Consider the following 60,948-nt stretch of genomic DNA (forward strand, 5'->3'; position numbering starts at 1 on the left):
TTTCCTGTCACCCCAATTCTACACACCCCCTCTCTTATCTCTTCCTCCTGGATGTGGGCCACTTGGCCCCCCTTCTCCCTCTACCAGGCCCCCTCATAAAACTCCACACAGAGCACAGCCCCCCCTTTGATCTTGTCCTGTCAGCAGAGTGAGATACAATCTGGCCAACTCCTATTGAGTTATTTCAGTCCTTACCAAATATTGAGGTAAACAATTGGCTTCCTAGATAAACTATTGACCTCGGGAGAGCTGGCTCCAGAGATTCCCGCATACCTGCTGTGTGGATTCCGACACCTCACTTCCTTAGGGGGAAAACAGACCACATTCTACCACAGTTGGATTTATCTAACTAAAATCAAAAACACTTTGAAGAATATATATGTAAAACAGAAAAACAATGTTAATAATTCTATCATTCCCTCATTTGAACTATTCTATAGTTCAACACATTAGATATTGTTTTTAAAGGAAAATGCCAGCGGCATCCTCATCCCCCTCATTCGAAGCAACAGGAGACATCCATTGATTAGCAACAGCTACCATCATATGAGACGACTTATTTTGTACATCCTGTTTCTCAATCGCAGTGGTAATAAGTCTTTGGCAAAGTGAACGAATACATGGAATAAAACAACATCCGCAAATCGTTAATAGTGCCGTGAAAACAGCCGCAGATATCAAAATTGAGGAAATCAAAGCTTTATAACGGCCAAACACATTCATCCACTTATCCCATACAGAAGTATCCACACCTGATTGCTCTTTCATTTTCTTATTGAGTGTTCGCAGCCCTTCAATTGCAATTGTCAGACTTCCATCTGGAGCAGTATTGTTAGGAATAAAAGTGCAACACTGATCTCCAAACATTGAGCAAACTCCGCCCTTTTCTGCCAGCAACATATCTAGTGCAATTCGATTTTGGAATGTCATCAAAGATGTGGCGGCTAACTGGCCGCGTACAGCCTCAAAGCCAGACTGAGTCCAATTTCCTAGCCTTTGTACATTATAATGTATATAATTAATTCTATCTACATTTTTGTTTATGGTGCACCACCAGCAAATTACAGATTCGAATCCTGAGAGTACTTGATCAGTTAATTTGTATTCATCTGGCACACCTCTTGGTACTCCAATTGCATCAATGTAGGTGGGAACATTCTGCTCTTGCCAAGAATGTCTTTTGGTCCTCTGGAAAGAAGGAGGTTTTGGTTCCCAATTATCAATCATTTGTAACAGGTTATCAATAGAGATGGGGTAGATTTGTACTGGCATGTGAAGGGTTATGAGGGCACAATATCCTTTTGTATTTAAAGGCAACTTATCAAATATTCTGTTGTCACCGCACCACCAGTATATGTCCGCTCTGGATTTCGGTTGGAACTTCTGTCCCACATCTACTATCGACACGCACTGAGTAATCTGATTTAATTTTCCCAATTGTTCTCCAGTGCCTGTCATTTTAATACATGTAAAATTACCATTTGCAACTGTGTTTGAAAATACTGGTTTAGTTTTCTGCCAATCGACGAGGGGATACACCTTATCCCATTTCGAGCATTTGACATTGGGGACAGCCTTATTCATTAGTTCCAATATACAGTGATCATCTATTTTAGCCGGAATGATTCTCAATAGAGGACGCGGACCTACACATACCACACAGTTGTCTTTATCAGAGGCTCGAGCCGCTTCATTCGCCAATAATAGCCAATTGTTACTGCCCCCGGAAAATCCTTTTGTAACCCGAAACCTCTCAACTATTCCCTCAGTTGGTACGCTGACCGCCTTTACTCCGCTCTCCATTGTGTATTTAGTCATTTTTGGCTGTTCTAAATTACTCATTGTTTTATTTACGCATACTAAAATGGGGAAATATGGGTCATGTCCGGAGAACCAGGCCCACAACAAAAATCCAAAACAGGAGGCGTTATCAATTGTTGTGTTAGGCGACCGTAATTCCCCTTCTGGAAAAATAAAGTTCATATAGAGTCGCCCCCCCATATTACGCAATGTTATTATTTTGCTAAAGAAGACTGCCTCCTCACTAGTTCCCGGACGCCAGTATCTTCCATCCTGTGTTGTTATCAGAGCATTTCAATCTCGTCGTACATGACCTGTCAAATACCACCAGTATCTTATCCAATCTTCCCCCTTAGTCTGTCTCCCCCTACCAAATCCCTTTAAGGATCTAATAGGAATTTTAACAGAAGTGTTTGTATTTGGAGCAACTGTCACAGCAATTGATTTCTCATAAGTCCAGAATGTGACCCAGGGATTATATGTAGACTTAATACTTCGCTTAATACGATACGTTGTAATTGCGTTCAAAGTTGTGTCAAAAGGCTGAAAAAAGTACCAAGTCATCATGAGAAGAAAGGTCGCAGTACAGCAGAAGGATATGTTTTTCAGCTTTGAAGCCATCTCGTAATGAAGTTCTTTGAAGGTCTTTTTGAATGAAAAGAGTGTCGCAATAGTTCGTCTCTTCTTCAAGAATTTGGGGTAGACTACCCAAATTCTTCGATTTGTCACCTGGGATTATTCTGCCCAAAATGTGACTTCTTCTTGAAATGATTGCCCAAGAAAAGGCACTTGATCTTGATCTTCGTTCAATAAGATTGAATGATGTCCTCAAACGACAGCTCCTGAGCCGGAAACTGGATCATCAGTTGACGTGGCTCCTAGATCGGGACATCCGATGATTGCAGGTTGGATTGTTGAGCCAGCTGGTTTCCCTGCCAGCCTGGTGGATGACAGGTGGTACCAGGTGTCCCCCTTCCTATGCAAGCGCACTGCACAGGACGTTCTCTCGGTTACACGATGTGGGCCTGTCCACCTGGGGAAAGACCATTTTCGCTTAGTTACCTTCAACCACACATATTCACAATCATTTATTTCTAAAGGAGCAACTGGCCACTTTTTTGTTAGCTTAGAGAACGTAGACACTAATTGTTTTAGTACTGGAGGTTCTTCAATGTGTGACTCTTCCAGCGGCACATTTGGAGCTGGAAATGGTCTGTTTTTGTGACCTTCAAATGGAGTCCAGCCTTTAGCTGAGTTTAATGACATTCGCACATTCATTAGTGCAATAGGAAGAGCTTGTAGCCAATTCAAATTTGATGAGGCCAGTGCTTTAGCTAATTTTTCTTTTATGTTTCTATTCATTCTCTCGACCTGTCCTTGAGATTGGGGATGATATACGGACCCAAATGTATGTCTTAGTCCCAATGCTTTTTCTACTTCCTGTAGATCTTTATTTTTGAAATGAGTCCCATTATCTGATCTAATTTTCCTGGGAAACCCATGTGATGGGATGTAATGATTTATCAAATGTTTTACCACAACCTCTGCGGTTTCAGATTTGCATTGATATGCCTCCGGCCATCCGGAAAAGGAGTCCACAATTACCAACAAATATCGGTACCCTTGTACGGGCCTGATCATGTCAGTAAAATCCATTGAGATTATTTGTCCCGGGGCAGTCACTTCTGGATCGTGAGTGCCCTGGGGAGGTTTAGATGTAGGCATACTGTTAAATTTATTGCAAACATTGCAGTCCTGCAGTTCACTTTTAACAATTTGTCTCATGTAAGGATGCCACCAATTCTGCAGCCGTCTCATCACTTCTTCTGTACCCACATGGCAAAGTCCATGTGCTTCAGAAATCAGGTTTTTTAATTGCTTCTGTGATGGGATATATTTACCTTGTTTCTGCCATACACCTGCTTCATCCTTTTGTCCTCCTTTTCCCAGCCACACACTCTGTTCTTCTGGACTGGCCTTTTCTTGCCACAGCTTAATTGTTTCCGTAGTTATTTTTTGTCCTAATTCACCTTCACTCACCATCAGTTGTAAGGTTGGGCTGTACCCTGCTGCATTTTTTGCAGCCCTGTCTGCGGAATCATTTCCCACTGACACAAAATCATTAGTTTTTGAATGACCTTTACACTTAATTATAGCTACTGCGTTAGGCAGGAGCAAAGCTTTTTTTAATTCAAGTATGTCCTGATGGTGTTTGATAGGCGTCCCTGAAGCAGTCATAAAGTCATTTCTTTGCCATTCTTTCATGGCTGTGTGTATCACTACATGTGCATACGCCGAGTCAGTGTAAATGTTCACAGTCTTATCTTTGGCTAACTGAAGTGCAGCTATCAAAGCCACTATCTCCGCTCTTTGAGCTGACTGTGGTCCTGTGAGTCTGTCTGCCACTAACAGATCAAAGGATGCTCCAATCATCTGTGTTACCGCAAAACCTGACTGAAGTCCTTCATTGCCCTTAAAACAACAGCCATCAGTAAATAACGTCAAGTCTGGGTCATTTATTGCGGTATCGTAAAGATCTTTTCTCAGTGAGTTGTCTTCCAGAATTCGTTGAGTGCAGCAGTGGGATTGTCCCTCAATTATGCCATCTGCCATGTTAATCCCCTCATGTACAAACAAAATGTGAGGTTGTGTTAGAACTGATTCAATCTTTCTCTGTCGTCCCCCTGTCATAGTAAATGCTTGGCTGGTTATGTATTGTACTGTACTATGAGCTGTACGTACTGTCAGCGGATGATGTAGCACAATATGAGATGTTTTCTGAATCAAGCGAGCTAATGCTGAAGCAAAAGCTGCGCACAGCGGGTGACGTTGTTCATATTTTTCCAGAGGTGTTGATGCATAAAGACAAACATGTCTATTACCATCTTCCCCCTTCTGAAAAAGAACAGCCGACACACTGCTGGATTTTTCAGAAACATCAAGGAAGAACATTTTAGTGTAGTCAGGGACTACAAGAGCTGCAGCCGAAGACAAAAATTGTTTCAGCAGAACAAAAGAGTTCTCAGCAGCTTGTGTCCAATTTAGAACAAGCGACAGGTTTCTCATTCCCTTTTCGTTCACCAATTCTCTCAATGCGTGAGTCAGTTCTGCAAAATCCGGAACATGATGTCTGGAAAAGTTACACAGACCCAGAAAAGCCAACATTTGTTTAACATTTGTCGGTTTAGGATGGTGCAAAATGTCATCTTTATGCGACGGAGAAATACCTGTTCCATGCCTCGATATAAGTCGACCCAAGAATGAAACCTGAGGCCGGGCAATCTGAAGTTTGCTTTTGGAGCACTTCAAGCCCACCGAAGCCAGGTGACTCAAAAGGAGCTGTGTAGCTTGAAGGCAGGACTCCTCGGAAGGCGCAGCAAGGAGCAGATCATCTACATACTGCACTAAAAGAACATCAGTAGGAAGTTGGAGAGGTGACAGCAATTGCCTAAGAGAAGCATTGAACGCACCAGGAGACAGCACAAAACCCTGAGGAAGCCGGGTGTAGGAATAACATTCATTATTCCACAAAAATGCAAAATACTTCCTCATAGACAAGTCAAGAGGAATGCAAAAAAAATGCATTTGCAAGGTCAATGCAGGTAAAATGCGTGTGCAACGGAGATATCTGTGACAGAGCTGAATGAGGATTTGGCACCGGCAGCGAGGGTGTCAGAACTTTAGCATTGATCGCCCTGAGATCATGCACCATTCGGAATTCGCCAGTATTTTTCTTTACTACTGGGAGAATGGGAGTATTGTAATCAGACCTATCCATCTTACAAAGAACTCCTGCTTTCAGCAACCCATCAATTGTTACTGAGATGCCAAGTCGCCCCTCCTCCTTCATCGGGTACTGTGGTACCCAAACGGAGCCAGGTTTCATTTCAAAAGTCACAGGTGCCACTTTACACAGTCCCACATCAGTCGGGTCAGTAGACCACAGTGCAGCAGGCATGGAGTGTAAGATGTCACCAGCAAGCTCACTGTCAGATGTCTCTCGGCCATGATGTCGGTCCAAAAGTTGATGTTCTAAGACAGACATGGAAATAAACAAATCAGATTTAATCCAATAGGCATCAAGAGATTTGGAATACAGTAAATCTGTATGAATTGAAGGCTGCCAATCCGTCGCTTTTGTGCAAGCCAGGACAAATGGACCTAAATCCTTCGCCATATGCTGGGATGACACCATCAAAGAAATGTGAGGATGACATGCCAGCACAGATACACCAGGTGGTACTGCCATCTCATACCATCGAGACTGTTCCTCCGTCAGAACAACCGAAAAAGCCACTCCGGCAGGTCCTGCAAACAGATCACCCACACGCAACTCCCAAACATTGTCAACAATTGCACTGAAAGCTTCACTGTATAACTCATCACCACATCTGTCGTAAAATAGTGTACAATGTATACAATCCGATATCACATCATATGGCCTGAGATGTCGCACCCAGGAGGACCAAGTCTTCCAAAACGTCTCCGCTTCCCTCCAGCCGGGGGAATCAGTGTCAATCTTTGCCCAGTACATGTCAGCAGAGGAACATGTCATGGCGTGTGAAGTCACCACATGGAACTGGGAGGAGACATTCGAGGAGGAATCACCCCCGCAGTGAAAAGTATGTCCATCTGGGAACTGAAGCGTCAGCCCCTCTGACCCGCATTGAATCAATGGAGCAGTCCTTATGAGAAGATCCCTTCCCAAAAGATTCACAGGACAACTTGGAGCATAAACAAACGAATGCATAAATGTTTGCGAGCAGCACTCCGTCTGCAACGGGTTCGTCATGTGCAGGATAGTGTTCTCTCCCTTGAATCCAACCAACGAGATGCCATCATTGGAGAGCGTACTTCCATTTGGTAAAGTCATAATGGTAGAGTGGCGTGCTCCAGTGTCTACCATAAATGATAAAGTAGTTCCGCTCACCTTTAATGCAATCATAGGCTCCTGCAGTGCACATAAGGTGGATTCTGGGCCCCGTCATTGTGGATACTGTCCGCTATGTGGCGGCAGAAATCGCTGATTCGGCACCGGCGGATACTGTTGCTGGGATGAAGTCTGGCGTGGAGGAACATTTCGTGACTCACGTCCTCTTGGCTGGTAATAGCCGCGTCCGCCCTGTAGACGCCTTCCACCTCTGCTTCTCCCACGTAGGTGATTTCGACAGGTGTCCGCTCAGTGGCCGAAACGTCCACAATTGAAACACTGGTCCTGGCTGATAGCTGATCTCGATTGATACATAGCACACTCAGAAACAAGAATAGGTGATGAGTCAACAGTAGAAGCCGGGAGAGCCAAAGTCTCCTCTGTACTTTTTTTCAAAGTCTGCAATTGTATAGCAGCCAATTGTAATTCAGTAGACCTATGTTTGTCAGTTTTAGATTCAAGATCTTTTGCATACCTTCTCAGATGATGTTTCAGATGAGATAACCACCGTACGTGTTCAGAGCCAGGCAAATCGGGATTCATTTCCATGGCCTGCCTCACAGACTTAGGGACACCTTTTAGCACTGCCGCACGAAAAACTTGAGAGTACAGTGTAGAATCAGTCGGTAAATGACCAGTCTTTAAGGAAAATTCCACAAGAGCACGGTCAATAAATGTCGCAGCCTCTTCATCAACTTTCGGAGCGTACAGTAAATCAGATATGACCACATCCGGAAGCGGAAACAATCCACCTAGCGCTCCAAACAGCGTCAAATAATCCTCACGGGACAATGCCTCACCGTCACTCAAAGATGACATTCCTGAATTAGCCATCAGCGCGTCCAGCTGAGACAAAGGACACGCCCCCGTTAAAAGAGCACGCATGTCTCCAGCTGTCAAAATCTGACCTGTCACACTTCTTTGTAGCGAGCGCAACCAATTTTCTCCACCTGCTTGCAACGGGGGAAGTTTTTGCACAAGCACACACAGATCAGTCGGCAAATAAGGTTTATACACAGTCGCCGAATGTCCGGAAGCCGGATCAACTTTTGTCAACATAGGTGCTTGCAAAACCCCCTTAGAACGAGTCACCATTCTCCTCGGAGTATCCTCCGGGAGTCTGTCAGGCGTGCTAAAGTCATATTGTTCCACAACATCTCCAACTCCACACGACAGATCATCCAACTGTTCATGAATGTCTACAGTAACATAGTTCTTCGCCAATGCATTAGAAGTGTCAGACCTCACGTCACAGTTACGTCGTCCAAAGTATTCGTCTTCTGTCAAGTCGTCATTTGCATCTTTCTCAAAGCGAGAAATAACCATAAGCCATTTGCGACGAACAACCTGGGGCACTTCAGCATGTCTAGCTAGTTCCAATTTAAAAGCACTTGCTTTGTCCAATTTCACTTTCGGACTCGCCCTCATTTCCAAAATTTCGTACAAGAGAGACTCCAAACGTGTCACAGAGGCGGTTACGCCAGCTGCCAAGCCGTCAGCCGCGGCCTGTAACGTAGACCGAAGCGGTCCAGAATTTTTATCATTACCACTATGCCATTCCACATCAAGATTACCGCTATTTACCGTCAACATCGGTGCCTGCAAATCCTGCAGCATCTGAGCCGTAGGCTTGTACGGTGAGCCTGTAAACGGGTTAACAACATCAGACAAAACAGCAACGAGCGGCCCGCTGCTCGCCAGAGGTGCAACAATGTTAGCATCACAATTAGCCACATCCTTAGCACCCGCTTTTACCAACGCTCCTCGAGCAATTTTAACCGAACTGCCCATCGCCAACATCCTAGCATTCCTCATCATTTGATCCACATGTCTACAATTTCGTCTCACTTTTCTACCTTTCAAAGAAAACACAAAAGTCTGTCGTACCATTTTTTCCAGCGAGAGCCGTTTGTTTACACATGCTAATTCCACAGCTTTCATCAGACCGATCAAACAAACCGTGGACATCAACGGTGGGAACCAACCCTTGTCGCAAGCAGCCGTAACCCAATCTATCAACAATGCTTGCATCTTTCGCCGACTCTTTTCACGCACAGTTCCAACCGCAACTCCGGAAGCATGCTTAACTTGCGCGTCCAAGTTCAAATTTCCACCATGTACCGGAAGTACATTAAGATCAAACCATTCAGTGTTACGATCAAAATCGCCCTCCATTATTCAGAGTTCCTACCACTCGTAGTTCCAACAAGTGTATATACTACCTAAGCAGTATCAATATTTATCAATGCAGTGACGTCTCACTTTACAATATGATAGTTCGAATAGGGTAAATTTATTCGACAACGTTTAAACAACCGTACAACAAGCAATCACAGAAGCCCACAAAACACACAGCACGCACAACACAACATAGAACGTACACACAACGAATACACAATGACTCACAGAACATACACAGACAACGAATCACGTGATCCAATTCCGCAGTGTCAAAACTGTCTCTCTTTTACTGCATATGTCATGCAAGACGCTCTTTCAGCGCAAAATCAAAACAAAATCACACGTAATCTAGCGATTGCAAATACAACGTTTAAAACCCAATGTCCGTTGCAATCGACCTGACTCCCCCAACTGTTCAATTTCAACAGCGCGCACACTTTTAAAATAACTTATTACGTGAAAAACGGACGTTCTTATACAGGCGACATGTACTACCTGAAAGAACAATCCTGAACCAACCAAACTGCCAAGGGCAGGCGCGTCTACTATGATCTTCAGATTTACCAATGGATCTTCAAATATCCACGAAACCCCGTAACCTCTTTATCCTTATATTCAAAAAATAAATATCATAGTCTCTCGAATCCTTCACAACGCAAAAACAGAATTTTACCAATTAATAAGACGTTGCTTCTTCCTGATAACATGGCTCTGTCCCCAGCAGCCGCGCGCATTAACCGGTCCGGGCCAGCACGTTCATCACCACATGCTCCACCCCACGTACGTGTTTATAGTTCAATGTCGCAGAAATTTTTAGAACGACATCAAACTACAACTTGTTCAAACAGATCTCATGTACAAATTTACACAATTTAGCAGACGAAAACAAGTTGCAATGATTTTAAACAGACAGAACTCCTCTACGTGGATTAACGTCTCCACTTACTGTAATTAATTATTTATTTAGGCGCCTAGAAGTTCCATTCGTTCATCAATCACTGCAGCTCGAAATCCTCTTACCTTCTCACTTTTAGCGTCGGGGTCACCAATTGTTGGAAATCATTTCCTTGATTTCTGCGTGTTCAAATAAATTCAAAGTTGAAATCTGTGAACAAGTTTGCCAGCTTTATTTCAGATTCTGAAAGTCACCTGTAGTTTACTGCTCAATCATCGCAGCTCACCCACAGATGTGTTCTTTTCAAAGTTCATGCGTGCATATATACAGTAATGGTTCCCTCCCCCTCATTGACCATTTGGCCCCTTCTCAGCATGTGATATTTCCTGTCACCCCAATTCTACACACCCCCTCTCTTATCTCTTCCTCCTGGATGTGGGCCACTTGGCCCCCCTTCTCCCTCTACCAGGCCCCCTCATAAAACTCCACACAGAGCACAGCCCCCCCTTTGATCTTGTCCTGTCAGCAGAGTGAGATACAATCTGGCCAACTCCTATTGAGTTCTTTCAGTCCTTACCAAATATTGAGGTAAACAATTGGCTTCCTAGATAAACTATTGACCTCGGGAGAGCTGGCTCCAGAGATTCCCGCATACCTGCTGTGTGGATTCCGACACCTCACTTCCTTAGGGGGAAAACAGACCACATTCTACCACAGTTGGATTTATCTAACTAAAATCAAAAACACTTTGAAGAATATATATGTAAAACAGAAAAACAATGTTAATAATTCTATCAACAGTTATAAATTAATGGCGTAAGAAGGATTTTTTTTTCGGGTTCTGACAATGTAAAGTCCAAAGTTTGCTGGGTTACAGTCAGAGGCGGAAGGCAGGAAATGATGGTGATGAATGTTGATTAAGTTGCTCTGGTTCCCGTGAGTTATGGCTGACTGATGAGAGGGTTTAAACCATCTGTGGGTGATGTGAAGTGGAATGAAATGTTCTGGACAATGTTTAGTGGGTATGAGAGTGGTAATGCCAGGAAGATGCAGTTGTACTATTAAGTATTGTGTACTGGAGGAGCTTGATTTGCCATGTGGAAGTAGCAGAAGTCTGCAATCAAAATCCAAACCTAATTTTTCAAAGGCAAGACAAGGCATCAAACACAAGGAACCCAATGTGTTTTACATGATTTAATGTACATTTACAAAAGTACAAAAGTAAAAACAGAGCTTACAAAATGTAGCTAAAGAAGATACAGTGCAATAAAAATATTTTGTCTAATGATTTTTTTTTTAAATGCTTTAATAGAGCACAATCATAAGCATGAGTAAAAAAAAAAAAAGAAAGAAAAAAAAGAAGTAGTTTTTAACCTGGACTTAAAGTAGCACTAAGGAACTTTTCAACCTAAATAAAATATTTGTATAACTCTTCTGCTGAAACATCAACTTAAAACTAGTTGAATGGTAGCTTTGCTATGGCCTAAGGGAGTCTGTATCATTTTTACTGGTACTAAGCAACTTTGAGGAAGATGGTAGTGTTGTAAAACAATCCTTAAGTTTTCCGCGTGTTTGTGAAATCAGACTGGAGATCGGTGAACAGTTCCTTCGAAGGATTTATTTTTCAGAAATTTCTGGACAAAGCACAAGATTCAGCCAATCGCCATGAATTCCCAGTGTCTCTGTGTCGTCCCTCCCACTTGTAGTCGTTCTTATAGTTTCCGCATAGCAGCCCCAAAAAAAACCTCCCCTTCCTCTTCCTCCTTTGCTGCCCTTAAGCCCCCTCCCCTTGCTCTGCCCTTAAACCCCCTCCCTCTCGCATTGGCGCCTCTGAGTCTCAAGACAATAACAGATGGCCGATTGATAAGAAAGACAGTACCCCCCCGATGGCCAACCAGGCCGAAACACAGTTTGCCAGACATCCTGGCACCTTTGCAGGCATAATAAAACTTTACAAAGGAATTAAATATAACACATTTTCTCCCCCAGAACAGATGGTTAATTACGTCATACTTACATATGCAAAGTGATGGCCACTTCAAATAAAGACCCACATGTATACAACATATTTACTTTATTTATGAAAAAGGTTGTTGTTGTTCTTTCTGGCAACTTTGCCCATCAAATTAACACAAAAAAATCCTATGTACATAATACAATGATTGGCATCATGTTTAGTCTTTTATTGCTCAAAGTGAGTGAGTTAATGTTTTGCTCTTTTGGTTTGGCTTCACTATTCCACTAGATGTCCGGAAATCCCCTGTGGTCACTTCACATGCTTTTTTGCCGTTGCATCTGGAAAACACAATAATAAAAGCAGGAATCAGCAGAAGAAACACAAAGGCAGTCACACGAAAGCTTGCCTTTAATAATCTATCCATCTACTTAACCACTTATTTCTCACAAGGTTCGCAAGGGTGCTGGAGCCTATCCAGTTGTCTTCGGGCAGTAGGCAGGGTACACCCTGAATTGGTTGCCAGTAAATTGCAGGGCCCACAGAGACAAAAAAACATCCACACGCACAACCACACCTATGAACAATTAGTTTTAATTAACCTGCCACACTCAATAATGTAATGTGGGAGGAGACCGGAGCAAATTTCACTTTTGCATTGTCAGGCAGACGTGTTAAACAGTCGGCCACCATGCCACCTGCTGCGAAAATTTACATTTGAAAAAGCTGATAAAACTTACAAAAATACATCCTATTATTATTAGCGACGATGCACCAGTCTCCCTTTCCCTACAAGTTGATTATACCTTTAAACCACCACCGACATGGCGTTTTAACATCTCACTGCTAAACGACGCAGAATTTGACAAAATTATAAGAAAAGAGTGGGCAGACTTTTTGGAAATAAATGACTCTCCAGACCTATCTCCATCTCTTCTCTGGGAAGCTGGGAAAGCAGTAATTAGAGGTAAAATTATATCATATTCATCTTATAAAAAGAAACAGGATCAAAAATTAGAAAAAGACTTGGAAGATAAAATTAAACAACTGACGGATGAGTACGCAATAAACCCAAATAACCAAATATGGACTGACTTACAAAATACAAAAATACAGTTAGACGATATGCTAACTAAAAAGACAGAGTTTATAATACAACAATTGAGATACAACAACTTTGAATATAATAACAAATCAGGTAAATTTCTTGCAAACCAACGTCAACGCAATCGGGAAAAATCGCTTATAACGGCTATTAAAGGGACAACCGGTGAATGTACACAATCACCAGAAGAAATTAATCAAATTTTTTATAACTATTATCACAACCTATACTCAGAAACTAATAAGCCTAACCCAGAGCATATTGAGGCATTCCTCAGTAGCTTAAATATACCTCAGTTAACCACTGAATATAAAGATATCTTAGATGCACCACTTACTATAAATGAGTTGTACAGTGCTCTAGATAGTATGCCAAATGGCAAAGCACCTGGCCCGGATGGTTATCCGGCTATATTTTTTAAGCACTTCTGGCTAATGCTTGCTCCACTATTCTTAAGAGTAGTAACAGAAATTAATCAACACTTCTACCTATTACAGAAAATTCATGGAACCCTGCAAGCCAGGACCCACACGACTCATTTCCTATAGGTAATTTAAAATACTTAGGCATAAAAATCTCTAACTGATTTAATTCATTTAAACTTTACTCCACTTCTGGATAGCATTTATAGTGACTTGGAGCGCTGGAATAATCTTCCTATTTCTGTAAGAGGACGAATAGCCACTATTAAAATGAAAATTTTACCCAAAATAAACTATTTTTTCTCAATGATTCCATTTAAACCTACGACTAACTGGTTCCAGTTGTTGGAGTGTCAGCCGTTACAAAATTTTACTGGAATAAAAAAAAAAGCAAAGATTAGTCTATCTACTCTTCAGAAAAATAAATCCAAAAAAGGTCTAGACGCACCAAATTTTATGCACTACTATATAGCTAACCAGTTACAAAATATTATTTTATGGGCACAAGCCAACAGAGATATTATCTAATTTTTGAAGCCCATGGAAAAATGCCATGTAAGGTGTGGATGAAACACTGAGACGACTACACACCTGATGGCATCCTTTCATGAGACAAATTGTTAAAAGTGAACTGCAGGACTGCAGTGTTTGCAGCAGGTATAACAGTATGCCTACATCTAAACCTCCCATTGGGCACTCACGATCCGGCCGGACGTGACTGATCCTGGTCAGGTGGTTTCGATGGATTTCACTGACATGATAAAAACAGTGTCAGGATACAGATATTTGCTGGTAATAGTGGATTCCTTTTCAGGATGGCCAAAAGCATATCCCTGCAAATCTGAAACAACACATACCGTGGTAAAACATCTGATTAATCATGGGTTTCCTAGAAAAATTTGATCAGACAATGGAACCCATTTCAAAAACAAACATCTACAAGTAGTAGAAAAAGAATTGGGGCTAAAACACACATTTGGTTCAGTGTATCATCCCCAATCCCAAGGACAGGTTGAGCGAAGGAATAGAAATATTAAAGAAAAATTGGCTAAAGCACTGACCTCATCACATTTGAATTGGCTACAAGCTCTTCCTGTTGCGTTAATGAATGTGCGAATGGAACTAAACTCAGCCAAAGGCTGGACTCCGTTTAAATGTCACACCAACAGACCTTTTCCGACTCCAACAGCTCCATTGGAAGAGACGCACGTTCCAGGACCTCCAGAACTCAAACAACTAACATTTACTAACAAAAAAACTACCAGATGCTCCTTCAGAAATAAATGATTGTGAATATGTATGGTTGAAAGTGATTAAACGAAAATGGTCTGAGCCCAGGTGGACTGGACCCCACAAGGTGACGGAGAGGACATCTTCTGCAGTTCACCTGCACGGAAAAGGTGATACGTGGTATCACATCTAATCCACCCGACCGGCAAGGACACCGGCTGGAGCCATTGTCCCTGCACCAGGCAAACACCCAACAACAACCGAGAAACAAGCCGGCTCCCACGGACATCATTCAACAAAGGTTGAGTTCACGGCATACGGGTAGAATAATCCCAGTGACTCATCCTGGGACCAGGCAGTCTAACCTAAGGTCCTGAAGAAGCTGACAGCGCCCTCCAGCAGCAACCCAAGAACATCATCTCATCCGACGAAGAGGACGAAGATCCCGCTGGGATTTTTCTCTGAAATGTTTATCTGCTTGTGTCGGACTCTTTTGATTCCGAAAGAGGGATTGAAGAGGGTCTTCTGCCCAGATTGAGTCATAACTGTTTTAATTTATTTATTTCCTCAGTAGAACTTTTATCTGTGGATGTGTCTTTGTGAGTGATGTCGCAATTTCTGCCAAGTGTCTGTAATCAATGATGTTTTTAAAGTCTTATCGTCATGACTGGGACCTCATCCATTTCCACAACAATGGGCCATTGTCTGTGGTTGAAGTGTCTGTAATCAATGATGTGTTTAAAGTCTTTTCTCATGTCCGGTGAACTCCAGGTGGGCTGTTTGGAGGGGGCGTTGTGGCGCCGCCCCTTCAAGATAGTACAAGAATGTTGTGAGTCCGCTGTAACTTCACAGTTGTGAGAAGCTGCACGCTGATGACTCCATGTTCTGTCACATGACAAGAGAGAAAGCAATCATCCTGGAAATGTACCGCACTCCAAATGACCAACAATTGAAAAATTTAAAAGTGAAGCAGCTTTATATGTCTATTAAGACTATTTAAGACGAAGGTTTTACCGCAGTTCAGGTGATGGATGTTCAAAGTGTCCGAATCGCAGGTGGTCGCTCGCTCTACAGAATCAACAACTGTAGAAACCAAAATGAAAGTACGAACAGGTTGTTGTTTTTTTGAAACTGTATTTAGGAAAAATACGGTATATGTTGGACATGAACTGTGATAGTCACCGGCTGTGAGGAGAAAACATGTTGTTGTCAGCACTGGAAAACAAACATCAGTTTAGATACAGTAGGTGGAAAGATTATTTCCATTTTAGTCCTATATTTCTGTTGGGCAAGAATACAGTAGGTTTATCATGAATAGCTAGCGAGACACATGCACATCGCGTCTGTGCCCGTGTACAACCGAGCATGAAATTGACTTCTTCTTTTTCACTTTCTGGATTACCTAATTCCGTTTGTTTCTTTTGTGCATACAATAACTGAGAAGACATATTTTTCTTCGAGTTTACAGTTTGTTTCTCTTATTGTTTTATTTAATTAAATATATGAGCACAACACTTTTGTTTTTGCTCACATTAATGAGCTGAACTCAAAGGCCTAAGGGTTAGGGTTAGACTTTTTCTATGTACACTAAGGACATTTTTTTTCTTTAATACTGTAAAAAAAAAAAGAAGAAGGTCTAAATCTGCATTAGTGAGCACTTCTTCTTTGCCGAGTTAATACATCCACTTCACTGGTGTGGCATATCAAGATGCTGATTATATAGTATTGATAATTGCACACAAAAAAGGGCCATTCTAAAATGTGCAGTTTTATTCAATGGGGCTGCCAGGAGGGTCAGAAAAGCACTTAGTATATGGTGGGACCACCATTTTCCATCCAACTATTATCCAAAGTGCTTATCCTCATACATTGCAACACATGTCCTTTGCATAGTTGATCAGGTTGTTGCACTGAATTTTTATGGAAAAGCTCTAATACCACTTTTTGCAACCCATTTTAAAGTTACAAAATGTGTTTTGGATCTAGACAGACAGTCAGACAGACATACGATTAACAGAGCAAGCAATCAACAATCTAACTTATCCACTCACTATTTTGACTTTTAAGACGATAGAATGTCACTTCATTTTGCTCAGATCTACAAACCACAAATTCCACAAATTCTTCACTTCTCTTAAAATGGAAGTTAGTGTGTGTCCAAGATTAAGGACTAATACCTGCATGGATTTCATGAACAGTGGTTTTGTCAATTGGTTCATGGATAGGACTTTCTTGCACTTAACAATAGTGATGGGAAAATGAAGCTTCATGAAGCTCCTCTAGATGGCACTCTTGGTTGAAAGATGCAGTGGAAATGTAATCAATTTCCTTTGCACTAGCCTTTATATTTAAACCAAGATCACCATCTAGGGGAGTCACAAAATATCACAAGTGCTTCATGGGAGCTTCATTTTCCCATCACTCCCTTTCACTGCATATGGATAGGACTATATTACAAAGTAGATTTATGCAAAATGGGCTTAAACAAATGCTGGGGTGAGTAACTCACCCTTCTCATTCCATTTCATGTCATTTTCAATAAACATTGTACGTTAGATGGAGAGCGTTTGAGAAACCGCAATCTTCATCTTTAGTCAGGACAAAAGAACATACCAGGCTGGTCAGGAAGTTGTGGACAGATTTAAAGCAAGAGAACATCTCACAGCGTACTCTTCAATCAAGCATTCATAAGTGTCTACAAGTTAAGGCCGTCCCTCCAAACTTTCTTATCGTAGAAGCAGGGCACTCATCAGAGAAGTACCCAAGAGGCTTTTGATCACTCTAAATGAACTACAAAGATCCTCAACAGAGGTAAGGGAATCTATCCAATGAAGAACCATCAGACGAGTACTGCACAAATCTGGCCTGTATGGAAGGGTGGCAAGAAGAAAGCGAGCCACAAGAAGTCACGTCTGCAGTTTGACAGGAGCCATGTAGGAGACACCGCTGACAAGTGGAAGAAGGTTCTCTGGTCAGATGAGACCAAAGTTGAACATTTTGGGCCTACATGAAAAACGCTATGTTTTGGCGTAAGAACAACACTGCTCATCAGTCTCACGCAACATCCCCATGGTGGTGGGAGCTTCATGCTCTGGGGGTGTTTCTCTTCTGCAGGGATAGGGAAGACTAGAAGGGATGATGGATGGTGCCAAATTTAGGGAAATCTTGGAAGAAAACCCGTTTTCACAAATGTTCTCCATCTAATCTAGCTGATCTGAAGCTGTTTTGCAAGGAAGAATGGGCAAAAATATCAGTCCCTAGAAGTGCAAAACTGATGGAGACATACCCCAAAAAGACTTGAAGCTGTAATTGCAGCAAAAGGGGGTTCTACAAAGTTTTAATTCAGGGGGACTGAATACTTTTGCACACCCTACTTTTCAGCACTTTAATAAGACTTGTGATTTGATGATACAGCATTATATATTTAGCACTTTGTATGTTGTTTGTATGTAATTTTAATTTGCACTATTATTTTATTTTATGGGGACTACAGGTGGAAATTGTGCCAAATCTGGTGCAGCCAACTTTTTAATGTTACTGCACACTGTCCTTTTAATAAACTAAACTCAAACTCATATTTTGACATGTGAGCCATTTTGTTTCACTTCCCGATTGTCTGCTACCGGTACTTTGAGTTTAACTTCCACATAAAATTGTAATGAAATATATATATTTATTTATTCAAGGGGCAAGGTGCTGTATGTGAGCTTCGTCTATCTAACATACCTACAATTTGATCAGCACTTTTTAAAAATGTTCTGTCACATGTTTTGTAAACTAGGCCTAGTTTGTTTCAGCTGTACCTGTTGTGAAAGTGATATACATCAATTTGAGATGGTGAATGTCGCAATGCCATAGTGACATCTAAAGGTCAACTTTGTGACCTACATGTAATCCCACAAAATGGCTCTTACATCGTCTTTATCTTTAAAATATACAGTCAATAATAATGTTAACATGCATCAACATGGAAATCAGTTGTCTTGAGGTCAGGCTTAGGGAGTAACGGAATACATGTACCGGCGTTATGTAATCAAATTACTTTTCTCTTTTTTTTTACTGTATTCCGTTAAAGTACAGAAAAAGACTACAGGTACATTTATTAAAAAAAGGGATTACTTCGAGGGATTACAATTTCTACAATGAGAGAGAGAGAGAGAGAGAGAGAGAGAGAGAGAGAGAGAGAAAGAGAGAGAGAGAGAGAGAGAGAGAGAGAGAGAGAGAGAGAGAGAGAGAGAGAGCGGGAGAGATGTTGATACAGTTTAGTACACGCGGGCAGTTTAAAAAAGCTTCACGGACGGGAAGAGGAAATGGCGACCGGTATTCACTGTTTGGAACTTACTCGACTTGCTGAAGGACCAAAAGTGTGAGCTCAGAGTCCAGCGGCATGCTACACGCTGCAGCGTCTTGCTAGCTAGCCAGCTAGCCAACAACCATAATGTGAGTTACACCTACCTTGGGAAATGTTGATTTCAAAAGAGGGAGAGAGGGAGAGGGAGAGAGGCTGTAATTTAGCCACGCTAACTGCTCATTTATTATGTGTGGCAATGACGTTACGTCATCGTTAAGGAGAAAAAAAGGAGAGATGAGGCGCTTGAACAGGCTCGCCTCATTTTCACAAAATATTATTTCTACCTCCTCCTGCATCACTCCTCTGTAGATATGAGATGGAAAAAATATGAGCCCCGACAACGGACTTATAAAAGTCCGTGGCCCTGACATGCTGGACCATACGTGTTTACTTCCGCAAACACAACGTTGTGAGTGACGTATCTTCTTCTGAGCATGCGGGTCACTTTGGGGACACATTACGTCCACACAGCAGACAGACTGAGGTTGCAATTAATAGGTAATGTGAACGCTTACTCAAAAAAATCGTAATTGAGCATTAAGACCTGCAGTGTGAACGTAACCTAAGTGTCTCTCTCCTCAAGTAGGCTTCCAGGGAGATCATTTTAGATTGAAGTTTTTCCTGAATTGTCAACATCTCGACCAGCATTTCGTTTTGTACTTCGCAACTTTTCTTCGAGCCTCGCATTTGTGTTTTTCCGAAAATCTTTCACTTCTCTCCTGACTCCTCTCAACTCCGTCAAGATTACCATCAGGTTCATCGGCCATTCCTCAGATTCATTTCCGACGCCGTCACGAGGCGGGCAAGACTCCTCCGCTTGCTCCGGGACAGCTATCATTAGCATTTTTGGTTAGCTGCACGTCGTCATTTCCAAAAACCTCAGAAGTCGTTTTTTTTGCCTTTCTTGTTCTTCTTGGGCGTCATTGGTGCCTCCTAAGACTTATCTTTGTTTACTTTGCTGGTAATTAACTTCACTCAGAGCAGTATTTACAACTTTTCGTCGAGAGCTCTGCTACTACGCAGCCATCTCCTACAAGCCGTAACCGGAAGTCTTCCACTTCAACTTTTCATGTTTCATGAAGCATTGATAACATGTGGTTTTTGCACTGAATTTATCTTGGCACTGTTGATTGGTAATGCTTGGAGAGATGGCACAAGGATAATGTAATAGAAAGCTGGCTCTATCTGCATGATGCTGAATGAGTGTAGTAACAGAGCCAGCACAATAGAATCGGCATCGGCACTGAAGTGTGCCGCCGCGTGGAGGAGGGACGAAACACTGGGGGCAGAAGGGGAGATGGGGGCACCGGAGGACGGCCGGCACCCCCGAACCCCAGGTACAGCGGAGAAAGGCCCTGGTCGTCACTCCAGTGTTCTTAGTGAAAGCTAACCCCTGTTACTGACCCCACCCAGTGTATATACAAGTGTGTGTGTGTGGTGCATTAAAATTGGGAGCAGCTGAACCGGAGCAGAGGGAAATGATATCCCCACGCTCCGATCCACCCGCCTCCCAGGCATGTCAGTGAGTGTATGTGGTGCATTAAAAAAATAAATAGGGTGGCGGCGGGGACACGGACAGGGGACCGCAGCACTGCTCTATACTGCGGTCTGCCCCAACCGATGGCACCCCCCACAGTTGTGTGGTGGATTAAAATTGGAGGGGAGTTGTAGGGAGAAGACGGTGTTTCCAAAAGTGTGTTATGTGCCCTATATGTCTATAAAAGTGTATTGTGCAAACCTAGTGCAGTGAGTTAAGAGGAGCGACCAGCGGGACCCCCCCCCCCCCCCCAACCGGGCGGGGGCAGGAGGGGCACCCGCCCACCAAACACCCACCCACCCCACCGGGACCCCGGCGGGCATATGGGACCAGCCCGGCGGGGCGATAGGGCTCGCCCCCCGGATACTGGGGCCCGCCCGAGGTGCCAGGAGGTCCACCGGAGCGGGGCGGGCACAACACCAAACCCGCCCACCCCCCTGGCCCCTGGAGCGCCGAGACCCGGGCCACGGATGGAGCCCCCGGCCCAGGGGAGGGGAAGGAAGGGGGGAAGGAGACGACATGAAGGGCAAGGGGCAGCGGCAGCGGCAGGGCCGCAGATAGAGGGGGAGAGGAGGAGGAAGGGTGACGAGGAAGAAGGGACAGGGAGGTGGAGGACGGGCGGGGAGAGGCAAGGAGGGAGAGGCAGCAAGGGGGAGGAAGGTGGAGGGGCCCACAGGCCCCGAACCGTGTCGCCGGGCCCAGAGCGACGGACCGGCGCCGCCCCGCACACCAGGGAGAGCCCCGCAACGCAGCACCCCCCCAAGAGACCCAGGGAACGGCCAAGACGCAGCCGCTACCCAGCAGCCAACAGAGGGGCAGACCCGCCCACGCCCAGCCAGGGGGGGACAGCACCTATAGAATTAACCCACTGGCATGCTGTGAATCCGAATATTAACCCTTAGTGCCCATTGGAGGTGAATCTGCTCGATCTTGTTGGCAGCAGCTGGTTTCCTGACTATAAAAACACAACCATTAGTTACAAATTGCCAAATACAGAAACATCAATGTAAGTTATCGCGATGCGGTGGCTCTCGCTAACAGGCAGAATTAAGTAACCAGGTTTACAATGACTCTCGATGACGTGTGTGAGTTGGGATGGCTAGTGGATGATAAGTGTAAAGGGATACGGATATGCTGCATAATCTTAGATTGCTAAAAAAAAAAAAATGATATCATTCTAGTGGCTTGACTTATACTTTTTAATTATGTTTTATTAAAATAAAGATGAGTGCATAGAATTATTATGGGAAGATTCTTGTGAGAGGATTAAAAAGGACAGGCAGGCAAGTATCAAGGGTAAGGTCAGGCTGTTGAGCTTCATGTGGAAAAGTTCAAAGCCTAATTGTTAAAAATTAAACATTTGTGCATAAGTGGCTGGCAAGCGAACAGAGGAAGCGTCTGACATCAACTGGAATTCACCCACCTTCTGTACCTCAACGGCAATGAGGAGGAGATCTGGACCAATCACACAAAGACAACGCCTCACTTCTGCTTTGAAAAAGTGTACAAGAGGGTACGACTCCAGGAATAAATAACCTTTGTCAATCTGCATCATCTTTGGTAGAGACTAGATAGATATTGACCCAGAGCTCTGAAATGTATAGACACCTCTTTCCGGAAATAAATTGACTTGCTTTTAATTTGTCGTTGTAATGGTGGTTCTTTCACAAAAACGAACACATGTGGAACCTAGAGAAAAAAACTGGTGATTTTAAAACACAGGTTCCTTCAAGTGCCATCGCCGATTCATCATGTTTAGCAAACTTAAGTGGCGCGCAAAAAGAGAAGTACAGACAGAAATACGATGAGCTTATGACAAAAATATTTTAAGACTTGTTCTTTAGTCAAAGCCTGCAGGCAAACGCTAGCATCCCGCCAGAGTTGAGTGGTAGCGTCCCTGAATGCTCTATCGCTGCAATAGCACATTGACCTGTCAACAGAAACCCATATAGCTTCTAATACTTGAGTACAGCTTCTTTTTGTTATGAAGTAGAATTGTTGAGATTTAAAACTATAGCTAAGTACTGTAGCAACTCTTGTATGAGGTTCAGGGGTTCTATGGTTTCTGATAGTCTGGAGGGGCCGTGAAGGCAACATGAAACTATGGTAGCGTGTTGCCTTGGCGTGGTTAGGTAAGGCCAACAGTAATTGTTACAAATTGTCATTAAGTTGTTGCTAGCTCACCTCTAGGCCTGATTATTTGTGCAAAGCTACAATACTTTTTTTTTTTTTGGGTGATGAACTTAGTGTGTTAGCTCCATTGCCGCAACTTGTGAGTAAACTTCACTATACTTCCCTTCACGAATCAACCACAGGTTTACTATTTAAATGTCATATTACCAGTATATTTTGCTGAATTTGTCACTGGGAAACAAAAAAAAAATATATATATATATATATATATATATATATATATATATATATATTTTGGGGTTGACGTCACGTATCTTTGTATCAAGAGAGTAGAAGCTCCTTTTTACTTTTTCACTGGTCGAGTTGAAAGGTTGATGAGGCTAGGAAAACAAATTTCTCTCTGCAGCCTGGTACACAAGTGGTGAGCATGTTTGCTTTTGGTTTTGCATTGCAAGTACTCAGGCTTCCTTTGGCATTCCAAAATAATGTATATTAAAAATTCATAAGACAGAAAAGACCAGACAAATATTAAAAAATATATATTGTATTGATTTTTTTTGCTTATTTGATTTTTTTGACATTTATTATAGGACAGGCATAAGTAACTATAAAAGTATTCAAGTTACATTACTTTAATATTAAAGGACTTGATTACGTACAAACTAAAAACAATTTAAACAGGTAACTAGCAACTGTATCGGAATACATTATAAAAAATAACCCTCCTAGCCCTGTGATTAAGTGAAAATATTAAACGAGGTTAAAATTGATTAAAAGAGGAGAGGAAAATATAATTTAAAGAGCAACAGTGTATTTTTTTAACAGTTGGAGTGCAGAAGAGAAAAGGGTTGTCCAAACTTGTCTGGGGTGCTTGGCTTGGTTGGGAAACACTGTTTTCAATCAATTTAATTGTGTCTTGTTTCCAAATATCTTTATTGAGTCATCATTTCAAGACACTCTGTGTGTGAGTGTGTGAGTGTGTGTGCGTGTTTAATACATGTATACAGTGATGTTTTTCAACTGGCACTGATTGAATCTGCACTTACAATTAAGAATGTATATCTTTTAAATGAGCAAAGTATTGCAAATACAGAAAGAAATGGACTCAATAACATAGTAATCCACTTTGTTTACTAAATCATACTACATGTGAGGGTTGGCTGAGCTCTCAGGATCTGCAAAAAGCAAAAAAATAGTTACCCAGTTATTAATGTAATTAAGCTATGTTCAAATAAAAAAATGTTTTTCTTTTTTGCTCTGTTTCTTTGTGGGATGACTTAATGCATAAACAAAATGTTAAAATTCCGTTTTAAGAAACATCACCTTTGAAAATGTGTATGTCAATTATGTACAATCACACTCACAATTCTTCAGTACATTTGCAAAATGTACAAATCTTCCATAAATGGCCACTTGTGTACAACATGATATTATAACTAGAAAAAGTCCCGCACAACACAATAAATATGATTTGCTATTATAGTCATGTCAATAAGAAAAAATTGAAATAAAGCATTTCTCCTAGAGTAAAAAGTAGTTGGAGGTAGTAGATATAGTGCTGATTACTTACATCGGCACACGTAAGCAACCTCCAAGTACTTGTAGGTGCCTCCACAGGGGTCTCCAAACACGCCATTGCTGGCTTTGATCGTACAGTAGTTTTTCCCATTGCACCTATGGATGTGGAAGAAATAGGCTTATTACTGTGCCAACTACTATTTTGATGACGTAATTGAATAATTTCAAAACTGTAATATTACGGAGTCTGGACCTTAATATCACCATTTAAAAATGTATAAGCTTGTAAAAGCAAACTGAGAGTGTCAGGCTGACATGTTTGATAGGGCAGTAAAGTTCAACTCCACTTCTGCAGGAGGCCCAAAAAAACCCAACACCAGTTATGCTAACCCAATGCTTCATTTTGCCATCCACGATCAAAACTTAACTGCTTAAATAATGTCTGTTTTCTACCCGTTATACAACCTCACAAAATTCTTCTTAGATCAGGCTGTGATTTCTTTCAAAGTGTGCCATCGTACCTGGTGGCAACAATTTCAGTTGGACGCAGGCATTCCACATTTTGTATCTGGCCCGGAGGCCTTTTAAATGTGCACGTGGTCTGGTCGCGGCGTCCATAGTCAGCACCCAAGATGAAAATTACTTGTCCTTCATCTGGCATCAATATGAGAGAAAGAAGGTTGGTTGATGATGGTAATGTGGGTAGTCAAAATCCAAATAAGTATTCAGGAGCATTAATAATAAACACACAATAAAATATCATCTATGCAATGATGCTTGTTATACAGGAATTCATCATGAAAAAACGATTAATCTCACCACAAAACAAATGTGCCAAAGATTCCTCACATGCCACCACGGTAACTGTTCAAAGTAAATTAAAAACATTAGCTATAAAATGGTACGCATTCTTTTTGTCACACATCATTTTAAACACGCGACATACTTGCAGGCATGCAGGTGAAATTGGTCTGCAAATACTTGAAGGTGCCAACACAGGGATCAGGATTGCGGAAAGCCGCCGTGTTTGTAACACATGTTTTTTTACCGTTGCATCTGCAGACATAATGATAAAAGCATGGGTCAGAAGAAACACAAAGGTAGTCACGATATAGTTTGCCTTTAATAAAAAGCAAGTAGCCGCACATACAGTATCTTCTGGGCAAGAGGAAAAAGATTATTGTTGTAAGAACACTTATAAACGGCACTTTATTTCTAGAACACTGTAAAATAAATAAGCATATTATTATAATTTTTTATTATTTTTTTAGATAGAGAGCTCAGTATTGTTCATTCGGTAATTTTACCGATTCGACATGTCATCATCATTGCTCTCTTTAAAAAAATATATATATTATTGTTATTTTTGAATTTTGTATGTGTGTGAGTATGGGCATATGCGGGTGTGTGTGTATGTGTGCTTGCGTGCGAGTGTGTACTCATTAATTCACCTAAAACCTATAAAAAAATCCCTTACCGTTTACCTAAACCGAATACTTCAGAATCCAGCTAGAGTCGTGAGGTTGTCAGGAGACCCGAGGAAGGATCAAAGAAAGGAAAGAAAAGTGAAATACAGCACCGACCAGATATCACCTAAAATATTGTACAATTATAAACTGAAGATATATCACCATACTCTCTTAATTGAAAGTGTACAAAAGTATGTTGAGTTGGAGAAGATGTTTTGAAATGCTCACGCCAATCGGAAAAAAAAGAGCAAACCTTTCACAGACCGTATGGATGTGGGAGTAAGTCAATTAACTTTACTATATGTTTCAGAATCAGTGTATTTAAAACAACATAACATGCTGCCATAGGTATAATGTTGTTACTTTATGTTTGGGGCCTTCAAAGAGAAAAAATAAATAAAAGGGAACATTTTCACTGGGGAAAAAACTATTTCACTGGGAAATTGTATTTGGCTTGTAACTTTAGAAAGTCACTAGCCATGTTGGCTGGTCATCAAAAAAGTTTGTTTAGAGCCCTGATAAGTGTAGCCTATTGATGGTAAGTTGATGTGATTCAATACAACAGTTGCGTGATCTCATTCTTTACTGTATCTATTCTCCTTTTTCAGGGTATTACCCAATGTTGCATTTATCCACTTTTAAACCCAAAACAAGCATTTTCCTGTCACTGATAACACTTTCTCAATGAGCATAATGCATACCTCGTCTTGAGGTCGTCCACGGTGCCTTGTCGAGCGCACTGCGTGTTAGCCAGCTGCTGTGGAGGTCTGCCCTCACTGCAAACCAGTGAGCTTGAACGACCATATAAAGCCTGCTGCACGCTGATGACTCCATGTTCTGTCACATGACAAGAGAGAAAGCAATCATCCTGGAAATGTACCGCACTCCAAATGACCAACCCTCATTGGAAATTGAAAAATTGAAAAGTGAAGCAGCTTTATATGTCTATTAAGATTATTTAAGACGAAGGTTTTACCGCAGTTCAGGTGATGGATGTTCAAAGTGTCCGAATCGCAGGTGGTCGCTCGCTCTACAGAACCAACAACTGTAGAAACCAAAATGAAAGTATGAACAGGTTGTTGTTTTTTTGGAACTGTATTTAGGAAAAATACGGTATATGTTGGACATGAACTGTGATAGTCACCTGCTGTGAGGAGAAAACATGTTGCTGTCAGCACTGGAAAACAAACATCAGTTTAGATACAGTAGGTGGAAAGATTATTTCCATTTTAGTCCTATATTTCTGTTGGGCAAGAATACAGTAGGTTTATCATGAATAGCTAGCGAGACACATGCACATCGCGTCTGTGCCCGTGTACAACCGAGCATGAAGTTGACTTATTTTTCACTTTCTGGGTTACCTAATTCCGTTTGTTTCTTTTGTGCATAAAATAACTGAGAAGACATATGTTTCTTCTAGTTTACAGTTTGTTTCTCTTATTGTTTTATTTACAATGAAATATATGAGCACAACACTTTTGTTTTTGCTCACATTTTTAATGAGCTGAACTCAAAGGCCTCAGACTTTTTCTATGTACACTAAGGACCATTGGTGAGCACTTCTTCTTTACCGAGTTAATACATTCACTTCACAGGTGTGGCATATCAAGATGCTGATTATATAGTATTGATAATTGCACACAAAAAAGGGCCATTCTAAAATGTGCAGTTTTATTCAATGGGGCTGGCAGGAGGGTCAGAAAAGTACTTAGTATATGGTGGGACCACCATTTTCCATCCAACTATTATCCAAAGCGCTTATCCTCATACATTGCAACACATGTCCTTTGCATAGTTGATCAGGTTGTTGCACTGAATTTTTATGGAAAAGCTCTAATACCACTTTTTGCAACCCATTTTAAAGTTACAAAATGTGTTTTGGATCTAGACAGACAGTCAGACAGACATACGATTAACAGAGCAAGCAATCAACAATCTAACTTATCCACTCACTATTTTGACTTTTACCAACAAATTTATTTCAAAAGTGAATACTTACACAGTGCTGAGCTGAGTCTGAAGAAGGAGGGCATGTTTCTGACGATCCGGTCTGTAGCACTAATGATGTTCAAAGGCAGATCACTTGTATTTATAATGACTGCAAGGCTATCACCCAAGTTGATTTGGCAAAAGCCACTCCCACTAACTTTCCGTCACTATTTTTTTTCCACATCAAACCCCCACCATAAATAACAGCAACGAAACTTAAATACACCGCATTCAGGAAAAGAAGGTTGAACAATAGGTTACATTGCGAGATTAGAAGAGATGAGCCTCTGATTACACATTGCATAACTCTAAAATGTACACTGTTGCGGAACGTCTTACTCAAGAAAACATTGCAGAAAGCTTTTGTTACATTTACTGGAACACCAGTTGTGCAGTGACCACCGAGCATTGGCCGCTTTGAAAAAGGCTGCTCAAATAGAAAGCAAATTTGAGCTCATCTGTTTACTAAATAAGCCATATACATACATCTTTCTATCAGAGCTACACCAAAAACAAAACAAAAACTTGGACAAAATGCCCCACAAGATGTTTCTTATGATGAAACTTTCAAAAGGTTTGTAGAATCTGTGGTCCAAGAAAGTATTGTTAAGTAGTGATGGGAAAATGAAGCTTCATGAAGCACTTGTGATATTTTGTGACTCCCCTAGATGGTGCTCTTGGTTTAAATATAAAGGCTAGTGCAAAGGAAATTGATTACATTTCCACTGCATCTTTCAACCAAGAGTGCCATCTAGAGGAGTCAAAAAATATCACAAGTGCTTCATGAAGCTTCATTTTCCCATCACTATTGTTAAGTGCAAGAAAGTCCTATCCATGAATCAATTGACAAAACCACTGTTCATGAAATCCATGCAGGTATTAGTCCTTAATCTTGGACACACACTAACTTCCATTTTAAGTGAAGTGAAGAATCTGGCATTTGTGTAATTTGTGGTTTGAAAATCTATGCAAAAGGAAGTGACGTTCTATCGTCTTGAGTAAAAAACTGCAGCTGAGATGAGTGATCAAGAAGTTACTCTAATTAAACATTCTCAAGAAGAGATCATCAGAAATGTGTTCACTACCAGCCAATTTCTGAACACAGAAGTTAAGGACGCACCAGCCATTTTGAATAAGTGCCCCACTTCTGCATCACTGTTGAATTTGGAAACTTCTTTAAAGATGATGCCACTTCCTCTCTTCAATTTCCTTGCCTGGTGCCCGGGGGGAAGTGTTGAACTACTTCTGGACACGTTAGTGACCACTATCGATGATGCCAAAAGGAAGATTGCCTCCATTGCTCAAGATATAATTTATCTTGCTTCCAGAGGATGAAAGGCTACCCCCAAACTAGTAAATCAAAACTTTGAAATGCACGGATACTTGAAATGGATTTTACAGTGACTTTGCTGTTAAACACATGATATTCTGGGGGCTACCTTTCACTAGTGATGGGAAAATGAAGCTTCATGAAGCACTTGTGATATTTTTGGACTCTTCTAGATGGCACTCTTGGTTGAAAGATGCAGTGGAAATGTAATCAATTTCCTTTGCACTAGCCTTTATATTTAAACCAAGAGCACCATCTAGGGGAGTCAAAAAATATCACAAGTGCTTCATGAAGCTTCATTTTCCCATCACTACCTTTCACTGCATATGGATAGGACTATATTACAAAGTAGATTTATGCAAAATGGGCTTAAACAAATGCTGGGGTGAGTAACTCACCCTTCTCATTCCATTTCATGTAATTTTCAATAAACATTGTACAAGGATGTTGATGGCAGGCATACAACATAAATAAACAGTTGATTTTGTGGTTTAATCCCAAAGTTTGTTGAACATTGATTTCCAACAGATTTAAAAACAAACTGGAAGTAAAGGGTTAATCTTTTTTTTTTTTTTGCATATTTATGTCCAAGAAAGGCCCAATTTTGGAAAGAGGGGGGTCCCAAAATAACCGATAGTTTTCAATTGGTTCTACTCATCAACATTGATGAGTTTCAGCAGGATTTTCAGAAATTCTGAAAATAAAGAGTTAATAACTCATTAATGAGCAAGTTAATATGCTAAAAAAAACAAATGGCAAGAGGGACCCCAAATTACCTTTTGCACCAGGTTTTTAATCAGTTGTAAAGTGTCTGCCGAAATCAATACTGAAAAATGTTTTTCAGAAATCTTGTAAATTAAGGGTTAATAACTCATCGACAAGCAAGTTTATGAGCTAGAAACCCCAAAGCTTGGAAAGAGGGAACCCAAATTACTCTCTATACTAATTTTCAACCGGTTACGAGGTGTGTTGAGCAAAATCAATTTTCTAGCGGAATTTTCAGAAATTACAGTGTTTGCATTACATGCCTCAGTTGCACATGTGCCTGTGCGTGTTTTTAATTGTAAGTTACTTCCTTTTCCAAAAAGTTTCTTGTCGTCTCTTCTCTTTGAAATATTGACTCTATTATATATATATATATCTATATATTCTGAAAGGAAAGCCAAACAAATACATTATGTACATATATGTTGTCCTTTATGTGGCATGTGATACATCTATATGTAAATATAAAGACATCACAACACGCTTATACACAGTAGAAAAAGAAAAAAAGACTTTATGTGTAAAAATTTGAGGGCCCAAGGTGAAAGGGTGTTGAAGTTACAGCGCCTTGTTTTCAAAATGTTGCCACGGTACGACCACAAACATAAATATAGTTAATTTACATTTTATGTGAACACAAAGTAGCACACAACATTAAAATGGAACAAAGTGTATATCTTATTTAAAAAAAAAATTTATAACAAAAAAAGACAACTGAAAAGTAGGGTCTGCAAAAGTATTCAACCCACCCTGGATTAACATTTTTCTCTTTTGCTGCAATTACAGCTCCACCTCAGCCACGTTAGATGGAGAGCGTTTGAGAAACCGCAATCTTCATCTTTAGTCAGGACTAAAGAACATACCAGGCTGGTCAGGAAGTTGTGGACAGATTTAAAGCAAGAGAACATCTCACAGAGTACTCTTCAATCAAGCATTCATAAGTGTCTACAAGTTAAGGCCGTCCCTCCAAACGTTCTTATCGTGAAGCAGGGCCCTCATCAGAGAAGTACCCAAGAGGCTTTTGATCACTCTAAATGAACTACAAAGATCCTCAACAGAGGTAAGGGAATCTATTCAATGAAGAACCATCAGACGAGTACTGCACAAATCTGGCCTGTATGGAAGGGTGGCAAGAAGAAAGCGAGCCACAAGAAGTCACGTCTGCAGTTTGACAGGAGCCATGTAGGAGACACCGCTGACAAGTGGAAGAAGGTTCTCTGGTCAGATGAGACCAAAGTTGAACATTTTGGGCCTACATGAAAAACGCTATGTTTTGGCGTAAGAACAACACTGTTCATCAGTCTCACGCAACATCCCCATGGTGGTGGGAGCTTCATGCTCTGGGGGTGTTTCTCTCAAACTCATATTTTGACATGTGAGCCATTTTGTTTCACTTCCCGATTGTGTGCTACCGGTACTTTGAGTTTAACTTCCACATAAAATTTTAATGAAATATATATATATATATATATATATATATATATTTATTTATTTATTCAAGGGGCAAGGTGCTGTATGTGAGCTTCGTCTATCTAACATACCTACAATTTGATCAGCACTTTTTAAAAAATTTCTGTCACATGTCCTGTAAACTAGGCCTAGTTTGTTTCAGCTGTACCTGTTGTGAAAGTGATATACATCAATTTGAGATGGTGAATGTCGCAATGCCATAGTGACATCTAAAGGTCAACTTTGTGACCTACATGTAATCCCACAAAATGGCTCTTACAACGTCTTTATCTTTAAAATATACAGTCAATAATAATGTTAACATGCATCAACATGGAAATCAGTTGTCTTGAGGTCAGGCTTAGGGAGTAACGGAATACATGTACCGTTATGTAATCAAATTACCTTTTTTTTTTTTTACTGTATTCCGTTAAAGTACAGAAAAAAGACTACAGGTACATTTATTAAAAAAAGGGATTACTTCGAGGATTACCATTTCTACAATGAGAGAGAGTGAGCGAGAGAGAGAGAGAGAGAGAGAGAGAGAGAGAAAGAGAGAGAGAGAGAGAGAGAGAGAGAGAGAGAGAGAGAGAGAGAGAGAGAGAGAGAGAGAGAGAGAGAGAGAGAGAGAGAGAGAGAGAGAGAGAGAGAGAGGAAAAAGAGCGGGAGAGATGTTGATACAGTTTAGTACACGCGGGCAGTTTAAAAAAGCTTCACGGACGGGAAGAGGAAATGGCGACCGGTATTCACTGTTTGGAACTTACTCGACTTGCTGAAGGACCAAAAGTGTGAGCTGAGAGTCCAGCGGCATGCTACACGCTGCAGCGTCTTGCTAGCTAGCCCGCTAGCCTACAACCATAATGTGAGTTACACTATTGGAAAACTGCCAAAAAGTTTTCTTGCGTGTTGAAATAAAACTCAAAGTTGAGATCTAGTGAAGAGGCTTACTTGCAAGTATTTTATTTAGAAATTTCTAAAGTCATTCTTGGACCCTTGCTGAATCAGAAGGAGTCCTCGAATGTGCCCTTCTCTCTCTGCTCTCCTCACTTATACAAAAGCAGTGTTTACAAAAAATACTCTCCCCCTCCTTCATCCTTGTCCTTGTGGGAAGAGTGAAATACAAAACAGATAATAAATCTTCAGCTCGTATCTTAGTCCACTACAGATGTGGGTAAATAATTGGTCCCGGCACCTCCTGGACCAGATAATTTATGGACAGAACTCTGCGTGACCTTCCAAACATTCCTGATACATAGATAACTCAGAAACAACTTAGACATCTCTTTCCCAGAGAAGAGAACAATGGACTATACATTGAATAACATATGAATTAACTGTTGTCTTATTATTACACAGCTCTAACTAAATCAAAACGGTTAAAATATAATTCGAAACAGTAAAACAATGTTAATAATGTTAACAACACCTACCATGGGAAATATTGATTTCAAAAGAGGGAGAGAGGGAGAGGGAGAAAGGCTTGGGCTTAATAGCGACGCAGAGTTGGCCTGCTTGCTGTTGGACTGTTAAGTGCCAAACCAGAATGTTAGCCTGCTAATTTAGCGACATGCTAGGAGTCAAACTTTATATCATTACATTTACACTGAGCATTTTTTTCCCCACCCTGTACATACCAGCAGGCACGTCGCGATTATAAATCGCGGAGGCAAGTGGCATTTGCAACCCGCCGCTCCTGATTGGTGGACTGGTTCCACAGATTTCTCTACTCCCCTTGTGTTTGATTCCTATGTCTTGTCTGCAAATGCAAATTCAGCTATGTGAACCCCCGCTCCTAATTGGTGAACTGGTTTTGCGCTCGTTCCTGGTTGGCTGCTGTCCATGGCTTCGTGGAACATCAGTTTTGAATATTGTGTTTACAAACTGCAACGGAAATCCTTCAAACCCTACCTTTGTATTTGTTTAAAAAAAAACACACACACTGTAGTACTCACTGTGAAGAAGACACCAGTTTTAATATTTTGTTTCAGTGATGGTACAAAAAGAAACAATTTTCTCATGTCAGAAAAAATTACACCTGTTGCCTAAACTAAAGTTTTAACAGTTGACCAGCTTGTAATTAAAGTAACAAGCATTATATTGCAAAATTGGGAACAGCATTATCATGACTAGTATTTAGAGTACTGGTATGTATTACTGAAAAACAAAGTTTATTTTTAACAAACAACTAGCTAATGATTCTTTAAAAAAAAAAAGTACAACACGTATAGTACTCTCTCCGCACTGATAAAAAAAAAAAGACATTGATAGTAGGCTATACATAAAATAATTTTGACTTATCATGTTGCTAGTATTGTGGAAAATTGACGGCTGTATGATGGATGGATGTTGACGAGTGCTCAACTGCTCACTTCTATGTGCTTGTTTGCTGGCTGTCAACAAGTGTAGTCAGAAGTGTGTGCCACTGTGCCTTTGTTTGATTTTGTTGTTGTTGACATATTTGTTATAGGATAGGCAACTAGGTAACAAATAGGTAACTATTAAAGTATTCAAGTTACATTACTTTAATATTACAGGACTTTGATTACGTACGAACTACATTTTTTAACAGGTAACTAGCAACTGTATCAGAATACATTTTAAAAGTAACCCTCTCAGCCCTGTGATTAAGTGAAAAGATTAAAAGAGGTTAAAATAGATTAAAAGTGGATAGGAAAAGTATAATTTGAAGAGCAACAGTGTTTTTTTGTTAGTTTGTTTTTTTAACAGTTGCAGTGCAGAAGAGAGAAGGGTTGTCCAAGCTCTTTCGGGGTGCTTGGCTTGGTTGGGAAGCACTGTTTTCAATCAATTTAATTGTGTGTTGCTTCCAAATATCTTTATTGAGTCATCATTTCAAGAGATTGTGTGTGTGTGAGTGTGCGTGTGTGTGTGTTTAATTAATACAAGTATACAGTGATGTTTTTCAACTGGCACTGACCGAATCTGCACTTACAATTAAGATTGTATATCATTTAAATGAGCAACGTATTGCAAATACAGGAAGAAATGGACTCAATAACATAGTAACCCACTTTGTTTACTAAGTCAAACTACTTTTGAGGGTTGGCTGAGCTCTCAGGATCTGCAAAAAGCAAAACAAAAAAAAGTTGCTAAGTTAATGTAAGCAAGCTATGTTCAAAGAAATATTATATTTGTTTTTTGTTCTTTTTCATTGTGGGATGACTTAATGCATAAACTAAATTTTAAAAATCTGTTTTAAGAAACATCTCCATTGAAAATTAGTATGTACAATCACACTCACAATTCTTTGGTACATTTGCAAAATGTACAAATCTTCATAAATGGCCACTTGTGTACAACATGATATTATAACTAGAAAAAATCCCGCACGACACAATGAATATGATTTGCTATTATAGTTGAATAATGTTGAATCAAATTGTCAATAAGAAAAAATAAAAATAAAGAAATTTCTCCTCGAGTAAAAAGTAGTTGGAGGTGGTAGATATAGTGCTGATTACTTACATTGGCACACGTAAGCAACCTCCAAGTACTTGTAGGTGCCTTGACAGGGGTCTCCAAACACGGCATTGCTGGCTTTGATCGTACAGTAGTTTTTCCCATTGCACCTATGGATGCGGAAGAAATAGGCTTAATACTGTACGTAATTACGACAGACCTAATTAAATAATTTCAAAACTGTAATATTAGGAAGTCTGGACCTTAATATTACCATTTAAAAATTAATAAGCTTGTAAAAGCAAACTGAGAGTGTCAGGCAGACATGTTTGACAGGGCAGTAAAGTTCAACTCCACTTCTGCAGGAGGCCCAAAGAAAACCCACACAATCACGGGAGAAAGTCACACAGGAAGGCCTCATCTGAAATTCGAACCCTCTTGGCTATGAGCCAGTTATCTTAACCCATGCCTCCTGCAATCAAAACATAACCGCTTGATAATGTCTGTTTTCTACCGATTATAAAACCTCAAAAAATTTAGATCAGGCTGTGATTTCTTTCGAAGTGTGCCAACGTACCTGGTGGCAACAATTTCAGTTGGATGCAGGCATTCCACATTTTGTACCTCGCCCGGAGGCCTTCCAAACGCGCACGTGGTCTGGTCGCGGCGTCCATAGTCAGCACCCAAGACGAAAATTACTTGTCCTTCATCTGGCATCAATATGAGAGAAAGAAGGTTGGTTGATGATGGTAATGTGGGTAGTCAAAATCCAAATAAGTATTCAGGAGCATTAATAATAAACACACAATAAAATATCATCTATGCAATGATGCTTGTTATACAGGAATTCATCATGAAATAATATTAATCTCACCACAAAACAAATGTGCCAAAGATTCCTGACATGCCACCACGGTAACTGTTCAAAGTAAATTAAAAACATTAGCTATAAAATGGTACGCATTCTTTTTGTCACACATCATTTTAAACACGCGACATACTTGCAGGCACGCAGGTGAAATTGGTCTGCAAATACTTGAAGGTGCCAGCACAGGGTTCAGGATCGCGGAAAGCCGCCGTGTTTGTAACACATGTTTTTTTACCGTCGCATCTGCAAACAATGATAAAACCATGGGTCAGAAGAAACACAAAGGTATTCACGATATCGTTTGCCTTTAATAAAAAGCAAGTAGCCGCACATACAGTATACCGGCGTATGTAAAGGATTATTGCAATAAGAACACATATAAACTCCACTTCATTTATAGAACACTTTAAAATAAATAACCATATATGTAAGTAAATTAAGTAAAGTACTGTATATGGTTATAAATGGTCGAGCATATAATAATAATAATAATAATAATAATAATAATAATAATAATAATAATAATAATAATAATAATAATAATAATAATAATAATAATAATAACGATTTATATTTGAGTGAAATGTATTTCATGTTCTATAAAAATTTGTATTTTGGACAATGTTTAATTGTGTGTATAAGAAGTATTCTATTCGAGTGACACGTGGGTTTTGTGTGTGTAAAAGTGCTTAACAACGTCACCCACCATGTCAGATGCAACATGTTATTCTAATCTAATGCGATCTTGTGACAGGCATAATCAGTCAATCTTGGATTGGGGAGAAATCAACTGGGTTAATTTAATTTAATATAGTGTTGGGATGTTTCAATGTACTATTGTTTTCAAAAGAATATTTCATGTTTGCCTTTATATTGATGTTGGGTGAAATCGAATGGCTACTAAGGGATGACACAGCTCTTTTTTGTGTGGAGATCGATTATTCTGCAATGTGCTGGTGATGTTTTGGGACAAAGTGGGGATCCGCTCACCTCACGCTTCATTCAATACATGAGTGAAGACAATAGCTGCATGCTCTCATTTTTTCCTGTTACTATTCGCCTTAAAACTATCAGTACAACTAGAATATGTCAAATGTTATCTCTCTGATTGTCTGGTAATGAAAATATAATGACTGTTTGAATTACATTTCACCAAAGTTGTTCCAGAATAAGTAACGGCAACTCGATTTAAGATAGTGGCATGTGACCTTGTGGTTTGGTCGCACTATGCAATTGGTGTCGTCTTTGCAACCCATGAGTTAGGTGTGTGACCTCCCCCCCCCCCCCAAATTTATATATATATATATATATATATATATATATATATATATATATATATATATATATATATATATATATATATACACAAAAAATTCTCACTCACACTCACCACCCCCCCTCTCTCTCGTGAATAAATCCATGGTTTTTTTTTTTAATCTAGTTCAGTCTCAATCGTGCTTCTGTCCGAGTGGATTAGTAATTCTTTTAGTAATACAAAGAACCACAAACTTTGAATGTGGCGACTTCAGATTATGAATAAATAAACGAGAATTTGGATTTTATTCGTTGTATTTCTCTAAACTGAAAGTAAACAGAACGTGGTGCCCCTATTGCGATTGAGGGAATTACGACTTCCTCAAGCGCTGATCAAATTACTAATTCGTCCAAAAGACAACATCAATTATCGCTACAATATATATATATATATATATATATATATATATATATATGTGTTTGTATGTATGCAATTATAAACTGAAGATATATCACGATAATCTCTTAATTGAAAGTGTACAAAAGTATGTTGAGTTGGAGAAGATGTTTTTAAATGCTCACGCCATCGGGAAAAAAAAAGAGCAAGCCTTTCACAGACCGTATAGATGTGGGAGTAAGTCAATTAACTTTACTATATGTTTCAGAATCAGTGTATTTAATACAACATAACATGCTGCCATAGTTATACTGTTTAAAAAGAAAGAACATCTGGAGAAATTTTCACTGGGGGAAAAAAAATTTCACTGGGAAATTGTGTTTGGGTTGTAACTTTAGAAAGTCACCAGCCATGTTGGCTGGTCATCAAAAAAGTTCATTTAGAGCCCTGACTGTCACTACAAGTGTAGCCTATTGATGTTAAGTTGATGTGATTCAATACAGGCGGGTGACGGTAACAGTTGCGTGCTCTCTATTCTCCTTTTTCAGGGTATTACCCAATGTTGTATTTATCCACTTTTAAACCCAAAACAAGCATTTTGGTTTTACTGTCAACACTTTCTCAATGAGCATAATGCATACCTCGTCTTGAGGTCGTCCACGGTGCCTTGTCGAGCGCACTGCGTGTTAGCCAGCTGCTGTGGAGGTCTGCCCTCACTGCAAACCAGTGAGCTTGAACGACCATATAAAGCCTGCTGCACGCTGATGACTCCATGTTCTGTCACATGACAAGAGAGAAAGCAATCATCCTGGAAATGTACCGCACTCCAAATGACCAACCCTCATTGGAAATTGAAAAATTGAAAAGTGAAGCAGCTTTATATGTCTATTAAGATTATTTAAGACGAAGGTTTTACCGCAGTTCAGGTGATGGATGTTCAAAGTGTCCGAATCGCAGGTGGTCGCTCGCTCTACAGAATCAACAACTATAGAAACCAAAATGAAAGTATGAACAGGTTGTTGTTTTTTTGAAACTGTATTTAGGAAAAATACGGTATATGTTGGACATGAACTGTGATAGTCACCTGCTGTGAGGAGAAAACATGTTGCTGTCAGCACTGGAAAACAAACATCAGTTTAGATACAGTAGGTGGAAAGATTATTTCCATTTTAGTCCTATATTTCTGTTGGGCAAGAATACAGTAGGTTTATCATGAATAGCTAGCGAGACACATGCACATCGCGTCTGTGCCCGTGTACAACCGAGCATGAAGTTGACTTCTTCTTTTTCACTTTCTGGATTACCTAATTCCGTTTGTTTCTTTTGTGCATAAAATAACTGAGAAGACATATTTTTCTTCTAGTTTACAGTTTGTTTCTCTTATTGTTTTATTTACAATGAAATATATGAGCACAACACTTTTGTTTTTGCTCACATTTTTAATGAGCTGAACTCAAAGGCCTCAGACTTTTTCTATGTACACTAAGGACCATTGGTGAGCACTTCTTCTTTACCGAGTTAATACATTTACTTCACAGGTGTGGCATATCAAGATGCTGATTATATAGTATTGATAATTGCACACAAAAAAGGGCCATTCTAAAATGTGCAGTTTTATTCAATGGGGCTGGCAGGAGGGTCAGAAAAGCACTTAGTATATGGTGGGACCACCATTTTCCATCCAACTATTATCCAAAGCGCTTATCCTCATACATTGCAACACATGTCCTTTGCATAGTTGATCAGGTTGTTGCTCTGAATTTTTATGGAAAAGCTCTAATACCACTTTTTGCAACCCATTTTAAAGTTACAAAATGTGTTTTGGATCTAGACAGACAGTAAGACAGACATACAATTAACAGAGCAAGCAATCAACAATCTAACTCATCCATTCACTATTTTGACTTTTACCAACAAATTTATTTCAAAAGTGAATACTTACACAGTGCTGAGCTGAGTCTGAAGAAGGAGGGCATGTTTCTGACGATCCGGTCTGTAGCACTAATGATGTTCAAAGGCAGATCACCTGTATTTATAATGATTTGGCAAAAGCCACACCCACTAACCTTTCGTCACTATTTTCCACAAAAACAAGAATCTGACATTCGTGGAAGTTGGGGTTTGTAGATCTAAGCAAATAGAACTCTCAAAATGAAGGCCATGAAAGTGACATTCTATCGTCTTGAGTCAAAACTGCAGCTGTAAGTAACTCACCTTTCTCATTCCATTTCATTTCATTTTCAATAAACATTGCACAAGGATGTTAATGACAGGCATACAACATAAATCAATTTTGTGTATTCCTTAGAACAGTTGATTTCATAGTTTAACTACAAAGTGTGTTGAACATTGATTTCCAACAGATTTAAAAACAAACTGGTAGTAAAAGGTTAATAACTGAATAATGTGCAATTTATGACCAAGAAAAGCCCAATTTCGGAAAGAGGGGCCCCAAAATACCCGATATACCAGTTTTTAATCGGTTGTACTCATCAAAATTGATGGGTTTCAGCATGATTTTCAGAAATTCTGAAAGTAAAGAGTTAATAACTCATTAATGAGCAAGTATATATGCTTTAAAAAATAAATACAAATTGGCAAGAGGGACCCCAAATTACCCTTTGTACCAGGTTTTCAATCAGTTCCAAGGTGTCTTTGCCACAATCAATATTCAAGCATGTTTTTCAGACATCTTGCAAGTTAAAGTTTAATAACTCATTAACAAACAAGTTTCTAAACTAGAAAACCCAAAACAGGTACAAGGTGTGTTGAGAAAATTCTTTCGAGTAGGATTTTCAGAATTGTCAGTGATCAGGTATCCAAGACCCAAAAGTTCTAATCCAAAAACTTTGCATGGTCATTGAACAAGACAGGCAGGAACTCACAAATCAGGCTCGGTAAGTGGCGGACCCAGAGCGGAGTCCGAGGTGGGACTGGCCCCCCCTCAAATGTGATTGGGTCCTGCAGGTCTTGGCACCAGCGCAGGGGCGCCGCACTTCTTGCAATGCAGCCTGCCAGCATTTTTTCCAATTAGTCGCCTACTAATTGGTATGCTTCTCCTTTAATAGCTTTTTGTGTGTGTGTTTTTTTTATTACAAAATGTAATCCACCTCACGAGGACTCGGACAGATTCCCCGTGAGACGTGAGTGACTGAATCTTTTATGTTCATATTGGATGGTGTGAGATTTTTTTTTTTAATTGCTTCAAATTGAAATCAAAAGCCAAACATAGCAAACATTAAGCAAACAATAATCATTAAAGTACACAACAATCTCACAATAACAGTAAAGGAAAAGGGGAAAAAATGAAAAAAAAATGGCAGGGGTTTAAAATAAGAAATATTAAAAACACCAAAATGAGAACACAAAATGAATGTCTTGATAGCCTTCTTATTTTTGGAAGTAGAGATGAACTGTAAATATACATCTATCTCTTTCAAAAACAGAAAAAAAATAGGTTTTGACTTTACAAATTTACGTTTATGAATATAAAACTTAGGAAGATAAGTTAAAAGATTAATCAAATAATATTATTTTTCAAATGAATTTTCATAGTTCAAAAATCCCTCAAAAACATTTGGTAAGGAAAGCTAAAAATTACAAAAGATATTGTCCAAAATAAATTTGCAAATGTCTTGCCATAGCTTGCGAGCATAAGTACATTTTCAAAACAGATGCAAAAGAGTCTCTGATTGGGAGCCACAGAAGGAGCAGTTCAGATCCATATCATAACCAAATTTAACAAAAAATGATTTCACAGGAAAACAACAATAAATAATTTTGAAAGACACTTCCTTTACCTTGTTCATTAAAAAGAATTTCTGAGGCAGGGTCCACATTTTTTTCCAACATAAATTCTTTACACGACAGTGTCAGGAGGGTGGGAAAAAAAAAAGGAATTTAATTATACAAAACAAAAGCAAACTCCAAATGGCAAGTGAAACAAAACGTGGGCAGGGGGGAATTTCTGAGTCTGTTACTGTAAGGTTCTATTAATATTTATTCCAAATGTATATTGTTGTTTCCAACCCACCTACTAAAGATCAAATGAAATCGATACCTTACATTGCTTGTTTCAGACTTTCTGAATCACACTGCCTTGAAATTGTGCTTCAGTGTGATTATCGTTCTGCAATAACACATGACCAATGATGTCATACTTACATATGCAAAGTGATGGCCACTTCAAATAAAGACCCACAACATATTTACTTTATTTATGAAAAAGGTTGTTGTTGTTTTTTCTGGCAACTTTGCCCACTAAATTAACACACAAAAATCCTATGTACATAATACAATGATTGGTATCATATTTATTCTTTTATTGCTCAAAGTGAGTGAGTTAATGTTTTACTCTTAAGTGACATTGGTTGGTTTGACTTCATTATTCCACTAGATGTCCCAAATGTTGCTTTCACGGAAGCACCAAAGCTCCAAATCTGTTCAGCACAATTTGAAGAAAAGACTCAAGGCTTCGTGAGGCTTCACCTACACATCTCTAAACCCACCCAAAACTGGATCTGCAAGCGCTTTCATGCTACCAACAATGTTCCAAATTTGTTTTTAGTACCACATGAAGTGAAGGAGCTGGTTAAACGCAGCAGGCAACAAAAATTCAACAACATTTTTTTTTGTATGTATACATAATCTGCACTTACAATTTACATTGTGTATCAATTATATTGTGTATCAATTAAATGAGCAACATACTGCAAATACAGAATACATGGACTCGAAAACACATTGATAATGTGGCAGTACTCATTTGTTTGCAAAGTCGAACTAATGTGAGGGTTGGTTCCAACGATCTGCAAAAAAGCACAAAATAGTTTTCAGATAATATAACCAAGCTGGGTTCAAATAATTTTTTTTGTTTGTTCTGTTTCTCTTTGGGATGACTTGATACATAAATAAATAAAGAAAATTAAATTAAAAAAAAAATCTCTTAGTTATGTAAATTCTTCATCACCCCCACCTCCCATTTCCAAAGTACATTATTAAAATATCCAAATTTTCCATAAATGTCTATTCTGATCTAGTGTACAAAATTACAGGACATGACAAGTACACAAATCCCACAAATACAATAAATATGATTTGCTATGATGGTTGAATAATGTTGAATGCAATTGTGAATTAAAAAAAACCCGAAATAAAGCATTGTTTTCTTCTCCGACAGCAAAAATTTGTCGTGGGTGGTAGATATAGTACTGATTACTCACATTGGCACGTGTAAGCAACCTCCAAGTACTTGTAGGTGCCGAAACATGGATCGCCAAACACACCGTTGATGGCTGGGATCGTACATTCGTTTTTCCCATTGCACCTATGGATGCAGAAGAAATAGGCTTATTACTGTGCTAAAAACGACTCCTATTTTGATGAGGTCATGCAATTTCCAGACTACACAGCGCACCTGATTTAAAGATGCAACAGCTAAATTGCTATAATAAATATTAGTATACACTATAAATTGGCTACTTCGTATTATTAGCCTACAAGCTAATCAAAGCAAAACGAAAGTGTCAGGTTTAGATGTTTGATCAGGGCAGTAAAGTTCTAATCCTCTCCTGCACCAGGTGGTAGACTGTGATTTCTTCCGAAGTGTGCCATCGTACCTGCTGGCGACAATGTCATTTGGACGCAGGCATTCCACATTTTGTATCTGGCCCGGAGGCCTTTTAAACGAGCATGTGGTCCGGTCTCGGCGTCCATAGTCAGCACCGAAGACGGAAATTACTTGCCCTTCATCTGGCATTGAGATGACAGAAAGAAAGTTGGTGTTGGAAATGTGGGTTGTCAAAATCAAGAGCATTAATAATAAACACACAGTAAAAGCTAATGCTTGTAATATACAGGAATTTATCGTGAAAAAAAGGTTAATCTCACCACAAAATAAATGTGCCAAAGATTGCTCACAAGCCACCACCGTAACTGTTTAAAGTAAATTAAAAACATTATATAGAAAATGCTGCACATTTTATATGTCACACGAGACATACTTGCAGGCAAGCAGGTGAAATTGGTCTGCAGATATTTAAAGGTGCCAACACAGGGATCAGGATTGCGGAAATCCCCTGTGGTCACTTCACATGCTTTTTTGCCGTTGCATCTGGAAAACACAATAATAAAAGCAGGAATCAGCAGAAGAAACACAAAGGCAGTCACACGAAAGCTTGCCTTTAATAATCCATCCATCTACTTAACCACTTATTTCTCACAAGGTTCGCAAGGGTGCTGGAGCCTATCCAGTTGTCTTTGGGCAGTAGGCAGGGTACACCCTGAATTGGTTGCCAGTAAATTGCCGGGCCCACAGAGACAAAAAAACATTCACACGCCCAACCACACCTTTGAACAATTCGTTTTAATTAACCTGCCACACTCAATAATGTAATGTGGGAGGAGACCGGAGCAAATTTCACTTTTGCATTGTCAGGCAGACGTGCTAAACAGTCGGCCACCATGCCACCTGCTGCGAAAATTTACATTTGAATCATTTAGAATATATATTTTTTTTTTAAAGCAAGCGCTATTGCAGCACATCTACTGTACCTACTTGGGCAAGTGGAAAAGGATTGTTCCATGATGTAAGAGCATAAATGAATACAACCACACCTATGAACAATTTGTTTTAATTAACCTGGCACACTCAATAATGTAATGTGGGAGGAGACCGGAGCAAATTTCACTTTTGCATTGTCAGGCAGACGTGCTAAACAGTCGGCCACCATGCCACCTGCTGCGAAAATTTACATTTTAATCATTTAGAATATATATATTTTTTTAAAGCAAGCGCTATTGCAGCACATCTACTGTGCCTACTTGGGCAAGTGGAAAAGGATTGTTCCATGTTGTAAGAGCATAAATGAATTTATAGAGAATTTTAAACAAATAAAGTACAAATATAGTACATTATAAATAATCAAACATAAAAAACACAACAATAATACTACTAATAATAGCATAATTTTTTTTTAGATCTGAGTGAAATCTATTATGTGTTCTATTTAAAATTATTTTGGACAACAGGGCCGGTTCTAAGCAGGCTTACCTGAGGGGGCAGCCAGAAATGTGAAGGGGGCATCATACATATGTACACAACATGCGGAACTTTTTTTCTTACAACAACAACAATAATAATAATAATAATAATAATAATAATAAGATAACTCTATGGAACATAAAACAATATATACTGTATGTTCCTGCAGTTAACTATTTAGAAACGTGGATTGTTCACCCAGTTTAGAACTGGCATTAACATTAAAAAGTGTGAAGTGCAATCTAAAACTTGACTTTTCTAAACTTCTTTGTCGCAAAATCCTCAATGACATCATCATACGAAATATGTTGTACAACTGTTTTGATTGATGACAAGCCTAGATCGATGCTCCTGTCACATAGTAGACCTCAACTACGTTTTATAATAAGATTAATAATAACACACTTGAAACGATTTAAACATCTATATCACATGCAGCTTACAAAATGTCACGTCAAAGTATGTTAGAAGTTATTTCATTTGGCAAGTAAATCCACATCAGGCAGATGTCTGTGTTGTGTTGCAAACACACTACACACTCAACTAGGTTTCCTATGGGTGAAAATTTGTACTATTACATGAGGCCTAGTTTTTAATAGTTGCTAGTTCAGCCAAACTAAATACCAAATGAAATACAGTCGAGTTTTGTGGCTGAGCAACATATTAGCAAGAGGCTAATAAATAGCTGATAGTCAACTGTCACTCTCATAATGCACTCATAGCAATCGGCCTACCTTTTCTGTTTCTCCTCTCCTTTCCTTTTTTAAACTGGGCACCTGATGGCTATTGGTAGTAGTTGTCATCAAGTACCCAAACGTAAGCATACATACAAGCACGGGGAGATTATGCGAACTTCACAGGGCTGAGGAGAAATTGGAACCCTCAATCTAACTGTGAGCCATATTTGATAACCAAATATCTTAACAAAGATGTTTCTGTCTCAATCACTCACCTTACCAGAGCCAACAGGGTACATTAAATTAATATGTTTTTACAAAAAAATAACCTAAAATGACAACTTTATGTCAGGTAAAGCATACCTTCTCCTGAGGTCATCGACGGTGTCTCGCCGAGCGCACTGCGTGTTAGCCAGCTGCTGGGGAGGTCTGCCCTCACTGCAAATCAGTGAGCTTAAACGACCGTATAAAGCCTGCTGCACGCTGATGACTCCATATTCTGTCATATGACAAGAGAGACAGCAATCATCCTGGAACTGTCCTGTCCTGTACTGGAAACTCAAAGTGATCAACCCCCTTTGGAAATGATGTCTATATCGTACAAATCTCTGAAAGTTGCCTTTGAGAAGTACAGCAGCTTTTTGCCATTTCAGTCAGTGTCGGTCATAGTGTTGAAAGTGTTAGAGTAGACAATATTAAGTATTGTACTCTTTGCGTGTTCAATTAACTGAATGGTGAGATTCTGGTGAAGAAGTCCCTTTGCAAAGGTATCATTAAAACAGAAGCTTCTGATGACAAAAACTGACGACACTCAAATCGTGTTCTGGTCAGATTGTGTGTCCTCTACTCCGGCACATCATTATTTATTGAAAAGTGGGTGAATACGTAAAGTCTCCTCCCTTAGCCCACAGTACATTTGTTTACAACTAAGTAAATACCAGAAAATCCCTCTCTCCTCCCTTCTGCAAGTTCCCATAGGTATAAATCAGATTAGAGAAAAACAATAATAAATCAGCCTGTCTCCGACCGAGACCAGGCTACATACACTCCCTTCTTTTCTCAGGAGAGTGAGACAGATAAGGATACAATAGACAATCCCATTCATTGAGCTACACAGCTATAACTAAATCCAAAACGGCTAAAATATAAATTGAAACTGAAAAACAATGTTAATAACTTAACAAAAGGCATTATTTAAGACAAAGGCTGACGTTTTACCGCAGTTAAGACGGTGGTCAAATGAAGCGTCCCATCACAGGTGGTTACTTGCTCTGCAGAATAAACAACTGCGGAAACAAAAACAGATATATAAAAAAGACGGAAATACTTATACTGTATATGTTGGGCATGAACTTTGAAAGTCACCTGCTGTGAGGAAAAAACCTGACGCGGTCAGCACTGGAAAACAAACATCAGTTTACATTCAGTACAGGGATACGCAGACAAATAGTACCAGTACATTTTTGACTGTGGTTAATTTATTTTATTGTTAAGTATTGTATTTATTTACATTAGATATATTTTTTTATGAGCTTAAACTCAAAGACCTAAAACTTCTACAACATACAGAACACTAAAGGCACGTTAAAATACTGTACTGTTCAAAAATCTGCCTGAATCTGTATTAGTGAGCACATCTTCTTTGTCGAGATAATACATAAAGCTCACAGGTGTGCCGTATGTTTCCACAATTACGAGCCTCTAAAATGGACAGTTTTGGATCTAGACAGATAGATATATTTTTAGGACTATTAAAAGAGCAAGCAATCAACAACCTAACTTATCCATCTCTACTTTGACTCACACAAACTTTAACGAGCAATTCCAACAAGTGACTTGAAACCACAGGTGCCAAATCCAGGTTCAGAAAGTAAAAGCCCTGCCATCGTTTAGCTTTAGCAAGGGGTGTTTCAAACTGCTGTGCTGGATTTGAGGTGCTGCTCAAGACAGATTTATTTCAAAGGTGAATACTCACACAGTGCTGAGCTGAGTCTGAAGCAGGACGGCATGTTTCACACTATTCGGTCTGTAGCACTAACGACGGACAGAAGTGGAACACTTGTATTTATAATAACTGATAGACTTCCACCGAAACTGATATGGCAAAAGGCATGCAACCTTGCATGCGGGAAAAGAAGGTTGAACAATAGGTTACATTGTCAGATGATGAGAGACGAGCGTCTGGACACACATTGCGTAACTCTGAAAGGGTACACTGTTGCGGAAGTCTAACTCAAGGAAATATTGTGGAAAACTTTAGTTTCAGGAAGCGACATGCGTATTTACTGGAACAATTGATGTTATCAGACCAAGTTAAAATGATGCCGTGCGGCTTTCTGGTATATCCGTTTATGTTTACTGTTACAGGTGGTAGTTGTCAGGAACAGTTGCGTTATGGTGTTTGCATTCAATGTCTCAAGTGCATGTGAATTGCTGTTTTAAGTTGCTATATGTTTATTTGAGGAGCATGGTGATATTTTTGTCTCCTTTTCTCTTTGAAATATTGATTCTGAAAGAAAACTCAAGCAAATACAGTAGGCATATGTGGCTATGTTTCTATATGTTGCAGTATGTAAAAAGGTTGCAATCTACTACAAACTCAAAACGGAAGGGACACCGACTCACAAAGACCATGTGTCACTGAATGCTTACGAACACAGCAAATTTTGGGTTTCGTCAGGGTTCGTAAAAAGTAACAAACATGTTTGGAAACAATTTTACTTTACTTTTTAATTTTATCAGTGACAAGTGACGGCACTATAATTGATGATAAACTAAAATTTGAAGTCAACTGTGAGAAACTCTGGCAAAAGAGGTCAGAAACGGCTCTTTTGTCTGAGCAAGCTCACCAAATTTTGGATGTCTGTGGAGGTGAAACAGTCTCTGTGGGGAGCCGCTGACACCCCGTAGTGGGGGCTTAGTCGTACTTCAGCCCCCTCTGGAGACTCACAGGACAAAAAGGAGGAGTTCTTTTTTTTGGCTTTGATGAGTTGCAAAAATGTGATATTGATCACAATTTATTATTTAAAGAAGACTGATTGTATTAATTGAAATAGACAAAGTTGTCAGTCATACTTTTATAGCATAATAAGGATGTATTTTTCTGGGATCTGGCAATCTAAAGTCCAAAGTTTGCTGGGTTACAATCAGGGACGGAAGGCAGGAAATAAAGGTGATGAATGTTGATTAAGTTGCTCTGGTTTCCATGAATTGTGGCTGACTGATGAGATCGTTTTTTTTGCTGTCTGAGGGTGATGTGTTCTGCGATGAAATGCAGGGTAATGTTTAGGGGGCATGTGAGTGGTAGTAAGAAGAGAACGTGTGACTTGGAAGAGACATTAGCGCCATACAGATAAGTTTTGTGTACTGTGTTGCTTCGTGAATGAACAGGTGAGAGTAGCAGTAATCCGCAATCATTATCAAAATCCAGTTTTCCAAGCCAAGCCCAAAAGCACTCTTACGAGCACAACATTGTCATCATAACCAACTAGCTATGATTGCAGACGTGAGAAATTTTTCACACGGCCGTAAATGCTCTTAGCAGTGTGTCAAGTCTGGGACTGCTGCTTCAATCAGTGACACATTATCACCAGTGGTATGCCAGTTCACAGGAATGATAATGAAATCAAGGTTATGGACAGTTATAAATGAATGGCGTAAGAAGGATTTTTTTTTCGGGTTCTGACAATGTAAAGTCCAAAGTTTGCTGGGTTACAGTCAGAGGCGGAAGGCAGGAAATGATGGTGATGAATGTTGATTAAGTTGCTCTGGTTCCCGTGAGTTATGGCTGACTGATGAGAGGGTTTAAACCGTCTGTGGGTGATGTGAAGTGGAATGAAATGTTCTGGACAATGTTTAGTGGGTATGAGAGTGGTAATGCCAGGAAGATGCAGATGTACTATTAAGTATTGTGTACTGTGGTGCTTGATTTGCCATGTGGAAGTAGCAGAAGTCTGCAATCAAAATCCAAACCTAATTTTTCAAAGGCAAGACAAGGCATCAAACACAAGGAACCCAATGTGTTTTACATGATTTAATGTACATTTACAAAAGTACAAAAGTAAAAACAGAGCTTACAAAATGTAGCTAAAGAAGATACAGTGCAAGAAAAATATTTTGTCTAATGATTTTTTTTAAATGCTTTAATAGAGCACAATAATAAACATGAGTAAAAAAAAAAAGAAAGAAAAAAAAGAAGTAGTTTTTAACCTGGACTTAAAGTAGCACTAAGGAACTTTTCAACCTAAATAAAATATTTGTATAACTCTTCTGCTGAAACATCAACTTAAAACTAGTTGAATGGTAGCTTTGCTATGGCCTAAGGGGGTCTGTATCATTTTTACTGGAACTAAGCAACTTTGAGGAAGATGGTAGTGTTGGAAAACAATCCTTAAGTTTTCCGCGTGTTTGTGAAATCAGACTGGAGATCGGTGAACAGTTCCTTCGAAGGATTTATTTTTCAGAAATTTCTGGACAAAGCACAAGATTCAGCCAATCGCCATGAATTCTCAGTGTCGTCCCTCCCACTTGTAGTCGTTCTTATAGTTTCCGCATACTAGCCCCAAAAAAACCTTCCTTCCTTCCTCTTCCTCCTTTGCTGCCCTTAAGCCCCCTCCCCTTGCTCTGCCCTTAAACCCCCTCCCTCTCGCAACGGCGCCTCTGAGTCTCAAGACAATAACATATGGCCGATTGATAAGAAAGACAGTACCCCCCCCCCCCCCCCCCGATGGCCAACCAGGCCGAAACACAGTTTGCCAGACATCCTGGCACCTTTGCAGGCATAATAAAACTTTACAAAGGAATTGATTATAACACATTTTCTCCCCCAGAACAGATGGTTAATTACGTCATACTTACATATGCAAAGTGGTGGCCACTTCAAATAAAGACCCACATGTATACAACATATTTACTTTATTTATGAAAAAGGTTGTTGTTCTTTCTGGCAACTTTGCCCATCAAATTAACAGAAAAAAATCCTATGTACATAATACAATGATTGGCATCATGTTTAGTCTTTTATTGCTCAAAGTGAGTGAGTTAATGTTTTACTCTTTTGGTTTGGCTTCACTATTCCACTAGATGTCCCAAATGTTGCTTTCACGGAAGCACCAAAGCTCCAAATCTGTTCAGCACAATTTGAAGGAAAGACTCAAGGCTTCGTGAGGCTTCACCTACCCATCTCTAAACCCACCCAAAACTGGATCTGCAAGCCCTTTCATGCTACCAACAATCTTCCAAATTTGTTTTTAGTACCATATGAAGTGAAGGAGCTGGTTAAACGCAGCAGGCAACAAAAATTCAACATTTTTTTTTGTATGTATACATAATCTGCACTTACAATTTACATTGTGTATCAATTATATTGTGTATCAATTAAATGAGCAACATACTGCAAATACAGAATACATGGACTCGAAAACACACTGATAATGTGGCAGTACTCATTTGTTTGCAAAGTCGAACTAATGTGAGGGTTGGTTCCCACGATCTGCAAAAAAGCACAAAATAGTTACTCAGATAATATAACCAAGCTGGGTTCAAAGAATTTTTTTTGTTTGTTCTGTTTCTCTTTGCGATGACTTGATACATAAATAAATAGAGAAAATGACATTTAAAAAAAAATCTCCTCTTAGTTATGTAAATTCTTCATCACCCCCACCTCCCATTTCCAAAGTACATTATAAAAATATCCAAATTTTCCATAAATGTCTATTCTGATCTCGTGCACAACATTACAGGACATGACAAGTACACAAATCCCACAAATACAATAAATATGATTTGCTATGATGGTTGAATAATGTTGAATGCAATTGTGAATTAAAAACCCCCCGAAATAAAGCATTGTTTTCTTCTCCGACAGCAAAAATTTGTCGTGGGTGGTAGATATAGTACTGATTACTCACATTGGCACGTGTAAGCAACCTCCAAGTACTTGTAGGTGCCGAAACATGGATCGCCAAACACACCGTTGATGGCTGGGATCGTACATTCGTTTTTCCCATTGCACCTATGGATGCAGAAGAAATAGGCTTATTACTGTGCTAAAAACGACTCCTATTTTGATGAGGTCATGCAATTTCCAGACTACACAGCGCACCTGATTTAAAGATGCAACAGCTAAATTGCTATAATAAATATTAGTATACACTATAAATTGGCTACTTCGTATTATTAGCCTACAAGCTAATCAAAGTAAAACAAAAGTGTCAGGTTTAGATGTTTGATCAGGACAGTAAAGTTCTAATCCTCTCCTGCACCAGGTGGTAGACTGTGATTTCTTCCGAAGTGTGCCATCGTACCTGCTGGCGACAATGTCATTTGGACGCAGGCATTCCACATTTTGTATCTGGCCCGGAGGCCTTTTGAACGAGCACGTGGTCCGGTCTCGGCGTCCATAGTCAGCACCGAAGACGGAAATTACTTGCCCATCATCTGGCATTGAGATGACAGAAAGAAAGTTGGTGTTGGAAATGTGGGTTGTCAAAATCAAGAGCATTAATAATAAACACACAGTAAAATCGAATGCTTGTAATATACAGGAATTTATCGTGAAAAAAAGGTTAATCTCACCACAAAATAAATGTGCCAAAGATTGCTCACAAGCCACCACGGTAACTGTTTAAAGTAAATTAAAAACATTATATAGAAAATGCTACACATTTTATATGTCACACGAGACATACTTGCAGGCAAGCAGGTGAAATTGGTCTGCAGATATTTAAAGGTGCCAACACAGGGATCAGGATTGCGGAAATCCCCTGTGGTCACTTCACATGCTTTTTTGCCGTTGCATCTGGAAAACACAATAATAAAAGCAGGAATCAGCAGAAGAAACACAAAGGCAGTCACACGAAAGCTTGCCTTTAATAATCCATCCATCTACTTAACCACTTATTTCTCACAAGGTTCGCAAGGGTGCTGGAGCCTATCCAGTTGTCTTTGGGCAGTAGGCAGGGTACACCCTGAATTGGTTGCCAGTAAATTGCCGGGCCCACAGAGACAAAAAAACATTCACACGCCCAACCACACCTTTGAACAATTCGTTTTAATTAACCTGCCACACTCAATAATGTAATGTGGGAGGAGACCGGAGCAAATTTCACTTTTGCATTGTCAGGCAGACGTGCTAAACAGTCGGCCACCATGCCACCTGCTGCGAAAATTTACATTTTAATCATTTAGAATATATATTTTTTTTTAAAGCAAGCGCTATTGCAGCACATCTACTGTACCTACTTGGGCAAGTGGAAAAGGATTGTTCCATGTTGTAAGAGCATAAATGAATTTATAGAGAATTTTAAACAAATAAAGTACAAATATAGTACATTATAAATAATCAAACATAAAAAAACACAACAATAATACTACTAATAATAGCATAATTTTTTTTTTAGATCTGAGTGAAATCTATTATGTGTTCTATTTAAAATTATTTTGGACAACAGGGCCGGTTCTAAGCAGGCTTACCTGAGGGGGCAGCCAGAAATGTGAAGGGGGCATCATACATATGTACACAACATGCGGAACTTTTTTTCTTACAACAACAACAATAATAATAATAATAATAATAATAATAATAATAATAAGATAACTCTATGGAACATAAAACAATATATACTGTATGTTCCTGCAGTTAACTATTTAGAAACGTGGATTGTTCACCCAGTTTAGAACTGGCATTAACATTAAAAAGTGTGAAGTGCAATCTAAAACTTGACTTTTCTAAACTTCTTTGTCGCAAAATCCTCAATGACATCATCATACGAAATATGTTGTACAACTGTTTTGATTGATGACAAGCCTAGATCGATGCTCCTGTCACATAGTAGACCTCAACTACGTTTTATAATAAGATTAATAATAACACACTTGAAACGATTTAAACATCTATATCACATGCAGCTTACAAAATGTCACGTCAAAGTATGTTAGAAGTTATTTCATTTGGCAAGTAAATCCACATCAGGCAGATGTCTGTGTTGTGTTGCAAACACACTACACACTCAACTAGGTTTCCTATGGGTGAAAATTTGTACTATTACATGAGGCCTAGTTTTTAATAGTTGCTAGTTCAGCCAAACTAAATACCAAATGAAATACAGTCGAGTTTTGTGGCTGAGCAACATATTAGCAAGAGGCTAATAAATAGCTGATAGTCAACTGTCACTCTCATAATGCACTCATAGCAATCGGCCTACCTTTTCTGTTTCTCCTCTCCTTTCCTTTTTTAAACTGGGCACCTGATGGCTATTGGTAGTAGTTGTCATCAAGTACCCAAACGTAAGCATACATACAAGCACGGGGAGATTATGCGAACTTCACAGGGCTGAGGAGAAATTGGAACCCTCAATCTAACTGTGAGCCATATTTGATAACCAAATATCTTAACAAAGATGTTTCTGTCTCAATCACTCACCTTACCAGAGCCAACAGGGTACATTAAATTAATATGTTTTTACAAAAAAATAACCTAAAATGACAACTTTATGTCAGGTAAAGCATACCTTCTCCTGAGGTCATCGACGGTGTCTCGCCGAGCGCACTGCGTGTTAGCCAGCTGCTGGGGAGGTCTGCCCTCACTGCAAATCAGTGAGCTTAAACGACCGTATAAAGCCTGCTGCACGCTGATGACTCCATATTCTGTCATATGACAAGAGAGACAGCAATCATCCTGGAACTGTCCTGTCCTGTACTGGAAACTCAAAGTGATCAACCCCCTTTGGAAATGATGTCTATATCGTACAAATCTCTGAAAGTTGCCTTTGAGAAGTACAGCAGCTTTTTGCCATTTCAGTCAGTGTCGGTCATAGTGTTGAAAGTGTTAGAGTAGACAATATTAAGTATTGTACTCTTTGCGTGTTCAATTAACTGAATGGTGAGATTCTGGTGAAGAAGTCCCTTTGCAAAGGTATCATTAAAACAGAAGCTTCTGATGACAAAAACTGACGACACTCAAATCGTGTTCTGGTCAGATTGTGTGTCCTCTACTCCGGCACATCATTATTTATTGAAAAGTGGGTGAATACGTAAAGTCTCCTCCCTTAGCCCACAGTACATTTGTTTACAACTAAGTAAATACCAGAAAATCCCTCTCTCCTCCCTTCTGCAAGTTCCCATAGGTATAAATCAGATTAGAGAAAAACAATAATAAATCAGCCTGTCTCCGACCGAGACCAGGCTACATACACTCCCTTCTTTTCTCAGGAGAGTGAGACAGATAAGGATACAATAGACAATCCCATTCATTGAGCTACACAGCTATAACTAAATCCAAAACGGCTAAAATATAAATTGAAACTGAAAAACAATGTTAATAACTTAACAAAAGGCATTATTTAAGACAAAGGCTGACGTTTTACCGCAGTTAAGACGGTGGTCAAATGAAGCGTCCCATCACAGGTGGTTACTTGCTCTGCAGAATAAACAACTGCGGAAACAAAAACAGATATATAAAAAAGACGGAAATACTTATACTGTATATGTTGGGCATGAACTTTGAAAGTCACCTGCTGTGAGGAAAAAACCTGACGCGGTCAGCACTGGAAAACAAACATCAGTTTACATTCAGTACAGGGATACGCAGACAAATAGTACCAGTACATTTTTGACTGTGGTTAATTTATTTTATTGTTAAGTATTGTATTTATTTACATTAGATATATTTTTTTATGAGCTTAAACTCAAAGACCTAAAACTTCTACAACATACAGAACACTAAAGGCACGTTAAAATACTGTACTGTTCAAAAATCTGCCTGAATCTGTATTAGTGAGCACATCTTCTTTGTCGAGATAATACATAAAGCTCACAGGTGTGCCGTATGTTTCCACAATTACGAGCCTCTAAAATGGACAGTTTTGGATCTAGACAGATAGATATATTTTTAGGACTATTAAAAGAGCAAGCAATCAACAACCTAACTTATCCATCTCTACTTTGACTCACACAAACTTTAACGAGCAATTCCAACAAGTGACTTGAAACCACAGGTGCCAAATCCAGGTTCAGAAAGTAAAAGCCCTGCCATCGTTTAGCTTTAGCAAGGGGTGTTTCAAACTGCTGTGCTGGATTTGAGGTGCTGCTCAAGACAGATTTATTTCAAAGGTGAATACTCACACAGTGCTGAGCTGAGTCTGAAGCAGGACGGCATGTTTCACACTATTCGGTCTGTAGCACTAACGACGGACAGAAGTGGAACACTTGTATTTATAATAACTGATAGACTTCCACCGAAACTGATATGGCAAAAGGCATGCAACCTTGCATGCGGGAAAAGAAGGTTGAACAATAGGTTACATTGTCAGATGATGAGAGACGAGCGTCTGGACACACATTGCGTAACTCTGAAAGGGTACACTGTTGCGGAAGTCTAACTCAAGGAAATATTGTGGAAAACTTTAGTTTCAGGAAGCGACATGCGTATTTACTGGAACAATTGATGTTATCAGACCAAGTTAAAATGATGCCGTGCGGCTTTCTGGTATATCCGTTTATGTTTACTGTTACAGGTGGTAGTTGTCAGGAACAGTTGCGTTATGGTGTTTGCATTCAATGTCTCAAGTGCATGTGAATTGCTGTTTTAAGTTGCTATATGTTTATTTGAGGAGCATGGTGATATTTTTGTCTCCTTTTCTCTTTGAAATATTGATTCTGAAAGAAAACTCAAGCAAATACAGTAGGCATATGTGGCTATGTTTCTATATGTTGCAGTATGTAAAAAGGTTGCAATCTACTACAAACTCAAAACGGAAGGGACACCGACTCACAAAGACCATGTGTCACTGAATGCTTACGAACACAGCAAATTTTGGGTTTCGTCAGGGTTCGTAAAAAGTAACAAACATGTTTGGAAACAATTTTACTTTACTTTTTAATTTTATCAGTGACAAGTGACGGCACTATAATTGATGATAAACTAAAATTTGAAGTCAACTGTGAGAAACTCTGGCAAAAGAGGTCAGAAACGGCTCTTTTGTCTGAGCAAGCTCACCAAATTTTGGATGTCTGTGGAGGTGAAACAGTCTCTGTGGGGAGCCGCTGACACCCCGTAGTGGGGGCTTAGTCGTACTTCAGCCCCCTCTGGAGACTCACAGGACAAAAAGGAGGAGTTCTTTTTTTTGGCTTTGATGAGTTGCAAAAATGTGATATTGATCACAATTTATTATTTAAAGAAGACTGATTGTATTAATTGAAATAGACAAAGTTGTCAGTCATACTTTTATAGCATAATAAGGATGTATTTTTCTGGGATCTGGCAATCTAAAGTCCAAAGTTTGCTGGGTTACAATCAGGGACGGAAGGCAGGAAATAAAGGTGATGAATGTTGATTAAGTTGCTCTGGTTTCCATGAATTGTGGCTGACTGATGAGATCGTTTTTTTTGCTGTCTGAGGGTGATGTGTTCTGCGATGAAATGCAGGGTAATGTTTAGGGGGCATGTGAGTGGTAGTAAGAAGAGAACGTGTGACTTGGAAGAGACATTAGCGCCATACAGATAAGTTTTGTGTACTGTGGTGCTTCGTGAATGAACAGGTGAGAGTAGCAGTAATCCGCAATCATTATCAAAATCCAGTTTTCCAAGCCAAGCCCAAAAGCACTCTTACGAGCACAACATTGTCATCATAACCAACTAGCTATGATTGCAGACGTGAGAAATTTTTCACACGGCCGTAAATGCTCTTAGCAGTGTGTCAAGTCTGGGACTGCTGCTTCAATCAGTGACACATTATCACCAGTGGTATGCCAGTTCACAGGAATGATAATGAAATCAAGGTTATGGACAGTTATAAATGAATGGCGTAAGAAGGATTTTTTTTTCGGGTTCTGACAATGTAAAGTCCAAAGTTTGCTGGGTTACAGTCAGAGGCGGAAGGCAGGAAATGATGGTGATGAATGTTGATTAAGTTGCTCTGGTTCCCGTGAGTTATGGCTGACTGATGAGAGGGTTTAAACCGTCTGTGGGTGATGTGAAGTGGAATGAAATGTTCTGGACAATGTTTAGTGGGTATGAGAGTGGTAATGACAGGAAGATGCAGATGTACTATTAAGTATTGTGTACTGTGGTGCTTGATTTGCCATGTGGAAGTAGCAGAAGTCTGCAATCAAAATCCAAACCTAATTTTTCAAAGGCAAGACAAGGCATCAAACACAAGGAACCCAATGTGTTTTACATGATTTAATGTACATTTACAAAAGTACAAAAGTAAAAACAGAGCTTACAAAATGTAGCTAAAGAAGATACAGTGCAAGAAAAATATTTTGTCTAATGATTTTTTTTAAATGCTTTAATAGAGCACAATCATAAGCATGAGTAAAAAAAAAAAAGAAAAAAAAAAGAAGTAGTTTTTAACCTGGACTTAAAGTAGCACTAAGGAACTTTTCAACCTAAATAAAATATTTGTATAACTCTTCTGCTGAAACATCAACTTAAAACTAGTTGAATGGTAGCTTTGCTATGGCCTAAGGGGGTCTGTATCATTTTTACTGGCACTAAGCAACTTTGAGGAAGATGGTAGTGTTGGAAAACAATCCTTAAGTTTTCCGCGTGTTTGTGAAATCAGACTGGAGATCGGTGAACAGTTCCTTCGAAGGATTTATTTTTCAGAAATTTCTGGACAAAGCACAAGATTCAGCCAATCGCCATGAATTCCCAGTGTCGTCCCTCCCACTTGTAGTCGTTCTTATAGTTTCCGCATTGCAGCCCCAAAAAAACCCTCCCCTTCCTCTTCCTCCTTTGCTGCCCTTAAGCCCCCTCCCCTTGCTCTGCCCTTAAACCCCCTCCCTCTCGCATTGGCGCCTCTGAGTCTCAAGACAATAACAGATGGATTGATAAGAAAGACAGAACCCCCCTCCCCCACACCCCCACACCCCCGATGGCCAACCAGGCGGAAACACAGTTTGCCAGACATCCTGGCACCTTTGCAGGCATAATAAAACTTTACAAAGGAATTGATTATAAAACATTTTCTCCCCCAGAACAGATGGTTAATTACGTGAGATAAGAGGAAGGAAGAATCTTCAAACGTTCCGTCTTTGCTGAGTAAGTTAAAACAGTTATGACTAAATCTAAACAGTTATAACTAAAATCAAAAGTTATTATTAAATTGAAACAGCAGAATATCCAACAGTAGGAACACTACCACAAAAAAAAGTGTACAAGTCTGCTGACTGCTTTATGGCATATGTCACTCCCCCTTTCCCCATTCGTTACAAAGACGGAAGTCAATTTGAATGTCGATGCACGATTACTGCTTTCCTGGTAGAAGCTGCTAAACAACAAAAAAGTTTTGAGAGACAAAAAAGAAAAAGGGGAAGCTACGCGGATAAAAGGACAGCAACATTGACGTTCACTTTCAGCAACAGCAACTTTCACTTGCTGGCGTGAGCTCAAAAGCGATGATTCTGTGTTGATTCTTTTGACATTTAATGTTATGAGGACGCCTTCAACATTTTTTAATCCACTGCACACGCTCATCCTCCTTTTTCTCATCAGTTAATTACTTGCCTAATTTAAAATGGAAAAAAAATGACCCCAATATTTTGACATGAACAAATACGCAAACATTTATTAAATGCTTTATTTTAATGCATGTAATTATGTTTATTGCTAAAACACAACCTGTGCTACCTTAAACGTAGCCATCCGCTGTCACGCTAAAGGATAATCTATGGTCAAAATTAACATAAATCTGCGTTAATTTATGATTAATGTGATAATTTTTTGGGATTAATTAATCAGTTAACGCTTTAACTTTGACAGCACAAAAAAACCACACCCAAACAGAGCATTTTCTATTCCTTGAGTTACGAGCATGGACTAGGAACAAACTATAGGCCTTTCGGTTTGTTAGCAATTATAAAACCTCGCTAAATTATCATGGGAACAGGCTGCAATTTATTTTCGCAAGTATGCCACCGTACCTTTTGCCGACGATGTGAGTCGGGTTCAGGCATTTGGTATTACTTGTCTCATACCAAGACTTTCCATATGTGCACGTGGTTCGGTCGCCGCGCCCATAATGGGCCCCAAAGACAAAAATAACTTGTCCCGGATCTGGCATCAAGACGAGAGAAAGAATGTTGGTGATGGAAATGAGGTGAGTCAACGCATCAAAATAAGTATTCAAGAGCATTGATAGTGTCAGACAAAGTTCGATGAGAGGAGACATCTCTGTAATGAGGCTTGTACACAGTCACTGGGCATTGTGGAAGTTGAACATCATGTTTTTTTAGGCACAGGACGAGAAGACTGTTGCTCTGGGCTTTTGACCTTTGATCTCTGCCACATCCATTCAGACGCTGTCTGCAATGTGGATCCGATGACACACAGTCTTTCTGAGAGCTCACCTGACCAAAAAATGCACACTCGTTGATACAATGCATTAAAAATGCCAGATTGAGGATATGGGACCATAGCAAGACAGTTCACTTCCTGCTTTCTCAAAAATGTTTCGTAAAAAAAACAGACAGCCTCTTTTTTTTTTTTCAATACCCCTTCCAAATAGCTACTAGCCATACTTGCAAATACAACGTATAAGCAGCTGGGGCGCATCCCGTTCGCAGTTTGTAATCAGTGAAGGCCATCAAACCCTCATCTGCCTTGGAACTCAAACATCAGTTTCTGAAATGACACACTCAGAGAAAAAACAAATATTAAAAATCATTATCATTATGTCAATTTCAAAAACATTTATAACTTCTTATTCAACTATCTTACTTCTAGCCACAGCTGTACAGATGTAGGCATAATCATATCAACTCAACACAACTCAAACAAAATGCCATTATTTTATCATTATTCTTTATACATTTGTCCCGAAAAGGGAAAGTTAACAAATTAACCATCTTCATCAATCATTAAAGTGTAAAGACTATTGGCTCAGTCACTAAAAAAAAAAAAAAAAAAAAAAAAAAAAAAAAACACTAATATAATATTCTTCTACAAAAACTCAACAATATCTTTCAAATACTATTACTTATTTTTATTGTTTATCATTCCTCTCTTACCATTTTGACAAAGAAAAAGTCCCATTACGAGGACACATTATGCTCTAACGCACAGCCCCCTCCTTTTTTTCTAACCTAGAAACGGGGGGGGGGGGGGGGGCGAATCTTAACATTATAAATCGCAAAACCTATTTTATCCCATTCCCATTAATAAAACAAACGCCACTATCACAACGGTCTCATCTCACACAAAACAACACCAAACGTAGTTAAAATATTGAAGAAAAACAAACAAAATCCCCATATGCACATTTCATCCTTAAGTTTTCCGCGTGTTTGTGAAATCAGACTGGAGATCGGTGAACAGTTCCTCCCCTTGCTCTGCCCTTAAACCCCCTCCCTCTCGCATTGGCGCCTCTGAGTCTCAAGACAATAACAGATGGCCGATTGATAAGAAAGACAGTACCCCCCCCCCCCCCCCCCGATGGCCAACCAGGCGGAAACACAGTTTGCCAGACATCCTGGCACCTTTGCAGGCATAATAAAACTTTACAAAGGAATTGATTATAACACATTTTCTCCCCCAGAACAGATGGTTAATTACGTGAGATAAGAGGAAGGAAGAATCTTCAAACGTTCCGTCTTTGCTGAATAAGTTAAAACAGTTATGACTAAATCTAAACAGTTATAACTAAAATCAAAAGTTATTATTAAATTGAAACAGCAGAATATCCAACAGTAGGAACACTACCACAAAAAAAAGTGTACAAGTCTGCTGACTTTTTTATGGCATATGTCACTCCCCCTTTCCCCATTCGTTACAAAGACGGAAGTCAATTTGAATGTCGATGCACGATTACTGCTTTCCTGGTAGAAGCTGCTAAACAACAAAAAAGTTTTGAGAGACAAAAAAGAAAAAGGGGAAGCTACGCGGATAAAAGGACAGCAACATTGACGTTCACTTTCTGCAACAGCAACTTTCACTTGCTGGCGTGAGCTCAAAAGCGATGATTCTGTGTTGATTCTTTTGACATTTAATGTTATGAGGACGCCTTCAACATTTTTTAATCCACTGCACACGCTCATCCTCCTTTTTCTCATCAGTTAATTACTTGCCTAATTTAAAATGGAAAAAAAATGACCCCAATATTTTGACATGAACAAATACGCAAACATTTATTAAATGCTTTATTTTAATGCATGCAATTATGTTTATTGCTAAAACACAACCTGTGCTACCTTAAACGTAGCCATCCGCTGTCACGCTAAAGGATAATCTATGGT

The 60,948-nt window shown here is 39.5% G+C and overlaps 2 protein-coding genes and 2 pseudogenes across 7 annotated transcripts; all 4 read right to left on the reverse strand.

Moving 5' to 3' along the window:
• Positions 1 to 23,268: 23,268 nt before the first annotated feature.
• Positions 23,269 to 27,801, reverse strand: LOC147178563 (L-rhamnose-binding lectin SML-like). 3 transcript variants are annotated; one of them, XM_086069947.1, is made up of 9 exons: positions 27,525 to 27,800; positions 26,670 to 26,702; positions 26,502 to 26,570; positions 26,227 to 26,362; positions 25,003 to 25,112; positions 24,876 to 24,920; positions 24,578 to 24,710; positions 24,109 to 24,212; positions 23,269 to 23,713 (listed from the first exon to the last, which is right to left on the reverse strand). In XM_086069947.1, the coding sequence occupies exons 1-9, from the start codon at positions 27,556 to 27,558 to the stop codon at positions 23,682 to 23,684; spliced, it is 696 nt and encodes a 231-aa protein (XP_085926073.1). In that variant the 5' UTR covers positions 27,559 to 27,800; the 3' UTR covers positions 23,269 to 23,681. The 3 variants fall into 3 exon arrangements, with proteins under 3 accessions (XP_085926073.1, XP_085926075.1, XP_085926074.1); XM_086069949.1 differs by lacking the exon at positions 26,670 to 26,702 and having other exon boundaries at positions 27,525 to 27,799; XM_086069948.1 differs by lacking the exon at positions 23,269 to 23,713 and having other exon boundaries at positions 24,101 to 24,212; positions 27,525 to 27,801.
• A 5,205-nt stretch (positions 27,802 to 33,006) lies between these two features.
• LOC147178564 (L-rhamnose-binding lectin SML-like) lies at positions 33,007 to 38,981 on the reverse strand. Of its 2 annotated transcripts, XM_086069945.1 has the most exons (9): positions 38,937 to 38,981; positions 38,079 to 38,111; positions 37,911 to 37,979; positions 37,636 to 37,771; positions 35,477 to 35,586; positions 35,350 to 35,394; positions 35,053 to 35,185; positions 34,542 to 34,645; positions 33,007 to 34,137 (listed from the first exon to the last, which is right to left on the reverse strand). In XM_086069945.1, the coding sequence occupies exons 1-9, from the start codon at positions 38,968 to 38,970 to the stop codon at positions 34,106 to 34,108; spliced, it is 696 nt and encodes a 231-aa protein (XP_085926071.1). In that variant the 5' UTR covers positions 38,971 to 38,981; the 3' UTR covers positions 33,007 to 34,105. The 2 variants fall into 2 exon arrangements, with proteins under 2 accessions (XP_085926071.1, XP_085926072.1); XM_086069946.1 differs by lacking the exon at positions 33,007 to 34,137 and having other exon boundaries at positions 34,534 to 34,645.
• Positions 38,982 to 42,208: 3,227 nt separating this feature from the next.
• Positions 42,209 to 46,835, reverse strand: LOC147178565 (L-rhamnose-binding lectin SML-like; annotated as a pseudogene). Its single transcript, XR_015094217.1, has 8 exons — positions 46,689 to 46,835; positions 46,079 to 46,111; positions 45,932 to 45,999; positions 45,077 to 45,212; positions 42,997 to 43,106; positions 42,884 to 42,928; positions 42,613 to 42,745; positions 42,209 to 42,320 (listed from the first exon to the last, which is right to left on the reverse strand). The product of XR_015094217.1 is annotated as an L-rhamnose-binding lectin SML-like (transcript).
• Positions 46,836 to 50,614: 3,779 nt separating this feature from the next.
• On the reverse strand, positions 50,615 to 54,982 carry LOC147178566 (L-rhamnose-binding lectin SML-like; annotated as a pseudogene). Its single transcript, XR_015094216.1, has 8 exons — positions 54,836 to 54,982; positions 54,226 to 54,258; positions 54,079 to 54,146; positions 53,224 to 53,359; positions 51,403 to 51,512; positions 51,290 to 51,334; positions 51,019 to 51,151; positions 50,615 to 50,726 (listed from the first exon to the last, which is right to left on the reverse strand). The product of XR_015094216.1 is annotated as an L-rhamnose-binding lectin SML-like (transcript).
• Between the last annotated feature and the right edge of the window lie 5,966 nt (positions 54,983 to 60,948).

The sequence above is a fragment of the Leptonotus elevatus genome, chromosome 2, assembly GCF_054856555.1.
Source record: "Leptonotus elevatus isolate MCC_2025b chromosome 2, RoL_Lele_1.0, whole genome shotgun sequence".
NCBI lineage: Eukaryota > Metazoa > Chordata > Actinopteri > Syngnathiformes > Syngnathidae > Leptonotus > Leptonotus elevatus.

What these genes read in the sequence shown, in the direction of transcription:
- LOC147178563 (XM_086069947.1), bottom strand. Translation starts at nt 27,558, where the DNA reads ATGCCCTCCTTCTTCAGACTCAGCTCAGCACTGT. An exon ending in CATCCATCACCTGAACTGCG is followed by an intron (nt 26,363 to 26,501) that starts GTAAAACCTTCG and finishes GTCATGTGACAG; the next exon opens with AACATGGAGTCATCAGCGTG. An exon ending in ACTGAAATTGTTGCCACCAG is followed by an intron (nt 24,213 to 24,577) that starts GTACGATGGCAC and finishes CCACATCCATAG; the next exon opens with GTGCAATGGGAAAAACTACT.
- LOC147178564 (XM_086069945.1), bottom strand. Translation starts at nt 38,970, where the DNA reads ATGCCCTCCTTCTTCAGACTCAGCTCAGCACTGT. An exon ending in CAGACTCAGCTCAGCACTGT is followed by an intron (nt 38,112 to 38,936) that starts GTAAGTATTCAC and finishes TTTGTTTTCCAG; the next exon opens with TGCTGACAGCAACATGTTTT. An exon ending in TTTGGCACATTTGTTTTGTG is followed by an intron (nt 35,186 to 35,349) that starts GTGAGATTAATA and finishes TATTGATGCCAG; the next exon opens with ATGAAGGACAAGTAATTTTC.